The 56,578-nt window shown below is 39.5% G+C and overlaps 2 protein-coding genes across 7 annotated transcripts; both read left to right on the top strand.

Moving 5' to 3' along the window:
* Window positions 1–700: 700 nt before the first annotated feature.
* On the top strand, window positions 701–28,163 carry cnstb (consortin, connexin sorting protein b). Of its 6 annotated transcripts, none has more exons than XM_036581394.1 (11): window positions 701–816; window positions 2,832–2,866; window positions 8,377–8,648; window positions 9,172–9,275; window positions 13,265–13,295; window positions 15,651–15,740; window positions 19,395–19,512; window positions 21,758–21,779; window positions 21,893–22,195; window positions 27,404–27,545; window positions 27,692–28,163. In XM_036581394.1, exons 3-11 carry the CDS (start codon window positions 8,438–8,440, stop codon window positions 27,901–27,903), a joined length of 1,233 nt encoding a protein of 410 aa, XP_036437287.1. In that variant the 5' UTR covers window positions 701–816; window positions 2,832–2,866; window positions 8,377–8,437; the 3' UTR covers window positions 27,904–28,163. The 6 variants fall into 6 exon arrangements, with proteins under 6 accessions (XP_036437287.1, XP_036437291.1, XP_036437285.1 ...); XM_036581398.1 differs by having other exon boundaries at window positions 8,423–8,648; XM_036581392.1 differs by lacking the exon at window positions 701–816 and adding an exon at window positions 829–958 and having other exon boundaries at window positions 8,423–8,648.
* A 3,901-nt stretch (window positions 28,164–32,064) lies between these two features.
* On the top strand, window positions 32,065–47,670 carry sccpdhb (saccharopine dehydrogenase b). Its single transcript, XM_036581399.1, has 12 exons — window positions 32,065–32,365; window positions 34,655–34,764; window positions 34,943–35,023; window positions 35,818–35,947; window positions 37,037–37,086; window positions 38,399–38,529; window positions 40,491–40,608; window positions 43,546–43,665; window positions 45,368–45,424; window positions 45,559–45,670; window positions 46,732–46,813; window positions 46,917–47,670. The coding sequence occupies exons 1-12, from the start codon at window positions 32,161–32,163 to the stop codon at window positions 47,020–47,022; spliced, it is 1,302 nt and encodes a 433-aa protein (XP_036437292.1). The 5' UTR covers window positions 32,065–32,160; the 3' UTR covers window positions 47,023–47,670.
* The last annotated feature ends 8,908 nt before the right edge of the window (window positions 47,671–56,578 follow it).

The raw sequence follows: 56,578 nt of genomic DNA on the forward strand, positions 1-56,578 counted from the left end.
TGTAGCTTTTTCAACAAAACCATTTCAGATTCCTGTAGAAACTCAACAAAGCCTATAAGTAGCGACGATTCAGAATGGCAGAGATTTTCTATTTGTGGCTTATTAAAAGATTTAAGCTGTATTCTGGTTTTGAATAAAGCCTGAAGCACTGTAGTCGGGGCCTATATAGCTCCATTTCCTGTGTATGATGATAAAGATATGTAGTCTTCGTACTGTATTGTACTGTATCGGGGTGTCGTGCTGCAGGCAGTTCAGTCTCAGTCTTTATAAATATAGTTTACATCAGCCACGAAATTGATTGAAATATGATAAAGACATCACTGGTGACTATGCTTCAAAAATAAACTCAAGAAGGCAGAAATGAATCATTTATTTTTTACCTCTTTATTGCTTGTTCTATGTAGATGGACAATACAGCTGTTAAAGTACATAGTTAATTGTTACTGTGTATTATTATTATATTACCTTAGAACATAGAACCTCAAAACAAAACTAATGCAAAAATAACAGACAAAACATCACAGGTGTTGAGAAAGGGCCCTTCAGCCCTCTGTGGAGTTCTTCATTTGCCCCACACTAACAGGGTTTGACTGTCAGTGCGCCAAAGAACCAGAGGGTGGCACTAAAACCCCACAAAGACCAGCAGCATAATGTTAAGGGACCGCCCACTGACTGCCTGGAAAACATCTGCACAGCTGTGAAGGCTGATTCCAGGTCAGTGTGCTGCTTTACAGCGGTGAAGACAGAGAACAAGTGGATTACAGCGATCAGACACCGAGCCGAGCGCCTTTCCTGACACCGGCTGCTGGTTTACATGTGAGTAGCTGACCGCTGTACTGGACGGCGCGTCTGAGGGAGACCTGGCTGTTTATGTCTATAATGAAGAGGCCGAGGCTGGTGTAGGTGACAGGACGGTGGGGTGGATTCTGTCAGGGTGAAAGGATGGTGACTAGGCTGAGTGAGTAGCCTGCTTTGAACGGACTGATACAGAGAAAATGGCTGTAAATTGCTCTGGGAGTCAACAGAGAACACGTGAGCAGCTGTTTCTGCTTCACTGTAATGACTCTCAGCACAGCGCTCCTCCTCCCCCTGAGAGCTCTGACAGCCCTGCTCTCCGTCATTACAGCCGTTTATTTAGAGGAACCTGCGCCAGATTCATGGTATTCTATGCTGTGTAGCTGAATTAAGAAGCAACCTGGTGAAACTGTGCAAGCGTTTCTGCTCCAGCCTCTAAATTCTAATGCAGGAGGCTGTGATGTTCAGGGCTGCACTGATATCACTGATGTGGCAGGTCTGCTCTGATGTCGATATCCGATATCTTTCATGTGGGACTGGATTAGGCTCAGCTTAACACTTTTTGATTTGTGCTAAATAATTTAAAAAATATTCGGGCAAGACTAACATATGATTAAAATCGTATGCATAAGTTTGTGTACCCCTGGTCAAATTACACGTTCTGTTGATTTTTTAAGTGAAAATAGGTTAAGACTTCCTCTGCAGACATGTGCACCCCTCTGCACATTTTAATGCACAGTTATTGTTTCTGCACAGTTATTGTTATTTCAGAATATATCATTAAAAACAATGAAAAAAATGTGAGCTGTGCAAAAGTTATGGCACATTTTATAGTTTCTGTTTTTGTTCCCAATCGATATCTGTGAATATCACGGTATACCTGATACTAGTATTGGTATTGACGCATCCCTAGGCTTTAATCTGGCTAGCTCTTGTGAGTTTGTTTTTTTAGCCACCAAGACAAGATTAATCTAATATAGCAGGGCTATTTAAATTCAATAAGGTCCAGTTCGAGAAAATTTCCTCAAGCAAAAGTCCGGAACATCATAATGTCTAACTTGCATCATGATTCAGTGCCGTATACTGTTTACTGAGGTAGCCTAGTAGGTATATCAGTCTTATGTAGTCGACAACTGAATGTCAAATCAAATAAGTACAATTCAGTCATATTTCAACAATATTTATTGTCAGTTTTCTCTTTTTAGAGAACGCCATGTGAAATAACCTCTCTCTGACTCACTTTCTTCTCTGACTGCCGTTTCTCGCCTCGTCCCTCCCCTGTGTGTGCGTCACTCACTCGAGTCTCAGAGCTCATTGTAATGCACAGTTCTGATTGGATGAGTAGCGTTACTGTGATATTTACAATGGCCTGTGAGTTTCCCGGGCTGCTAAATCAGTACCGCAAAGGCTAGAAAAGTTACGCCGATTAAAATAGGACCACCACGTCGAAATTAAACAGTTCTCCACAGTTTATCGGTTATGGGTCCAGGTCCGCTTCGGACAGTGTCTGGGTCCGGACTCGGCCCGCGGTCCACTTATTAGTGACCTCTGTAATATAGGATTGAATTCTGTGACAATACAGTAATTGAAAAGCACTTAAGATGAAAAAGGTTCCTTCATGCTTCATCTGATTATTGTGGACATTCAGCAGATGATGATGCTATAGGAATATGAGAATATAACCAAAAACACATTTTATGTTCTGTTACATTTAATACATCATAAAATATCAGAGTGTAATATCAGTCAAATCCAAACATTTGTCCGATGCCTACATGATAGTGATATCATCATGCATAATCTGCAAACATAAGCTCTAGTGAGTGGTTAAAATAAATATATACATTTACATAATTGCATAATACACTTTGTAAAAGTGGAATATTTTAGCTAGCCCAACAATAAAAACAAACATTTCTATGAAGTATAAAGCCTTTTTTATAAGAAGTTCTTTGGTTCCTGTAATGCTGTGACATTTGTTGCTAAGCTGTGGGTTTTCACTAACACTGTGGTTCTCTCACACTTTTATGTTGCAGTTCAGCAGCTGGTCAAAAGCCTCTCTGGAGCTCAGGTATGTCTCAAAACAATCCAAACATGGTCCAAGCTGCAAGATCCCCCAAAGCTTTATGTGCAGAATTAGACTACCTGAACACGCCTGGCGTTTGCAGCTGCCAGTGAAGTACTGGCATTAAGTTTAAAGGAAGTTAACAATCATCCTTATCAGACTAATTATGCGGTTGTAGATTAAAAGATCACAGCTCCTAGCAGGCTTCCGTGTTAAATCCTCCTTGAGACTGGGTGTGCGGCAATGACACGTCTTGCGTGCAAAGCCCTTGGATTAAATTAAATACCAATGTGTAGGTGCTTGAACTGGTGATTTAAGCCCTTTGAATGCATTGCTCTTTTAGATTACATGCTTAAAGAGGTACTCCAAAACGAAAAAACTAACCTTTGCTTCATCTGTTGTAAACATGCCTATTCATGCCTAGTAGACTCTGGTCTCTCGAGATTTTCCGGTTTAAAGGAGCAAGATATAGTGGCATGTAGTGGGGAGGGTGCAGATTGTAATCAGCTGAATATCCCTCCCTCACCTCTCCCTTTCTAAGCATGTAGTACAGGGGTCGGCGACACAGGGCACTGGAGCCACGTGCGGCTCTTTTACTGCCCTGTTGTGGCTCCACAGCAGAATTAGATTCGTAGGTAAAAATAAAATAATCCTTCTTTGCAGTAAAATAAAGCTCTGCTGATCATTTAAAACAGTTGAACAATGAATGGTCTTAAATGCTGTTGATGTTCACAGCGACGCAGACAACAATCTCACTTATCTAGTAGATAATTGAAAAGTCACATAGAAAGACTGAGGTGGACGATCGATAATTTGGAGACAAATGGACTTATTTGCATTCATAATCACTCCAACTGGTTTCCTGAAACATTTAATCTGCAATGAGAAACTGTCAAAAACTGAAGAGTCACAAAGCTGAAGTCAGTTTCTCATTTGCCAGCTTCTTGTTCGAATTTTCACGTTCCACCTTAAATGGTGCAACAGTTGGCTACATAGTTAGCTACATTCTACATTTAAGGTGGAACTGGAAAAATCAAACAAGAAGCTGACGAATGAGAAGCTGACTTCAGTCTCGTAAAAAGTCAAAAGTTAAGAGACATTTTACAAGGAACTATTTTACTTTTGAGGAAAAGTTTCCTGCTTCTTAGACGATAATGATTCACCCTTCTTTGCTTTTTCTTGTGCTAAATAATAAGTATGATCCTTCATTTGTCAAAAATTGGGTTCCCTAATTTCTCACAACACAGAATGCTTAGCCAACCCCAGCAGCAAACACTGATTCTTATCCTTTCTACGTCTTACTGGTGCTATAGCGCCATGGCGGCCTCTGTTAGAAGAGGATCCACTCCCTGTGAGATATGAAGGGCTGATTCTAAGCTGACAAAAACAACAATTCATAGTTACAGGTGTTTATACACCAATAAAAACATGGTTTTGTATATTATATTCCATTTCAGCTAATAAATCCTCTTCTGATAATGTATTTTAAAGGGGGGAGTATCTTTTGATGAACTGCAGCTGCTTTGGGGTGGATACCTTAAGGCAGACTGTTAGTGTTTTTTTTTCTGCTAGCTGCCTAATGCAGAAGGAAGGCAGAGCGCTAACCAAACACCAGAAGGAAAAATAGGGAGAATCTTGACCTAAGCATTTAGAAAATAACATAATTGGCAATTACCAGGCTAGCTGAACTGCAGAATGTAGAAATGATCAAAGCTGCAGACTCAGTTACATGCACCTGGAGAATATATATATATATATATATAGAGAGAGAGAGAGAGAGTGAGAGAAAGAAAAAACATACTTTACTTTTGATTTAAATCAATGGAACCAGACGTCTTTTCAAGTAATTCTGGGTAATTTATTTTGGTCCATTCATCATAGAAATTATGCACAATGTAAATATATGTATATATATATATATATATATATATATATATATATATATACATATATATATATCGCAGCTGTTGGAACAAAACCTTGTATTTCCGTTTTTGTCATTTTTCAGTTTTATATATATATATATATATATATATCGCTATATCAGCAAACGTCAAGAATGAAGGAACTGCTGTACACTGCTAGGTACAGTACTGACCCCTTGGAGAGAAGAATAAAATAACAAACTTCTAAACTCGAAAATAGAAACATGGCTGTAAAAATAGCTCGACAAAATGTCTGTGAGGCTGTGGGAAAACAGTGATGTTACTGGCTTAATATTGATGGTAGTTATTAAATGTAGTAGATCATACAGCCTCCTCTACTTTCACAATACACTGTAATATTAATCTGCCCAAGTGGTCACAGAAAGGGTCAGCCATTATTCCATACACAATAAAGGACACGTCCACCAAAATACCCTAAAATGAAACGTGGTCTCATGCATACTGTTGTTGTAACAAAACCATAGGTCTCACTTTATTTGGATAGTCCTCTATAGTTCCCTACAGATTATCTACAGATGTTCAAATTGTTAACAAACTATTTGTTGAAACTAGGGTTAGGGTTATGATTTGGATCAAGGAGAGGGTTGGGTTTAGTTTTGGGTTGAGGTTAAGGTTAGGGTTAGGATTAGAGCAGGTTTAGAGTTGAAGAAAATTATGGTCAGTTTAGAAGATATTTAGTTGAATGTAACTTGAAAGTAAATTAGCATCTAAGTAAAAAAAGCATCTACAAAGCCTCTAAAGTGGACCATCCGAATAAAGTGTTACCAAACCATGTGTCTCCAAAACTGTAGGCTTTGTAGGAGAAGAGGGGTCAGAGAGGTGGTATTCTAGTAGAAGCAGATGTCCACACTCATCTCAGTATTCTTTTAATCACTTAGGTATTCAAATAAAGTGTGTACAGTTATATGCAAAAGTAAAAATTGGCTGTTTCTTTTTTTCCTATTAATCTCTGTTCATGTAATTCTTATTTTAAAATGGGCAGAAATGTGTTCTCTGTATAGGATGCCTTAACTTATTCACATTTCTACAAAACGTGTCATTTAACCAGGGAGCCCAAAGTTTTGCATGCATAAAAGTGTACATGCATAAAAGTCTACATACATAAAAGTCTGCATTGCCACCTAATATAACCCACATTCAGTCCAAAATTTCTCATGGCTGTTACGAGATCACGTCTGGGCCTGTGAGACTGTGATGAATCCTGCTTAATATGACCAGGGACATCAATTTTGATTTCAGGTTGACTTTAATGTAACAGACTTTTGTAATGAAATGTTCATAGTTTAAAAGGCAGCTGGTATTTTCAAGTGGTGTTAAAAAAGAGAGGATTTGACATGATAGAGATGATTTGCTCCTTTCCCCAAGTACAGTTGGTCAGCCTACACATTTGGTATTCAAAGTTTCCTTCTTTAGTTTTGCGCTGGAGCTACAAGGCTAATGTAGCTAACAAGGACTGGAAGCTCATAGCCCAAGTGTGAGCTTGGCTTTCTCCTGTTGATACTGAACAGATCTCTGCACGTGGCCGAAGAAAAACCCTCCTGGCCTTTTCTTCTGCTTCTGCTCATTCTGCTTCCACTCCTCATGTTCGCTCGGCCTACATTCTTGGCAGTGGTACATTATTTTATACCGAGCACTCTCGAGCACACTAACCTTGCCACCCTGCCATATCTGTTCCTTTCAGCACTGGGACAAGAGCTCTTCCATCAATAATGCAGAGAGCACTCATTACTGCTCCTTGTTTACGAACCCGCATGTCAGTGCTTTCCGCCAGGGTAGCTGGGTTTGACAGCGCTGCTTTGCCCTAAGGCACTGTTTCCCAGTCAGTCCACATTTTTGCTCTATACCAGCTTCCAGCACAACTGTGCCAGAGATTCAGTGGTTTTGATCGCTTGCTTCAGATGTGTTGTGATAGAGCAAAGTGTGGGAAAAATGAGGGTCTTTGAGGACAAGGAAGGCTCTAGGTGAGGCAGAAAATAGATTTATTTGGAAAAAAACTGTACATAGATCATTTTCGTAATTTCAGGTGCAGCAAGGTGAATGATATGTTTACTCTGTGGGAGACAGTTATACTGTAGAGCGCAGTGGAGCTGTGCAAATTGTGTGTTATTATAAGCCCAGCACTGGAGCGCCAGTTTCACAGTGCTGGCATGTATATTACATGCAAACTATTTAGAGATTCGAAATAGAGATGGGCAATATCACAATATTTTACTGTAATTCGTGATAAATTTTATTATCTTGATAACATCTCTGAGCATATTGTAATTATCGTCAGTACTTAAAGAACAATGACACTGCATGTGTCATTAAAGAGACTAATTAGTCCTGTTTAACTGCATTTAGAGCAGTTCAGTATGTGAAATATTGATAAAAATCATTGTATTTACAGTTTTTGATTGTGGCACAAATGTGACCCAACTATCTTGCTGTGTCCTTTGTCAAAATATTGTAATATGTATCATATCGTGAAATTGTTTTAAAGTATCATGATGTGGTATTTTTGCCATATCATCAATTTTTTTAGTGCTGAAAGATGTAGGTCAGAGGCCATCCATTCAGACCCGGATGGCTGGAGTCCAACACATTTAGGTGAATTCCCCGCAAAAACATTACTCAAAGAGAAACAAAGTCATTCAGAGAGGTTTGATGTGAAAAGGTTCACTGTAGAGAAACTTACCAGTTCTGATTTCTTCACAGTGGTGGTTGTAGGAACCAGGGGTCACAATGAGTACAAGCTCGGCATTTTCCTCTCTGCCATGAAGGTACACCGATCAGGCATAACATTCTGACCACCTCCTTGTTTCTATGCTCATTGTCCATTTTATCAGCTCCACTTACTATATAGGTGCACTTTGTAGTTCTACAGTTACAGACTGTAGTCCATCTGTTTCTCTGCATACTTTGTTAGCCCCCTTTTACCCTGTTCCTCAGTGGTCAGGACCCCCATGGACCCTCACAGAGCAGGTACTATTTGGGTGGTGGATCATTCTCAAGCACTGCACTAATACTGATGTGGTGGTGGTGTGTTAGTGTGTGTTGCGCTGGTATGAGTGGATCAGACAGCAGTGCTGCTGGAGTTTTTAAACACTGTGTCCACTCACTGTCCACTCTATTAGACACTCCTACCTTGTTAATCCACCTTGTAGATGTAAAGTCAGAGACAATAGCTCAACTGCTGCTGCACAGTTTGTGTTGGTCATCCTCTAGTTCTTCATCAGTGGTCACAGGACGCTGCCCACAGGACGCTGCTGGCTGGATATTTTTGATTGGTGGACTATTCTCAGTCCAGCAGTGACACTGAGGTGTTTAAAAACTCCAGCAGCACTGCTGTGTCTGATCCACTCAGACCAGTGCAACACACACTAACACACCACCACCACCTCAGTCCCACTCTGATTTCAAACTGGACTTAACTGTGTCTAGGAGGAGTACCTGAGTTGAAGAGGAGATCTTGTGGCAGCCTTCGCTCGAGCACAAACGTAAAGAAGCAAACTTTAGGTCAAACCATTGCTTTGAAGAAAGCTTTCATCCTTCAAAACCAATATTTTGTAAAATGTTTATGTCTGGCAGATTTGGACTTTACATCAAGCTTGAGGCTCTTCATGGTCACGTGCAGGACTGCTTTGATGTTATGGGAGACCCCAAAACAGAGGAGGCCGCCAGGGTCTGGTCTGAAAGCACAGACGCCATCGTCAACCCTGACCTGTCTGTTTCTGATGAGAACCAGAACAGGCTGAAGGAGACAGAACCTGCAGACTGGGGAGCAGCGAAACAGGACATGATGAGTAACAACCCAGAAGAAAAACCCGAGAATGAAATCACAAAGCTCTCCTTAGATGGAAGTACGTTGGGTAAACGTGTCTGTGTCCTAATACTTTCCAAACCGAGCTGAAGGCGCATGCTTTTTGTAAATTTCCATTGAACTAACCTTCTGAAAGGTTGCTATAAGGTCAGCTTTTTCACCTAGAGGCTAATATCTCATACACGCAAATACATACCACACATGCACACCTGCAGAAGCTTCCTAACGTGTTTTAACTAAGCCACCACTTTTTTATATGTATGATAAGCACCAGCTATAGCACTATTTGACAACAATGAAACAAAAATCAGTACTTTCAAGATCACTTTGCTATTATTTGGATTTCTGACTTAAGAAAGTCAATAAAAAAGTTTATGTAGACAAAATAAGAATGAAATTCACTGCCTTTTTAACTTCTGAGCAGCTTATTTTTTGTGTTCTGTTTTGTTAAACTGTAATAAAACTGAACTAAAACATCAAAACAGTGCTTAAAACAAACTTGTGACTGTAAAGGGCTTCAGTGAATTGAATCATTAACTTGATGTGTTTTTTTTTTTTGAAAGGTCATTTCTGTAGGGCTCCTGGCCCCAGCCCCTCTTTGCTGGCTGCCCTGCGCTCATTGGGTGAACACAGTGATCACATGCTTCTGCCCCACTCCTTACACCAGGTGAGTTTGGCTCACGTTAAATTGATAGACTCCTTAGTGCTTCATTAGGTATAAATGCTAAATTAGTATCGTGTAGTAAAATGCATAGAGATGTCTAATGCACAGATAATGGTGTTTCATTTATGGTATGTTAGAATTAGTGTTGGGTGATCAATGTATATTGTCTGTGATGATATTGTATAATTATGATAAACTATTTTAATTTTTAACAATATTTTCATCAAATATATTTGATATCGAGCATTATATTTGTGACATGATGACCATAAAGGAGCAACGCTCCAGTTACCAAGCAGTTCTTTTGTTTTTAAGTTCTATTTAGTGTGCTTTACTCATGTTATTGCACATGTTTATACATGTTATTGCAGTGTTGTGATTTACTGGCCGCTTCAGATTGTTTTAGAAGAACAGTTCAAAGTCCAAAACAACTCAATAAATGTAAACATTTCCATTCTGTAAATGTGGCTTGTGAATGGTTAACGTTTACAGTACTGTTTAAGGCTTTTACGGTCCCGAGCTGAAGTGCACAGGATGCATGGGCTCATTAACTTTATTAACGCAAACTGAAACATCATCTGTTACCGTGAGACTGTGATGTATTTGGAGAATGCTGCAATACAGAATTTTAACATTCCCGCCTAGCACTTGTTAGAATTTAGTCCATTTAAAGTTTTTTTTTTTTTTTCTGAATTAGCATGTAACATTAAAATGTCTTTGGAATGGCTACAGTTGAGCTTCAGCAAAAGAAATTCAGGATATGTGTGTTTGGATAATTCTACCACTGACTTGAACTTCAGACTAAAATCCTTTCGCTTTGAGAGACCTTATGCCTTAGTTATGTTTATCTTATGCAAATAAATAGTCAAACACACAATTCTGTCACCATCAAAACAGTCCTGACGCTACCCAGATGTTTCAGTAGTGACTGTTACCGTAGTGACAATTTTATCTAAGTTTGAGCAGAACTCAATAATGCTAGCCAATATCTGACAAAGCAAACAGAGCTTTGAGCAGTTGTACACACAAAAAATCATATATATCAAATATATTTCCTTTAAAAATACATAAGAAGTTTACTTAGTTGCAGAACATATGTGTGTTGGTAGTGACTATACTTAGTGTTACGCACTGACGTTCAGACTCTGGGAGACGTTTACTTCAAAACAGTGGGATCTAACTGCTCACCATGTGGCCATGAGGAACAGGGATGCAGCCTCACTTCCTGCTCTAAAATGCAAGCTTGTGGCTAAAATAAGGCTCCGCCTATGGACTTAAACTCCTCATTAGAGTTTCAGTAGTGACATGAAAATGACATGAAGTTTGTTTTTATTTAAAAACTAAACTCATCAAAATCTCAACTTTACTTTCTAGAAAAAAATAGCTCTAAAAAAACAATAAAAAATAAATGTAATCTATACAAATAAGTATTTTCACAAGTTGAAATTTTGGGGTTAGGGTTTGGGGCAGCCAGATTTTGTATATATTTACCTTATTACAATCTCAATTAATGGCTTGAGTTTGAATAGACCACAACATAATCACTGTAAATATTGTGGCGTTTCACTATTGACTGCGCTGCGGAGCTCACAGGCATGGAGGATTATGGGAGATATGTGCTCCCTGTAACTGTTGTTGTTGTTGTTGTGGTTTGGTAGTTTGAGATGTGTTATGTGTGTGTGTTTATGTGCCGGATGGTGGGGTTAGTTAAATAAAGTGCTGACTGTAGAATGGAACTGCATGGCTTTAGGTGACCTTTCCAGCTATTCCAGATGGTTGGCATGTGGCATTTTTGTCTTGTCCTTCATTAAAGGACATTTTTGAGCAGAATTTATGGCCTTACCTGACTTTTCCCCTGCAAATCCCACAATATCCAAGGTCTGAATACTTAACTGTCATTTTAATAGTTTTTACTGTGGGACCGGTATATTTGTATGCTGGGAATTTTGCTCTTTGTAACTTTATCATCTGCACTATTGAACCTGCTGGCTGCTTTTTGTTGAGGCGTACTGCATGTTTCGAATGCCAACTAATACTGTGAGCTTTGGGAGTTCCTATGAAAGTAAAAGTAAATGCTTGTCCTCTTATGTTTTACTGGTTGAAGTGCAGCTGTAGTGTAACTACTGTGTGAAAGGCATCTGGAGTAAGAGTGACATGACTGTGTTGCACTTTGTGGAGTGGAAAGTGACTTTAGGCCCTTTCAATGACTCATGTGCCTTTGTTGTGCAGCAAGTTGGATTAACTTCTCAAAGTGAGAGTGCCAATCAAACCAGAGCAAAATCAGTGCATTAATAATTAACCTGTCTTAGCTTATGTCTTGTCAGCAGTACGTTAGAGACCTGCCGAGTAGTTTGGCTTTTAGCAGCATGACAAATGCTGTTAACCCCTTACATTCCCAGGCCTATTACACTCCAGTGCTTATTATACAGTAGCTACATGTAAAACAGTGCTGACTTATTCTTAAGCTATAGCAGTGAGGAATGGAAGCCCAGATTGGATGGTGGCCTCTGAGCATTTAAGGGGTTAAATAGATGCTTAAAGCTGACATCCACCCAGACAGGCACTGTGTATGTTTACAATACGCTGTGATGGTGAAGTCAGAGTAGTCCTGCGGCAAATGTATACGTCCAGGGCTTAGCAAGGATTTATGTGAATGTGCCAGTCCTGCAATTATGCTACCCACATTTACTGTCTTTCATATGAGAGAATTATGATATGCTGAAGGAGAGCCAATGTGGGTAAAAGCATGCATATGTACTAGAGAACGGAAATAAGCTCACATCCCATAAGCTTGAGGTTAATGTCAGACTTGTACTGCAATGCTGGCACATGTGAGGCTTTTAAGATCTTGCTTAAAGGGGAATTCCACCCATTTTTCAAAATTTCTTCATAATTCAGTCATTCAGATTTGAACTAAGTCATTCAGAGTGGTTTGATGTTAAATGGTTCTTTGTGGAGAAATTTACTGACTCGGATTTCTTTACAGTGGTGTCGATAGGAACCAGGGGTCACAATAACATTTTGCCATCTGAGTCTACACCTGTCTAAATAGTAAAATAATGATAAATCTGCAAAAATAGGTTTTCTCTGGGGACTGTTTTGCCTTACAATGCCATACGTGTGTCTATCCACCATGAATGGACAAAAAAGGATAACAAAATACGGTTTAGGCCTAAACTCTACTTTAAAACCATCATAAAACAATGTCCCAGACATCAAGCAGTGTACTTGTAACCATTTCATGTAGTAGATTTCCATGAGAGAGCTTTTAAAGACATTTAGTGCTACAGACATCTGGTTCCTATCACCATCTTCTCATCTTAACCATTTTATTGTGCCAAAATTTTGAAGGAATTGTGGAATGTTGACTCCTTTAATTACTACGATCACAACTGCAACTCAATTAAACTTAATTACTCAATTAAAAACCATCAATTACCTTTTACAGTTTACCTTCACAGCAATGAATCTACAATAGGTAACTGGCTGGAGCATGACGATAATGCATATTTTAAATATTTGTACAGGACTTACAGGTTTTTTACAGTAAAAAAACAGAGCCTGATAGACACATCCATTTATATCTGTCCATTTTTAATTTAGTCTTTTTTAAAGGTTTCTCTGTTTATCTTTGTCTAATAAACTATGCATTTTCATTGGCCATTTTTGTCATTCCACCAATTTTAAATAACTCTGATTGCTCAACTAATCATCAAAACAATGGCTCAGTTTCTAATATAATCAATAGTGATGGCTCTAATCACAACCAGAGTTTCTGTTACGAGAGCTAAAATCTAATTAGGGCTCCACCACATGACCTAAATTTGTATCCCCAACAAAACTGACATGCCTACAAGGAGACGTGGCCTTGATTTCAGCTCAGTTGGGACTGTAAGGACACTGTTGCCAAACATTTCCTCTAAAGGAAATTGGGTTAAAGTAGGTGCAGAGATTGTAGTGTTTTCTCCTCTAATGGCGCCCTTTCGTTGCAGATCGCAGAAGCGTACTTCCTCGAAGAGGACTGTATCCTTTTGCCTGGATTTTTCACTCTTTTTTATAGCACAGTGGAAAACATGGATGGTAAGAAATGAGCACTGCCTGTCAAAAAGGTGAAACAGCCGGAAATGTTTGTGAATTTTTGCGATAACATTAAATAGAAAGCTGTTCAGGGTTTTCACCATTTTTCTTTGTGAAAACTGCAAAACTGAAGGAACAATTGACAGAAGTGCTACCTGTAAAGCCATAACTTGTGCATTTTGTACTCTTGCTGTGATGTCATCACTCCACAGCACTCAAACCTTTCAGCTGTCCAGTCCACTTTCAGGGCAAAAGATTTTCAGTATATTCTTCTAACAGTGGTTTGGAACAGAAAGCTGTCAAATCACTATTTTAAAGCTATTTTGGCAAAACCTCCTCATACCAAGGAAGACACTTAAGCCGAGTGCTGCAAAATACACACTGGCAAAAAGTAGCATACATCAGGAGTATACTTTAAGTATAGAGAGAATACCTAAAACATACTTAAATACTTCTACATTTATCCTGAAATATAGAAAAATATATATAATACACTACTGTAAGGAAATACTCTTGAATAAATATACATCTTAACATACTGAAGCGCACTTAAACAAAAGCAGATTTAACTGTCATTGACTTAACTGTACTATTCAGAAAATATATTTTAAAGCAATGACTTTTAAAGTCTGCTTTAGAGCACTGCAGTTACATTTATTTGCAATCTAATTCAAACTAACTACCGGTAAAATATCCCAGTACATCTGGGAGTATACCTTTAAAATCTATTTCAAATGTAGTAGAATCAACAATTGCTCAACCCTCCATTGCACAGGGCAATTTCCAATGTACAGTTTTGCACAGTAATATAAGTTATGAAATAAAAAGCTATGATGCCCTCAGGGCAACAAACCCATTTTCCTCACTTTATGATAACATCATACATATAATTGTACATATAACATTGTGCGACAGTGGAATGGATTTGGCCAGTCACAAGCCAGGTCTCACCACTTCAGTGAACACAGCTCTATATCATTTCTTCCCGGGCAACATACCCCAAAAGGACCCCTGCACACACATCCATCAGGTCCATTTTATGCAAGAAAAGGGAATTGAAAATTAATTAATTAATTATTTTAATTAATTAATCATAATGTGTGCAGTAGAGGGGTAAGTTGACTTAACTGCAACATGCTTTCTATTCTATTTTATTTCTAATTCTATTTTAATTTAGAGCAGAAAAGCACTTACTTAAATATAATCCAAATATATATATATATATATGTTTAGCTGTTTCAATATATATATATATATATGTGTGTGTGTGTGTGTGTGTGTGTGTGTGTGTGTGTGTGTACTCAATTATGCTTTATAAAAGTTTTATTCGTTGAATGCAGTTATGTTTATTTAGTGATATTAAAAATAATTTAAAGTGCATTTTAGTTGCATATCCCGCATTTATGATATATTCCAAATGCAATAACCATTATGTCTACAAATTACATACTTAAATCTACTGGAGTGCAATTTAAATAGTTAGAAAAAGCACTCAAACACACAACTAAATTCATTTAATTTATATATAATCATATTCTAAATACACATAAGTTGCCATAAACTGTCCCAAGATGATACATTTATTATATATAGCTGTATATTTAAAGTGCAAACATTAAACATGTGTACCTTTCATATTAAATACACTTTTGAAAAAAGTTTAATGCATTTTTCTTAGACAAGTATTAGGATGGAACTGCACAGTGTTGTCAAAGCCTTTTCAGGCCTGTTTTCTTACGCAATTCACTTAAAAGTGAAAATCAAACATTGCACAAGAAGGCAAGGTGTCACCAAACACGCAGTGTCTGAATGGTAACAATGGATCATGTGAACTTCACTCAGTTGTTAGTTACAGATATCAGTGACTGTTTAGGATCAGATCTGTTTACTGAGATCAGAATCTGATCTGTTTACAGTCACATGTAGGGAACTCATCTGTGCCATTTCCCCTTTCTGCTCTCTTTCCTGTCACTGCCTATGAGAATTCTCCACCCTGTTTGTGCTGTTGTCATAGCGACCCGGGGCAGTGTGGCCAGAGGAAAGCTCACGAGGGTGTGTCTTTCCATGTTGATTTTTAGGGTGTTTCTAAGGAAGAAAAGGCGTAAAATCCAGTTTTAATGAATGTTATATAATAAAGATGATTTATGTGTTTGTGCTTGTAACAAAACCATGTTTTATCCCGAGATTCCATTTAATCTGTGTAAAGGCATATGACATGCAATGTGGTGAGTGTGGTGAAGACTGTGGTTTTGAAGGGCCCCAGATGCCCTCAGGACTGTTCTCCTTAATCACTGACTGCGGCAGACACATGGGCCGTTCAGTTTCTGCGTTTGGAGCGGCTGTACCACGAGAGACTGCTCTCCAACTTGGCCTCCCTGCAGCAAGAGTGGGGTAAGTGAGTGGAGACATGCACGATGTATTGCTGGCAGATACTCTATTCAACAATGAATAGTAAAATATAAATAAGATTATCAGGCCTGTCATTTCAGTTACAGCTGATAATCACAGCCGATAATGTAACGTTTTAGTTGGTGCACGTACGGATGTGCGTGTTGTCTCTAGTGGTGGGCATTTCCATTCTTTTAAACCCACTCAAATGGAGATTGTGGTTAACAGAGGTGGGAGCAAGTCACTAAGTTGCAAGTAACAAGTAAGTCTCAAGTCTTCACACTCAAGTCCTGAGCCAAGTCCCAAGTCAAGATAGCCGAGTCTGGTTTCAAGTCCCGAGTCAGTACAGGCGAGTCTCAAGCTGGGTCCCAAGTCAATAGTCCTAATCTTCAAGTTCTAAGCAAGTCAGTCTGCGTTCTTCAGCTAATTTAAGGCCGTAACACTGAATAATGGTAACAGTACTATAGCTTTTTAATGAAAGCATGTTAGATGTGTATGCCTGCATTTTAATTTTTTTATTTTATTTTTTTTTGCCCTTTCAGCTAAGTCCAGAGTCAGTACAGGCAAGTCTCAAGTCGAGTCCCAAGTAAATAATCCTAATCTTTGAGTTCTAAACAAGTCAATCTGCATTCCTCAGCTAATTTAAGGCTATAAAACTTAATAATAGTAACAGTACTATAGCTTTTTAATGATAGCATGTTAGCTGTGTATGCCTGCATTTTAATTTCTTAGTAATATTATTATTATTTTTTACCCTTCCAACTACAAAATCCGTGGTACACAGATAACCGTGGAGGCATACTGTCTACACAAAGAGTAGTGCAGCTACATGGGAAAGGATTTTAAAAGTACTACTGAACTTAATTTGAAAAATAAAAAACTTCATATTTGAAGATAATTTTTGATGATTTTTGGGAACATTGGGTGAACAGGATTAAACTAAAAACTAGGTCAGCCAACTAAAAACAACCGCTAGATTGAACTGAATTTAAATGACAACAGCAATGACTGGGGGCAGTCGTGGGCTGGAGGTTAGGGAACCAGCCCTGAGTATATACACATTAGACTCCCCATCCTGTGCGTCTGATGCTGTTGCTTCTTCTGCCTTGATCGGGTGCCCACTGCTCGCCAGCCTTCTGGACTGGCTTGACCACCATTGAGCTTCATGCTGTACATCGCTGTGCAAACCTCACCCTCATGAACTGACCCTCCTGCTGCTGCTGGTGCTTCATAAACTCAAACAATCTAATTGACCATTGCTCCGCCTGTTTTCCCCGTTTTGTCTTCTAATATTGTATACTAATGCTGTTTGCTATCCGGTGTCGACCAGAGGAGGATGGGTTCCCCTTTTGAGTCTTGGTTCCTCTTAAGGTTCCTTCTTCTTGCTCTTAGGGAATTTTTCCTTGCCACTGTTGCCATTGGCGACGCTCATGGGGGCTCAAACATGGATTTTTCTGTAAAGCTGCTTTGTGACAACACCTGTTGTAAAAAGTGCTTTATAAATAAACTTTGACTATAAATATATACAAATATACACAATATACACATTAATATACACCACTGTTGCACTATTTCCAATGTACAGTTTTGCACAGTAATATAAGTTATGAAATAAAAAGCTATGATATGTACAGTTTTACACATTTCCATGTATGCAACTGTGAGTCTGAGGTAGATAAATGAGATGCAGGGTACACAGGGGATAGGATACTGATATGTATATATTCCAGATTATGCAAGATATGAATAGAAGATGAGCAAGATGACCATCTATATGTGCAAGCATAGATTTGCTAGACTGAAGTCAGTGAGATCACAGTGAGTCTGTTCACACTTCTTAACCCTCGTTCTGTTACAGCAGTGCTGTAGTGATTTCAGTGAGATTTCCTCTTTTCCTCTACAATATTGAAATGCTTTGTCTGTGTGCCCCTCCTGTGATTACCTGTCAGCACGAATCAACTCAGCGCTGCTGAGTGCCGCAGTTTTCTTGTCTCATGTTTCAGCACAGCGTTGATGCTGTAGGGAGACTCAAGTTCACTGGGTGAAAGGGGAGTCTGAGAGTAAATTTAAAAGCAGTTACACAGTGTGTGTTCTTGCAACATTAACCTCAAAGTTGCTAGGAATTTGTTGTTGTGATCTCAAAAAGACAATATACACCAATCAGGCATAACATTATGACCATCTCCTTGTTTCTATGCTCATTGTCCATTTTATCAGCTCCACTTACTATATAGGAGCACTTTGTAGTTCTACAGTTACAGACTGTAGTCCATCTGTTTCTCTGCATACTTTGTTAGCCCCCTTTTACTCTGTTCTTCAGTGGTCAGGACCACCATGGACCCTCACAGAGCAGGTACTATTTGGGTGGTGGATCATTCTCAGCACTGCAGTAACACTGACGTGGTGGTGGTGTGTTAGTGTGTGTTGCGCTGGTCTTAGTGGATCAGACACAGCAGTGCTGCTGGAGTTTTTAAACACTGTGTCCACTCACTGTCCACTCTATTAGACACTCCTACCTTGTCAGTCCACCTTGTAGATGTAAAGTCAGAGACGATAGCTCATCTGCTGCTGCACAGTTTGTGTTGGTCATCCTCTAGTCCTTCATCAGTGGTCACAGGACGCTGCCCACAGGACGCTGTTGGCTGGATATTTTAGGTTGGTGGACTATTCTCAGTCCAGCAGTGACACTGAGGTGTTTAAAAACTCCAGCAGCACTGCTGTGTCTGATCCACTCAGACCAGCACAACACACACTAACACAACACCACCACATCAGTGTTACTGCAGTGCTGAGAATGATTCACCACCCAAATAGTACCTGCTCTGTGAGGGTCCATGGGGGTCCTGACCACTGAAGAACAGGGTAAAAGGGGGCTAACAAAGTATGCAAGTACTTTGTAGTACTAAACAGGGCTCAGTGCTACAAAGTGCTACAAAACATAATAAAATTCAGTATAGGAATAAAATAGAGATTAAAATTCAGTTAACGTGTCGGGTGCATAAAAAAATCTGCAGACAACTTATTCGGAATGTGCACAGAATACAGTTCCTGGAGCTTCTTCTCAGTGGAAGATTGCTGATCTTAAGTCAGCTCACAGCTTTTGTACACTACTGAATAGGATTAAATGAACAGATGAGACCTGGTCGTAGATGCTTGATAAACATGGAGGACCCCGATGAGTCATTGCCATTAGCACCTGTTCATTTCAATGGGATTTGTTCAGTGACCCATGTACCCCTAAAATAGTCTTTGAATGACCACAGTACAAAGGGAGAACTGATGTGTTAAGAACGCTGATTGGCTGATGGCACCATCTTCATCTGGGTGGTCATGACAACCACCAAGACATACAAAGAATATAACTAACATTTAAAGTGCTCCCAAGAACCAGAATACCAGAAAAAGAAGCAGTATAATAAAACTAATAAATGTAGTCTGAATCATTGAATGGGCAACAATGAAATGAATGAATTAAAGGCCATGGAGAAACATGCTTGTTTGGCACCAGGCAGGATTTATATAGTCTAGCCAGGCACACTTGACCTGCCTACCTTTGACAAATATGAGCCTTGACCTGCAGTGACCATATAAAAGTTGGTGGAGGTGGGGACAGAAGGGCAAGTGTCTCATTCAAACTCTTGTCATGGTTGCTTTCAGAATCCCAGTGGAAGGCTGACGCTCAGGCCAATAACGACACCCCTGTGAAAACAGATGGCACTGATGCGGAGTCAAAGTCCATGGACTCTCTGAGCCACATCTGCAGGACACACCAGAGGTAAGACAACATGGTCTCCTCCAGACAGCCCTTTGACCTCCAGTAGGAGTGGAGAGCCTGATGAAAGACGTGAGACACAACAACCCAGACGCACCAACCCAGCAGCCACTGACCAGGGCAGACTGACTCAAGAGTTTATATAAGGACATAAAAATAATTTTAAGGGTCATTACAGTCTAAAACTAATATCAGTGTGATTTGTCATGTTCTTCTGTAGCATCTGAATATTAGAGCCAAGTGTGCTGGATCTGAACTCTTCATGGTGGTAGATCTCCAGGGACAGGATTGCACAACCCTGCTATAATATATTCTCTCCACTATGATAATGATTTAAAAACAATTTCTATAGTTACAGTACACTGTATACAACTGCAATATACAGGTATTTGGTTTCCTAGCAGTATGTCTACCTTCTGAATTCAGCAAGTAATTTGAAACAGCCCCCCAAAATATCCAGAAGTATCCAGAAAGTATCTTTGCTAGTTACAAATAGGTTAGAGAGAAAGCTCATCCTGAGCTCAGATACTGCTAGAAACAAAAGCCGATGTTGATACCCAGAGAAAAAGAAACAGCGTTAAACACAACGCAGTACAGTACATTACAAAAAGTACTAAAAGTGCTCTATTAAGTGCTGTATAAAGAGATGTGTCTTCAGTCTGCTGTTCGGACAGCCAGTGGGAGTTCATTCCACCACCCGGGTGTCAGGACAGAGAAAAGTGTTGATGCTTGTCTTCCACGCGTCTTGAAGGATGGCGGGTCAAGCTGAGCTGTACTTGAAGCTCAAAGGGCTCGAGGTACAGTTTGAGTTTTGACCATTGCCATCAGGTAGGGGGGGCCTGGACCATCTTTGGCTTTGTAGGCAAACATCAGGGTTTTAAATCTGATGCGTGCAGCTACAGGAAGCCAGTGAAGGCGGCGCAGCAGTGGAGTGACGTGACTGGACTTATGAAGATTGAAGACGAGCCGTGCTGCTGCATTCTAGATGAGTTGCAGAGGTTTGATGACCTGCATAGGAAGACCAGCCAAGAGTGAGTTGCAGTGGTCAAGCCTTGAGATGACAAGAGACTGAACGAGCACCTTGGTGGCCTCTCGAGTGAGGAAGGGTCGGATCCTCCGGATGTTGTATAGGAGAAACCTGCATGACTGAGTCAGGTTTGCAATATGAGCTAAAACAATAACTGGCCATCCAGAATCACACAGAGACTTCTTGCATCTTCAGACGGAACAATCAGAGAGTTCTGGAATGAGATGGCGAGATCATGATGAGGACCTGTGGTTGCAGGGATGAATACCAGCTCAGTCTTGCTAGGATTGAGCTTCAGGTGCTGAGCTGCCATCCATGAAGAGATGTCAGTCAGACATGCCGAGATGCGACTGGAAACCTGTGTGTCAGAAGGTGGGAAGGAAAGCATTAGTTGAGTGTCATCAGCATAGCAGTGGTAAGAGAAGCCATGAGAGGATATTACATCACCAAGAGAACGAGTGTAAAGTGAAAAGAGATGAGGACCCAGGACCGAGCCTTGTGGGACACCAGTGGAGAGCCTTGTGGACCCTCTCCATGTTACCTGATAAGAGTGACCCTCCAGATAGGACTTGAACCACTACCACGCAGAGTGTCAAAAGCTGCGGAGAGGTCAAGAAGAATCAGAACAGATGACAGCTTGGCTGATCTTGCTGCCTGGAGCTTTTCGCTCACTGCTATAAGGGCAGTTTCTGTTTGAAGCCAGACACCACTGCAGCACTTCTGTAGGAGGAGAGTAAACATGTTAACAGCATGGTTACATATTTCTTTTTGGCAGGAGTGTCTCTTTATAACACCAAGTCAGATCTGTGTTTGTACCCAGACTTAATGTACCTTCATTAAAAAACTGACCTGTGCCAAACAATATTCAAAAGGCACATAGAACACAGCTAATCACCAGCCCTGACTCAAATGTAACGTGAAATTTAGCCTGAACGTAGCTTTAGACCTTCCCCCCACAAAATGTTCACGTCTAGACAAGAAGCCACACCTAATTAATAACACATTCCTGAATTTATTATTTTAGGCTTTCCTACAGTCCAGAAGACTGTCTTTTAATGGTGTGTCTCTTTACTGTAGGGCTACCACACCTACAGTGTGCCGTGCAGCGATGTCCTGCAGACAAAAGACACAAATCATTTGCTGCAGTGAGCACTGCATGTTGATGTACTGATTAAAAAGTCCTGCAAATAAAATGACTTAACTTGTTTCTCTCCCTTTCAGACCTAATCGCACTATGGAAAAGGTGAGGAAACAAAGAAGTTCTGTCTTCTCCACAATAAATCAATTCAGAATGGCTTTCGTATGAGTGGAAAATAGGTTTTGGCATCTGCGGTAAGCATGGTGGTGTTTTTGTAGGATGTGGTTGACCTGATGCTGAAAAACAGCCCAAAGCAAGTTCTAGTGAACAGCACGAAAGTTCAGGAGATGACTAGCAGAACCTTCGCCAAGACAGACGACGCCCTGCGGCCACATACTGAACCACAGGAGGGGGAGGATGAAGGAGAGAATGAGGAGGAGGAGGAGGAGGATGAAGAAGAGGATGTAGAAGAGGTTCTGATGGATAAGGGTTTGGTGGAAGAGGTCCAGGGGGAGGAGGAGGAGGCCAGAGGAGAACCACTGCGGGGGGAAGAGCTGGCTAAACTCATCGAAGTTGAAGAGGTGAGATGTCTGCTGTTGTAGTGCAGATGATTGTTCTTTATAATTATCCTTTATCCAGTATCACCCACAGCCACATCAACACAATCATGCAAGGAATCACCTTTTAAGCTCTCAGAGGTTGAACTTATAATGGCGGACCAGATCTGCCAAAATGACGAATAAATAAAATAAAAAAATAAATGACTCAGTAAATGAATTAATCAATAAATAAAAATAACTAAATATAGTATGTATTGCTTATTTTGATTGTAATTATACACATATTTCCTTTTTCTGCATTTATTTATTTCTGTATTATTTATTTTTTTGTATTAACGCCTATGTTAATTTGTACATTTTTTCTGTATGTATATTTTGAAAAAATGCTAGCTTTATTTATTGACTCATTAATTCATTTATTTATTTAAATATTTCCCTATTTAAATAGGGAAATAAATAAATATAGAAATGAATACTTGTGGAAATAAATGAATAAAGAAAGAAAAAAGGTTAATAAAAACATAAATAACAAAATAAAGAAACAAAATTAGGAGGAAAAATTACTAAAAAAGACATACAAGTAAATGCAGACATATTAATTTATGTAAGGTTTTATTTATTAATATATTCATTTCTATGTATATTTATTTATTTTTTTATTCATCATCATTATTCTTTGCTATTCTAATTCATATATTAATTTAGTCATACTTGAGTCATATATTTTTTATTTTATTTATTTTTCATTTGGCAGATCTGGTCCGTCATACATATTGGGAAAAACATAGACCATAACTTTTGCACACATTTTATGTTACAATTAGCGAATAAACAGTCATTGTGTATTAAAATGTGCAGAAGTGTGCTCTCTATAAAAAACCTATTTTCACAAATCAACAAAACATGTCATTTGACCAGGGGGCTGAAACTTTTGCATATGACTGTACTTTGCCTCTGTAGCTAACGGCACTATGGAAATTGACTAAGCTGCCTTATTACCAAGCCACAAGTTAGCCTATACAATGCACATACCTAGCCAGCGAGCTACCTAGCCATAACATTTACATATTAATCTGATAATCAAATCTTAAAGTCATACGGGCTGAATTACAGGTAAGATCACCGGATGTGTCATTAAAAGTTTGTTAAGATCAGGGGTGGGGAAAGTATGAAGGCCAGAGTCCAGCATGGTTTAGTGTTTTCCCTGCTCTAACACTAAACCTGCCAATTAAAAGGGCAATCCCACCTAAAACTAAAGTTTAAGATGTTATTCATTGTGTTATGTATTATTCTGTAGCACAGCACTGTATCCCTCATCCTGATCAGTTCAACAGAACTCACAGTATTTCATTTTCATGTTTTCATTAATCAGTATTCTCCTACTCACTACAGTACCCAGCATGCATTACACAATAGCTACCTCGCTAACATTAGCTGTGTTGTCATCTGATGAGTCATTTCTGTCATTTGAGTAATCCATTCTCCCATTTGAAGACCGTTATTACAGTTACTCAGCTGCCATAAGATGTTTAGCATCCTAGCAGTAGTGCTATCTGGCTTCCGTCTGCATCCACCAGGGGAAAATACAGGTTTAATTTTACAAAGGTTGCTTCCACCTACAAGATATGTCATCAGAAGGGGGCTGTTCTAATCTTTAACCTTTGTGTGGTGTTGATGTGTTTGTTACTTAGTGGTCTGGTGGACCCACCGCATTATTGCTTTTAAATCAATACAGCCAAAACAATTTATGTAAAAATACCGGATGTTTAAAATATCTCAAGTGTCCAGCGTAGGGTTCTCCTTTAGCAGCTGTAGCCAGTCAGCAGCCTGTCCATGTTGTCCACCCTCACACACACACACACACACACACACACATACACACATACAAACACATACCCACATAGATACACACACTAACAGCAGGCCATGTAGGAGGAGAACAGAGTGAAGGGACACAGCATCTCCACACTTTTACTCCCTGCGGGTTCACCCAACACCACATGTGTAATATAAATGTGTGGGGGGTGAACAGTGTGAAGACACTGAAAATGGGTTATTTTATGTGTTCTTCACAGAAAATGAGCAAAGGCCAAGAATCTGAGACTGAAATGATAATAAATCACATAATTTTTTCTATTGGAAAACAATAAAATGAGTCCCACAGACCTGAACACCACAAGGATTAAACCAGAAAATCTCCCTCTGGAGACTACTGTGGTACCACTGGAGGATGAAAATAGGCATGTTTATAGCAGACGCAGCGATGGTTGAATTCTTCCTTTTTTGGCCACAGTGTCCCTTTAACTGATGAGCTGAATCAGAGCTGTTTAAGCAGGAAGATCACCAGATTGTGCAGGAATCTGGCCCTCCAGGACTTACTTCCACACCCCTGGTTTAGATGGACTTAGCCCTGAACTCAGTAGTATGGTTACAATCAACTTGATTTCAAGTGATTACATTCATGAACTGAAGCTCACACAACTTGTTCAAACCTTTGTGCATGTTGCCCACTACAGGCAGTGAATGGAGCACCCCTTATCAAAGCAGGCACATAATTGGCCCCTATTATTTTTATATAAAACTTGATTGATTAATGGTTTAGTTCAGTCACCTTGTAACTAAAGCTAGAAAACTCCTGGTGACCAAGAGTGTGCCAGAACGTCATTCTGGCTCAGTGTAACTCCTACTCTCAGTTCCAGTATGTTCTGAGTCAACAATAGATCCACATATGCATTGGAATTTGGACCTCATATTGTTTGAATGTCTCTCAATGGTTAAGTCTAAGGGAGTGATCAACTACAGCTCAGTAATCAGCAGCCTGGCTTTGAGGCATCTGCTTTCATTCATGTGGCCAGTTGGTCAGCTGGAGGAATGCGTCCCATTACGTCTTTGAAGACAAAACATGATGTCACCAGCAGGAGCAACAGCCAGCTGTAGGATTTTACAGGAAAACTTGTTGAGTGAGTGTGTGCCTGCCTGATCTGATGGGCGTGGGCCTCTTGCATAACAGTGCAACTGCACAAGCTCTCAGCAGAAGAGAAGCAAACAAACACTCCGATTTTTGTTGAATAACCAGTGCATCCAATATACACTGATCAGGCATAGCATTACGTCCACCTCCTTGTTTCTACGCTCATTGTCTCATTTTATCAGCTCCACTTACTGTATAGGTGCACTTTGTAGTTCTACAGTTACAGACTGTAGTCCATCTGTTTCTCTGTATACTTTGTTAGCCCCCACAGAACAGGTAGTGGATCATTCTCAGCACTGCAGTAACACTGACGTGGTGGTGGTGTGTTAGTGTGTGTTGCGCTGGTCTGAGTGGATCAGACACAGCAGTGCTGCTGGAGTTTTTAAACACCTCAGTGTCACTGCAGGACTGAGAATAGTCCACCAACCAAAAATATCCAGCAAACAGCGTCCTGTGGGCAGCGTCCTGTGACCACTGATGAAGGACTAGAGGACGACCAACACAAACTGTGCAGCAGCAGATGAGCTATCGTCTCTGACTTTACATCTACAAGGTGGACTGACAAGGTAGGAGTGTCTAATAGAGTGGACAGTGAGTGTTTAAAAACTCCAGCAGCACTGCTGTATCTGATCCACTCGTACCAGTGCAACACATACTAACACACCACCACCACGTCAGTGTTACTCCAGTGCTGAGAATGATCCACCACCCAAATAGTACCTGCTCTGTGAGGGTCCATGGGGGTCCTGACCACTGAAGAACAGGGTAAAAGGGGGCTAACAAAGTATGCAGAGAAACAGATGGACTACAGTCTGTAACTGTAGAACTACAAAGTGCACCTATACAGTAAGTGGAGCTGATAAAATGGACAATGAGTGTAGAAACAAGGAGGTGGTCATAATGTTATGCCTGATTGGTGTATCTGAAATAGTTCTAATCTCATTTATTCACTCTCTTCAGTTCTTAGACACATTCAGACAAACATCTCAGCAGTCTATTTTAGCTTTTTTTACATGTGACTATTCTATATTCATCTATATTTGACATTCACTGTGTCATAAACACAAATTAGCATATTACTCAACATGAGTAGCACATGTGCATAGCTGGTGACTGTAAAATGCTGTCAGTTGAATTGCTGTAGGTAATGACCTCACGTGGCGACTCTTTCATAACAACATGAACTCTAGAACCGGTGAGTTTACACTGTGAAATATTCAATAAAGCCAAATATTGATGAGCAGCTGTTCTAACATGGAATGTATGTTATCACATCCGTTTCATCAATACTGATACTAATACATTTATACTGGCCTTCTGCAAACACCTTCTGCAAAATACAGAAAACATGGAAAGGCCTTGTTCTGTTGTGCTTCTAAACTGTGGAGCTCAATTCCATCTTTTATTAGACAGTCAAGCTCAGTGCTCACTTTTAAGAAGCATCTAAAATCTGTCATTTTCTTACATGATTCTAACTGAATACTTATAATTTCATGTGTTACTGTTTAACTTTATCTCCTGTCTGTAAAGCACTTTGAGCTGCCACTGCCATGAAAAGTGCTATATAAATAAAAAATATTATTATTATTATATTATTATTAATGGTTCATTAATAGTTAAAATGCACTGATCAGGAATATTTACAGCCAAATTGGCCAATGGCTGATTCACATTGTGTGAACACTATTTGCTGTTTAATGGACCAAATTTGCATATTAATTTTGTAAATGTAAAATCAGTTGCTTGTTTACATAATATGAATCATATAAGATGCAACATTGAAATTAAGAGGCAACTGGCTATTTAGCACAGTGAGTAATGCATAGTTATGCTACCACATTTTAGTATAGGTGTACCATTAAGCACTGTTCAAAAACAGCGCAGCCTAATACGAAGTGGCCATTTGCTGTAATCTGCTGATTCCAATTTTGGCAGTTTCCAATCACGCATCCCAGATATCCCAGGTTTCAGCAATATTTCAGTGTTATTTACTTAATCCCTTAAAATCTCTGGCTCATTTCATACTAAGACATATATTCAGTATCTACAGGGACTTCAATGCAAACTGGCTGAGCTATTAATAGATTATAGAAGTATGTAATACGATTCTGACCATTTAAAGAGTAAAATCATACTCTGTTGAGTGGTTGTTGAGCAAGCTTTAGTTTGGCAAAGAGTCTGTATAAGTCTTTAAGTCTTTAGGAATCCATTTCATAGGATTCTGTATATACTATAATGGCTTATTCCTGCTATCATAGATGTTTCCTTCCAATGGCCTGGTTTCCATCTTGAAAAAAAGAGCATGTCAAGAGGAAGATGATCCTGCTAACCGCTCTCCATCAAGAAGCTCCTTCAAACGCAAAGTCCGGTTCAGTGAAATGGCAGATGGACTTGATAATGGTATGATACCACTTATAAGCATCATATACTACAGTTATAACAGGAGCACTAGAGTTAAACAGTGTCTCCCCACATCTACATTTCTGTGTCATTTATTGTTATTTTGATTGAATCTTAAGCAAATGTTTGCATGTTGCAATTCGCAGATGAAGTGGGCGGAGCCTCTTGTTTGGTCTTCCTCCTCCTGTGCCTGGTAACTGTGGCGATCAGCATGGGCGGGACTGCACTCTACTGCCTACTGGGCGGGGCTTATTCAAATGTTTGTGCGGACTTCTCACAAAATATGGACTTCTATTTTGGACCTATATGGCGCAGTGTGGACACTATCATACACTGGTTTTCTCTCAGCTCATCGTAGCCCCATACGTATGAGCATAACTAACATACCAATACCATGTTGGTGTTACTAATGTGCTGAGGACACACAGATAATCTGGGCAGTGGTCCTATGGTGGTCCCAATGCATTGATGGACATAGTTGAGGGTGTGCAGCAACAGATGGGCTGCAGTTAAAAGTGCACCTTACTGTAGGTGAATCCAATAAATGGACAATGAATGCAGGTACAAGATACATGTAGCTAATAAACCGGCAACTCAGTGTGTTGCACTGCCGTTGAAGACAGGCTCCTATTTTCCCTTTGACCTCTCTTTGTCTCTTTAGACTGTCAGTAGGCAGAAAAAAGGATACCTCTTTTCCTGATGAGTGTAAGAAAACTGCATTTATGCATAAACCAAAGTGACCTTAATGTCAGTTACTGTAACCACTGTATGCACAGTGTATCAACAGACACACATATACATATACAACCCCATTTCCAAAAAACTGATGCTGTGCAAAATGTAAACAAAAACAAAATGCAATGCTCTGCAGATCATTTAAACCCTATATTTAATTGAAAATAGTACAAAGCCAACATATCATTGTTGAAACTGAGAAATTTTATTGTTTTTTGAAAAATATATGCCCATTTTGAATTTGATGGCAACAACACGTTCCTAAAAAGTTGGGACGGGGGCAACAAAAGGCTGGTAAAGTTGTGTAATGCTATAAAAAAACACCTGATGGTTGATTGGCAACAGGTCAGTAACATGACTGTGTATAAAAAAACATCCCAGAGAGGCTGAGTCTTTCAGAAGTAAAGATGAGGAGGGGTTCACCACTCTGTGAAAGACTGCACGATCAAATAGTGCTTTTTTAACGACAAAGCTTGTTGTCAGTGCACAGTTCAAAAGACAGCATTCATGATGGTATAGGGGTGCATTAGTGCACATGGCATGGTTGGCGTGCACATCTATGAAGGCACCATTAATGCTGAATGATATATACATGTTTTAGCAACATATGCTGCCATCAAGATGACGTCTTTTTCAGGGAAGGCCTTGCTTGTTTCAGCAAGACAATGATAAACCACATTCTGCATGTATTACAACAGCATGGCTCCATATTAAAAGAGTCCGGGTGCTAAACTGACCTGCCTGCAGTCCAGATCTGTCACCACTGAAAACATTTGGCGCATTATGAAATGAAAAATATGACAAAGGAGATCCTGAACTGTTGAGCAGCTGAAATCCTATATCAAGCAAGAATAGGAAAACATTTCACTTTCAAAACTACAGCAGTGTCTCCTCAGTTCCCAAACACTTGTTGTTAAAAGAAGAGGTGGTGAAACACAGTGGTAAACTTGCCCCAGTCCCAACTTTTTTGGAATGTGTTACTGGCATCAAATTCAAAATGGGCATATATTTTTCAAAAAACAATAAAATTTCTCAGTTTTAACATTTGATATGTTGTCTTTGTGGTATTTTAATTTCCTTTGGTTTACATGATTTGCTCATCATTGCATTCTATTTTTATTTACATTCTGCACAGCGTCCCAACTTTTTTGGAAATGGGGTTGTATATACAAACACAGGTTCGGAATGAGCTTCCGCAGTACAGCAGTACATTAACACTTAAATTAACCACTACCAACTGATCGAGCAATGATTCTATGCACTGATGGCAGTTCTTTTTTAATATACAGCATACATTATGTAGAAAGAAGAGACATTCCAAGCATATATGTGTATTTAAAGTATGTTTTTGATACTAACATTTTAACTCAACATACTTTTAGTGGTGTTATTACCACAGAACGTGCTCATGGATCTTTGCTTTGCATTATAGACTGCATGTGCAAAAGTAGACACCTGCCCATCCAGTGTTTCTTTGGAAATCAAGGGTATCAACAGGGAGTTCATCCCCCTTTGCTGCAGTAACAGTCTCTACTCTTCTTGGATGCTTTATGCTAGATGTTGGAACAGCTGTGAGGATTTGGTTGCATTCAGCCACAAGAGCATTAGTGAGGTCAGATGCTGATGTTGGATGATTAGTCCTGGATCACAAACTCCACTCCAACTCATCCTAAAGGTATTGGATGGAGCTCCATCACTCCAGAGAACAGTTATAACACATTTATACTGCTCCACACCACAGTTCTGGGGTTTTTACACCCCTCTAGCTAATGCTTGGCATTGGACATGGTGACCTGGTGACTGCTTCAGAGCGTCCCATTCTATTGGCAGTGCTTTTCAATAGAGATTAAACAACTGAACAGCTGTGTCAGCGATGGATGCCCCTTAAAGTGGCTGAATTCACTGAGAAGAAGGGGTGTCTGGATACTTTTGGACATGTAGTGTATATTTCATTAGGTATGCAATTAAATGTAAGCACAGTGTGCTTGGCGTTTAGATTTTACTGTGCAGTGTTACTGTTGGTATGTCAAAAACTTTATGTACTTAATCTTATGCATTTATTCATTTTTGATGCAAATGAATTGCTTCCCATACAGTCAGTTATGTGTTGTATAAAATGACTGGACATAACAAATAACCGTAGCATATCTGAGTAATTTTGGCGCATTCATCAGGAAATTTAACCACAATGGAAAAGATAAGGGGGTGTTTTTAAATTATGCAAAGAAAAAAAGTAAAAAACAACAAAAATGGAGATATAAGGTTATTGCACAACAGTGATTATCTCACATTTTAGTGTAAATTGCATCTTTTTATAATAGTGCTATATTTGTGTATATCAATGTTATAGGCTCCTTATTATTGAGATCGAAGAGGGGAATTGTTTCCTTGTATTTTTATGTTCAAAAAGTTTATGTTGGTTGTCTATTCTCTGTTTTTAAGAATAAAATCTGTTGTTCTGAGAACAGTCTTGGCAATATTTCATGTTTTGGTTTTGCATCAAAAAGCAGAATAATGTCAAAACGCTCTAATAGGCTGTTGATGGCCGAGGGCATAATCTCTTAATCTCTTAATTCCCTAGACTGACAAACCATGATTAAACCTTTAAACCTTTAAAATGTGTTTATGCTCCATTTGAAGACAAAGGCTTCAATGATAGTGGTCACTTTTGCTAATTTTAGCACTCACCCGCCCCCAAAAAAGTGGTAAATTAAAGGGGAATTTCACCAATTTTTAGATTTTTTTGCATAATTTATACAGTGAGATATAAACAAAGTCATTTAGAGTGGTTTGATGTGAAGTGGTTCACTGTAGAGAAGCTTAGAGACTCAGATTTCTATACAGTGGTGGTGATGGGAACCAGGGGTCATGATGTTTACAATACAAATATGGCCATTTCATTTACCTTCCAAAACCACTGGTGAACCTACACGTGTCTGAGTTTTTATTTTTAATGATGATGATTGTAAAATAGCGGTAAGTGTGAAAAAAAACTTTTTTGGGAACTATTTAAGTTAATTTGTCTGAAAATACACTGCATGTTCCCCATGAACAGATTAAAAATAACAGTTTTTCTCTTGAGATAATGAGTTTTTTATCTTGTTATCTCGAGATAACAAAATATGACTATAATAATGAGTTAATTATCTTGTGGTTTTGAGATAACAAAAAATATCTTGAGATAAAGAGTTATTTACCTTGTTATTTCAAGATAACAAAACTTGTTATCTGGAAATAGCAAGTGTCTTATATTGTTATCTCAAGGTAATATAAGCAACTCATTAAGAGATATCTCGAGATAACAAAAGTTATCTTAAGATAACCAGTTAGTTATCTTGTGATCTCAAGGTAACATAATTGTTATCTTGAAATAATAATTACTTATATTGTTATCTCAAGATAGCAAAGTTGTTATCTTAAAATAACAAGTTTCTTGTATTGTTATCTCAAGTTAACAAAGTTGTTATCTTGAAATAGCAAGTTACTTATTTTGTTATCTCAAGATAACAAAGTTGTTATCTTGAAATAGCAAGTTACTCATCTTGTTATCTCAGGATAACTATCCAGAAAATTACAGCACCAGCTCATGGCTTCTCCAGACTTTGGTATAAATGTAAACACTCCTGCTCCTTTCAGGACGGACGCTGTAATACCACACTCACACCACAGGGTGTCGCTCTTTGTCCAGATGACGCTCAGTCTCCAGACTGTTCCAGCATGTGGGTTTGTTGTGTGCGCAGGTCGTGTAATCCGATTAGACGCCCTGCTCGTCCTGCACAGCGTGAGACCGACTCGTTTTCACAGGGCGCTCCGCACCGAACCGCAGCGCTCCTCTCTCCTCTTCCTGCGCTCGGCTGGAGGACGCGGAGCTCCGACCCAAATGGCGGCGCGTTCACCGGCTGGAGGCGAGATTAGGCCGTACCACATTATCGTGTTCGGGGCTTCTGGCTTCACGGGCCGGTTTGTGGTGGAGGAAGTGGCCAGAGCGTGTTCGGCAGGGCCAGGCGGGACGCTAAGATGGGCCATAGCCGGGAGAAACCGCGACAGGCTGGAGAAAGTTCTGCTTCAGGCTGCTCAGGCGCTCAGTACGTGTTGGAGAGCCTCAGTGCTGTAGATGGAGGACCCCCCGCTTTAAACAGCCCCTCATGCACTTCTGCCCACAGAGGCTGTTTTTTAAATTGACCTTGACTGCATGTGCAGTTACAGTCAAACGTAAACATAGCCTTGATTTCTCTAACGCTAAGAAACCTTTAAACTGTAGCCTATCTAAGGTGATAATATCTCCTTTTGGTAGTTAATCTGTTTGTAAATACAGGCCTGTCATTGTTTTGTGGGCCTACACTGTTTCTGAGTCTAGACATGCAGTCATAGAAAGCTGGGATTAGATGCTTGAGCAGATTTTTTTATATTGAGATTATAGGATAGGATTATATGGGGCTGGGAATAGGCTGATGTTGAGCATTTAGGCAATCCTCTCATAATCTCAAATTGCCTGGATTGACAATCCATGTTTAGACCCACAAAATGTATTTATGCTCCACCCAAGGCAAAAGGCTTCAGCTGAAGGGCTGTAATGCTAGTGGTCACTGCAGGGTCAGTTAGCCAGGCTTGATACATTGGAATTGGTGTTAGAGGTGACTTTCTTTTTTGATACTGACGCAAATATTGAAACCTTGAGTATTGGCTCATGTTGATCTGATATTTTTCATTTTAAAAACAACTATGCTTCAAAACGAGTTTTAATGGAAGCACTGAAAATGAGCATCAAAAATACACACATAGCAAAAAGAGTTTTACATGTTATCAAAAATGTTTATTGGCAATTATGATAGCAAAGCACTTTTTGGTGCTGTATCGAACGATTTAATGAAAGGTGATTTAACGGGGCCATTATCCTACATTATACTTTTTACTATTTTATTTATGTATTATGTCCACTTGTTTGTGTGGTTTTATGTGAAAACAGGCAAAACAGTTTTTCAAGACTTTTAAGAGTGTGTATACATGTGTGTATACACCTCTCTCTCTCTCTCTCTCTCTATATATATATATATATATATGTGTGTGTGTGTGTGTGTGCTATATATATATATATATATATATATATATATAGCACTGTTGTTGGAAGATTGCCTCTCCATTTTGGACATTTTTACTGGTTACCCTTTACCATGTATGATGAATGGACTGAAAGAAACGGCGGGTAAAAAGTCTGGTTCCATTGACTTACATTAAAAGTAAAGTAAGTTTGTTTCCTCCTCCTGTAAAGGTACCATTTTGGAGACACAAGGATTTCTTCTGACAACAGCGAGACATATATATATATATATATATATATATATATATATATATATATATATATATATATATATATATATAGAGAGAGAGAGAGAGAGAGAGAGAGAGAGAGAGAGAGAGAGAGAGAGAGAGAGAGAGAGAGAGAGAGATGGGTTTGACCTCTGTTCTGATTAGCTACTCTGTATTGTGTCACATTTAAAAAAAAAAGCAGTCTGCTTATTACTTCATTGTAATGGGCAGAGCTAAACTGCTATAGTCTGAATGGATGTAAGTAAATATTTTGGTTTTCGTGTCATCACAAAAAACAGTGAATTAAATTCAGGCTCTTTTTTTGCAGCTTATAGTTTCCATAAGCACATATCTGGTGAGTCAGTGGTACATTTTGATATGTTAACAATGTTATCACGCTACGTCAGACTCTTTTATTTCAGAAAACTTTCTGTTTTCCATGATTTGGGCACTTATGAGAAACATATACATCAGGTTTTCCATCACAGAGCCATTTAACCCTTTATGTATTCATAAAGATCTTTGAGTTCTTTATATAATTACTGCCTTTACTAAAGGAGAGTCCCAAGGGCACTGCTAGCCTTCTAGTAAGTGAAGCTGACTTATATGGTGGACCACTACAAATTATACTTTTCTTACACCGTTAAAGCTGCACTATGTAAGATTTCTTAGTTAAAATTGAAAGACGTAACATCACTGAGTCAGGAGCAAAAAACAGGCATATAGTGTGTGCTGTGAGTCACCCTGAAATAATAATAAAATAATAATAATGAAATGCTTTGGATGTATCGTAATAATAATAATAATAATAATAATAAATAAAAATAAAGTAATAAAGTGTGAAATAATCATTTAAAAGTCAGTGGTATTGGGTCAGATTTTGCATGAGTATTTCCGACAGCGTCGAACATAGAGGCTCAAAAAAAGGTCTGGCTTAATGCTTAGGTCTCAAATGCAGAGTCAACATTATATTGATGACAACAGTAAATACGTCCTTCACCAAGTTTTGAGGTCTCTTTGAATTCTCTTTCAACACACGTGTATCATAACACCATACTGTTGTCCAGGTAAACCAGAGCTGAGGAGTGTGGAGGTCATTGTGGCAGACGTGGCTCAGCCAGAATCCTTGGCTATTATGTGCAAGCAAGGCATTGTTGTCCTCAATTGCGTGGGGCCGGTAAGTTGTAATGTGTGTTAAAGCTGTAGAAAGGAGGCAGTTTCCACATCTGTAGAGTGTGTTCTGTCCCAAGGGTCCTGTGTGCCCAACACAAATAGAGCTGTTTACTGTGAACCCTGCTGTCTGTTGTGTATGGAATATAATCCTAGGTGTTAACTAGTGTTCTCCCTCCTCCCAGTACAGGTTCTATGGAGAGCCGGTGGTTAAGGCCTGCATAGAGAATGGAGCTCACTACATTGACATCTGTGGAGAGCCACAGGTAGATCATTTTATCCAGTGCCAAGTCAGCATGTTTGCTCATTTCAGTGTGCTATTTATGTCAGAGCCTTTGAGTGTGCATGTTCTCCAATTTACATATGAACCTCTTCAACTCCTTGAGACCACCGGTGCTTCCAAAACGCACTTCGTTATATTCTTCATAACTTTCATATTTCATAAGCTACATTCAATAGATGGGTGTCGTATGAGAGCTGTAACTGTCTTCTTTCCAGTCAAATAGATGGGTGATGTAATTTTAAACCCTTATAATAAAAGAAGCTGAGCTCACAATTTTTTTCCTACTGAAAGTCGACCCAGTTTTCCACAAATCTGGGCTGTAAACTATAAACAGATGGCGTCTCTTCAGTGATCTGCTCTGTAAAAATTATTATTATAAAAAAAATACAAAGAGCGTCTAAGATTTTCGGCTTTCAGCAGTAAATTGTAAGCATATTGCAATATGTGTAGATCATAAAACACATGTTCTGTTAATTTGGGAGGAGCTTAAAAAATAAATAAATAAATAAAATAAAACATTTACAGTTATTTCATGCAGTTACTGAATAATTTGCCTTAAGATGTGGTCATGTAAATTCAGATGGACAAACCAAAATATACCCTGGTCAATATACCAGTACGGTAATAATGATTCAGTTGTTCGCTGCATTCCATTTTTTATAGGAATGTAACATCAGAAATCTCTCTTAATGATCCAGTTTGCCCACAGATGCAATGCTTGCACAATTTAGAAAGCTTGTTGAAGATTGTATTTAATAAAGGCAAATTGTTTTCCAGTTTTTGGAAGGAATGCAGCTCAACTACCACAGCAAAGCCCAAGAGAAGGGAGTATATGTCATTGGGAGCTGTGGCTTTGACTCCGTCCCAGCAGATATGGGCATTCTTTATATGAGAGACCAGTTCAAAGGTACATTTTTATACTTTTTTGGACAAAAAATGTCTTGTGTCTTTTTAGGAAACCTAGAGAACAGCAGGGAAAGTCAACAGCAAAATATGAAGCTACATGTTTTATTTTGGTTTTACATCTTTTTTTTTTTACGAAGATTAGGGTTAGGTGTAAGTGTGGTTTATATAATTCTCATTACATATAGTTAGTTACGTACAGCACTGTGCAGAAGTCAAAGACCACCCTTCATTTTTTTTATTACCAGCTTAAATAGCTATTATAGTAATTATTTTTCAAGAGGTGTTTCTGGAAATTACAAACTTAATTCAGAATCAGTTGTGACAGCATTTGATTTGCCTCTAAACACACACACACACACACACACACACACACACACATTTTCTAAGCCACTTATTCTTCTGGGTTGTGGGGGAAGCCGGAGCCTATCGCAGCTTTTGCTTAATTCCTGACAATAAAAAATGTATAACTTTTGACTGTTTTGACTGGAAATTAAATAAATGAAGATGGTTTCTGACCTTTGCTCAGTACTGTATTTAAATGTATTAAATGCGTATGTATGTGTGTTGCATGAAGAGGTTTATTTTTCTAAATCAGTATATAACACAGTTTGCACTTTGGCTGCCCTTTTACCTTTATTCCATGTAAAGTGTTGTTCAAGTTATGTTTTTGTTAAACCAAGTGTCTAAATAGGTCATAACAGCTGCATGTCTCAAATTGTCCTGCTCTTATATGAGGGTGGGCAGTGTAATGATATTTATTATTGTGATGAATTATCTTAAATTACATCACTATAGGCTTTTCTGGGCTTTTTGTTGATTTCATTAGTACTTAAAGAACCCCGAACAACTGTAGTTTACATTACAAAGAGATTATAATTAGTCTTTTTTTAAATTGGATTTTGTGTGTTGCAATGTGTGAAGCATTGAGTAAAATTAATTATACGCAGTTTTTTAAAATGTGGCTTTTTCAGTTCTAATTTGATACCTCAGTAAAACTATGTATCATGTTGCATACCGTATCAAGTATCACGATGTAATGTAGTTTTCTAGATCGCCCACCTTCACTCTAACCTACATTTCTGTCTCGTAGGGACTCTTACCGCTGTGGAGAGCTTTTTAACTGTCAGCACAGGACCAGAGGTGAGCTGAGAGCTTTTCTAAAGCCGGTTCAAAAACCCTGCCTGGTTGCCAGGTGTGGATTAAAGAAATTCGCGTTTGTAAGGTGAACCTTTTTCTGCACGACTCTGTGTGGAGATGTGTCGAGCTGTTTGATCTATTATTAAACTAGCCACAGAGGAGGATCAGAGAAGTCCAAGTTGCATCTGCTAGTGAATAATGTAAGAGGCTTTTAAAGTCACCAGGGTCCTGCACTGGATTGTGGGATTTGTAGTTTGAGAAGCTGCACATTATTTTAATGAACAATAAAGTGACAGTGCTTTGTTATTTACTTAAAATTAAATGTGTTAAAGGGAACCAATGTTTTAAGTTCTGCATATTGTCACCGTCCAATGAAAAACAAGCATCTCCAAAATAGTAACTTTACAGGAGAGGGCAAGAACACTCTTACCTTTCAATGTAAGTCAAGGCAAAGAGATGTTGTTCCAAGTGATTTTAGAGCATTTCTATTGGTCCATGCATCATGAAATTTTTCCACAATGTAAAGGACAGCTGGTGTGTTGAAATGATGTAGAAAACTGAAAATCAACAAAAATGGAGATACATGGTTTTCTTGGACAGCGATGATAATTAAATGATTAATTGAATGAATAATTAAGATGTAAACAAAGTCATTCAGAGTGGTTTGGTGTGAAATGTTCATTTCTAGAGTAAAATATCATCAACATTGTTCACAGTGTTCACAGTGGTGGTAATAGGAACCAGACGTCTGAAGCATTTAATGACTCTAAAAGCTCGCACAAAATTATTGCATGAAATGGTTGTGATTAAGCTGCCTGATGTCTGAGACAATAGTTTTGAGATAAGCTTTTGTCTTAAAACATACTTTTAAATACTCATGACAGAGAGGCACAGGGCATTCTAGGGCAAAATAGTGCCTAATATATGTTTTTTTTTAATTTGCCACTGTTTTATCATCATCAGCATTGCATGTAAAAACTCACTGGTGGACATGTTTAGGTTCACTGGTCATTTTGGATAGTAATTGAAGTAGTAGACCCTGGTTCCTGTCACCACCACTGAGTCAGTAAATTTCTCTGCAAGAAACGATCTTATGTCAAACCACTCCGAATGACTCTGTTTACATGTCAGTGATTGAGTTTTGAAAAATCGATAGAATCATTTTCAGTTGTTTGTGACAACACATACTTACTATAAACAACTATAAAGAAATCATTGGCGCTGGTTGTTTGAAATAGGCCCATGCTTTGTCCTGCCTTGAGGCATGCAGAGCTCAGAGTTTGGCTGATCCTCAGCTTTCTGTCTTCTTCATCAGGGTGGATGCGGCCATGAAGCAACATGGCAGTCAGCCATCTTTGGCTTTGCGGACAGCGCCAGTCTCAGAAGCCTAAGGAAGAAGTTTGGTCATAAACCTCTGCCTGTGGTGGGAGCTACCATTAAAAAGAGGTATTACGTTTACCACGTCTATAAAAGAGTCCATCAAGCATTCAAGTGCTTTACTTGTTTTCCCTGAGTGCATTTGTTTTATCTCTTAAACGGGTCATTCTACAAAAACGTCTATTTGTGTCCCTAGTGTTTACAGATATATTACACTTAAAAAACATGTTAGGGTTACAGTTTATTTATATTTTAAAATAAAAGAATACGTTATATTAACAATTACACCTTCTTGAGCCTCAATTTAGCAATATTGGTTTTTAAATCAATGATCTAGAATTCCAAGCACCACAGAAGAGCTTGTCCTCACAGTCATGTGTAAAGGGTGGGGCCATATTTTGAAGAATATGCAATTTTAACTATAATAATATATACATGACTATGGAATATATAAATTAAATGACGTAAAGAAAACAAATAATAAACAAAAATAAATATTATAAAATATATAATGAAAGTTGTTGTCCCCAGGAGTCGTGTCACTATGTAACAAAAAACTCTTATTTTGAAGTAAAAGTCACACTGATGACATCACTTGACTTCCTTTTACCTGTTTTCTGAGGATCTATGAAGAAAAGCACATGGTGAGTCCACTGTGTCTTTCAGTTATCAGAGATTTCACTGGTGTGACCGACTTTATTTTTAGGTAGTTGTGAAAAAGTAGAATACAAATGGATTAAATTACATATTTTAGTGGATATTGATGATTGACAGCATGTGGTTTGATGCTCTGTAGGAGGCATTTTGTAAAATGCATTTGTCATTAAAAATGTCTCTGGTGTTTTCTTTCTTATGTGTAACTCCAATGAGGATCAGTAACACCAGTGACCCCTAAGGAGAGATAGAAAAGTGGACGTTTCTATAGAATGACCCGAACTCTCTAAATTAACTCTGAAGAGCTCTAGAGTTTCGCTGTAGGCCTCTGCAATGCCTGCCAAGTTTGGAGAGACTTTCCAAAATGTTTTCAATCATTAAACATGTTTTCTTGGTCCGTTTGCAAAAACTATGTTAAATTAAATAGAAACCTTCTTTTGTTTTGAGAAAAGTAATATCTTGTGTGAATATTTGTGACAAGAACTGTATATTCATCTAAAAAAAAAAAAAAAAAAACCCTTCCTTAGCCTATGGGATGTCCCGGTCCAGTCCAAAGGATCAGTATCGGGCCGATACAGGGATATTTGAATGGATCAGGTATTGGCTGTATTAAGAACAGGCACTATCCACAACCTGCATAAGTGAACCACTTGTTCAGAAGTTAACAAAGAGATCATAACGTCTGCAGTGTGGAGCTGTTTTACAGCAGAGCAAGCTGTTATTCTGCATCCAAGTACAAAACTCCCTCCTGCAGGGTTTCTCACTTGCTTTCCAGTTTTAAACCAGCGTTAACAGAAACAGTAGGTTCAAATCTGAGAGAAAGCAGCAGGTGAATGTGCACACATTCAAGCAGTATGAAATCATTCGGTATTCATGAGACTATAAAATGATTTCACATCAATAGTCCACAAAAAACTAAAGATATCACCTCAGATTGTTTACCATTACATCAATATCAAAAATTATGTGCTTTCACTGCAGAGAATTAAGGAACCTGGTAGCAAACATCAGATTTGATCACAAGCTGATGTTAAACACTCTACAAAAAGCAAAACAATCTATTATGCAAATACTAAAAATAAAGAGATTTTACTGTAGTATTAATTAACAGACTAGCATATCTTACCTAAATTACATGGCTCTATTATTAATGAAAACACCAAGATCGGAGCAGATTGATATCAGCTGATACCTGATATTATTTTCCTCATAGTGAACCTGGTCTCGTAATTATGTTAACCTATTGCAGACTGACAAAGAAAGCATGCTTGTACTCAACATTGAAAAGCTAGGTATCCCCAAATTTGCCGGCCACTGTTTATGAACAGAGCACCATGATGTGTTTTGTTTTGGTTTTGTTTTGTGTTGTTTTTCAGGGGTGCTCTTTTCTACAGTAAAGAGATACAGCAGTATTCAATTCCTTTCATGGGTTCTGACCCCTCAGTGGTGAGGAGGACCCAGCGCTACCTGCACCAGGAGCAGCAGCAAGCCCCTGTAAGTACACTACCGACTGACCACTACACACTCAAACGCATACAACTATACATACTGCATACTACGCACTTTCAAATGCATGTAGCTTCAGGTAAATTGCTTCCTGACTGTTATACTTATGTCATAGCAGAAACAGGCCAACCTAGTTTTACTCTTTAAAGACCCACTGCACTCAAAAACTTGCTCTGACTTTTGCACAGTATTGTATTTTATATTTTACATCGTTCCTTCGGAAACAGAATTAAATTAAACAAAGTTTTATTACAACCCCAATTCCAAAAAAGTTGGGACGCTGTGTAAAAATATAAATAAATGTAAATAAAAACAGAATGCGGTAATTTGCAAATATCAGAGACCCATATTTTATTCACAGTAGAACATAGAACACATATCAGATGTTGAAAGTGAGACATTTTACCATTTCATGATAAACATTCTCATTTAGAACTTGATGGCAGCAGCGCATCTCAAAAAAGTTGCGACAGGGACAACAAAAGACTGTAAAAGTAAGTAGTACTAATAAAAAAACAGCTGGTGGAGCTATTTGCAACTAACAACTAACTGCTGGGTATAAAAAGAGCATTTTAGAGAGGCAGAGTCTCTCAGAGAGGTTCACCAATCTGTGAAAAGCTGCGTCTAAAGTAATGCAGCACTGCATTGAAAACAGGCCTGATTCTGTATTGGAAATCACTGCATGGGCTCAGGGACACTTCCAGGAATCATTGTCTGTGAACACAGTTCGCCATGCAATTCATAAATGCAAGTTAAAGCTGTATCATGCAAAGAAGAAGCCATACGTCAACACGATCCAGAAACACCGCCATCTTCTCTGGGCCAAAGGCGGCGTCTCTTTCAGGGAAGGCCTTGTATATTTCAGCAAGACGATGATAAACCACATACTGCATCCATCACAACAGTATGGCTTCACAGAAGAAGAGTCTGGGTGCTGAACTGGCCTGCAGTCCAGACCTTTCACCAATAGAAAACATTTGACGCATCATGAAACAAAAAATCGTACAAAGAACACCCAGGACTGTTGAGCAGCTAAAATCCTACATTAGACAAGAATGGGACAACATTCCTCTCCCAAAAACTCCAGCAGTTGATCTCCTCACTTCCCAGACGTTTACAAACTGTTGTTAAAAGAAGAGGGGGAGCTACAAAGTGGTAGACACAGCCTGTGGGTCTAGATATGGGTCTGTGAGATTTGCAAATCATTACATTCTGTTTTTACTTACATTTATTTGCATTTTACACAGCGTCCCAACTTTTTTGGAATTGGGGTCGTAAATAAATAAATACGTAGTTTATTTTTGTGTGTTATGGATGAAGCTTGAATTTATCACAGTCCAATATTGTAAAATATGCTACTGAGAGGATTAAGATGTGGTGTGAGGAAACTTGTAGCTATAGAACGTGCCTTCGCTAAAGAAACCACCTTGATGTTCTGAGGGCAGTTATCAGTTTGCTAAAATAGATAATAGATTATGTCCCACATCTAACACATTGTCAAATATGGTGTGTAGACCTGTTAGCCTGCAGGCAAAGCTAGCACTGTATTGCATAGCTAGCAGTCTGCACTTTACACTCTATACCTTAGATATACGTACCTAGATGCCGCGTTGCCTGTTGTTCTCTATCTGAGGCGATACGTCTGCACGTCCGCCATGTTGGAGAGGTCAAGACCCGCTTGCGAATGAATTCACTTGTATTGAGAGACGATGAGTCTCAGGATTAAATCAGCCACAACTTCCTTACTACTCAACCAATTTTCACCAAATCTGTTTTGTTATAATCCTCAGACACAGACTGACTTTTATTTCTTTAATAACTGATCGTGATAATTAGCCATCCGGACCTGATGTTAAAAACCCAGTTTAGCGCAAGTAGAAACACCACAATCTCACACACATCAGCAAATCCATCAATGTGTGAATCAGTTCTAATCTTGATACACATAAAAATCAAATAACCCCCCCAAAACACAGTAAGAAGGACGAAGCTGAAGTTGGCTTCCTATTCACCAGCTTCTTGTTCGAGTTTTCCCGTTCCACCTTAAATGGTGCAGCAGTCACTTTCTGGTGCCTGAAGCTGCACCATTTAAGGTGGAAAGGGAAAATTCAAACAAGAAGCTGGCAAATAAGAAGCTAACTTCAGGTTAACGCCGTTGACGTGCCTGGCTGGACCCAGCGTGGCATCTAGGTATGTATATCTATACTCTAAACCTTAGCTTGCAGGCGAACAGCGCCTTAGGCGTAACAGTAATACATACATACAGTAAAACATATTTAACAGTTTATTAATCAACATCGATTTTTCATGGTTTAAATCATGACTTTAGGGGCACTTAAACTTTTTGCAATGGCAGACATCTGTCACCTTCTGTACTGTTCGAAGCCTCATATGAATGTTTATGCTCTGATATTAATCAAACACTTTTCCTTCTCCCAGTTTTAGTAAAGGAGTGATAAGTGCATGAAAAGGGTTTATGTAGAGAACAGATGATGGGTATGATTCATGCTCCATGTGATTCAGCACTCTCTTCTCCTCTCGCCATAGAGATGACTGAGAGTGGTGTCACTGAGCTCGTGCAGGTGCTGACAGAGTGCTGGAACTGTATATTGATGTATTTAATCTCTTAAGTTCTGATGACTCATTGGCTTTTCCAGACTTCATTCTTCACTCTCAAAACTACGTACCTTACATCAGTGTTTCCACCTCTGCAGCACACACTCAGCCAAAAACCTTCAGTTTATTAAATTACAAGATTTAAGAAGTTCCAAGCTACAAATGCCTAATTTGAATACACATGGAAATCAACTATTGCATGAGTTTGAATGTCTGTATCTTCAGCACCAGCTTGGAGTCTTGTATACTTACCTGTTTGCTGTGGTCTGTGGTCGTTGGAGTGATGGTGATTTCTCTGTACTCCCTCAGGTTCAGTATGCTGCGTACGTTGGTATTGGTGGGGTGTTCTCTGTGGCGAAGACCCTCTTTGCAGGCCTGATGTTTTGGTTCATGACCAAATTCAGTATTGGTAGGAGTCTCCTAATTCAGGTACATTTTTTCCAGTGCTCCATCAGATACACCATACACTGCTATCCATCTTTACATTTTAGAGTTTAACTGTCAGTGAGCTTTTAAAGGCCTAATCTCTTTATCAAGAGCTCTGAAACGTTTGAAATTAGGGTTTGTTGTATAAACAACAAATGTAAATAAAGCTTTACCTAAATATAACAACAGTGCTAGTAATGAATGAATGAAAGCTAATAGGGGTCAGTAAAAGCTGGAACTGCAGTCACGCAGATTAGACCCAATTAGATTTCTGTAATTGGGAGACATATTTACAGCTACAGGAGAGCACTGGGTCACTGGGCCTCCAAAACTAGCTTCTGAGGGGCATGCAGAGACACAACAGCGACCAGAAAAAAATGTGTGTGCATAAATTTAATAAAATTAAAAATAAATGACTCAGTAAATTAGATTAAGATTAAGTGACCCTTATTAGTCCCACAACAGGGAAATTTCACCTTCGCAATTAACCCATCCGTGCAGTGAAACACCACACACACACTAGTGAATACAGACACACTAGGGGGCAGTGAGCACACTTGCCCGGAGCAGTGGGCAGAACCTATCCGCAGTGCCCGGGGGCAGTTGGGGGTTAGGTGCCTTGCTCAAGGGCACTTCAGTCACGTACTGTCGGCTCAGGTGATCACACTGGCGACCTTCTGGTCACAGGTTCCCTAACCCCAGCCCACGACTGCCCCACTGTTATTAATATTATTTATATTAATTATATGAATATAACATATCACATTATTCATGTTAATACATGAATTAGAATTGCAAAGAATGATGATGATGATAAATCTAAGAAGAAATACATATACATAGAAATTAATATATTGATAAATAAAACCTAACATTAAATCAATATGTCTGCATTTACTTATATGTCTATTTAGTAATTTCCTGTCCTCACTAATTTTTGTATTTATTTATTTTGTTATTTATGTTTCTTTATTGATAGTTTTTCTTTTTTTTCAATTCATTTATTTACAAAACTATTCATTTCTGTATTTATTTATCAGTGTTACTGCAGTGCTGAGAATGATCCACCACCCAAATACGGAGACAGCCGCTTCCTTGTTACAGCTATTTTACTTGCAATTAATAGAACGTCCCATAAATATTTGTCCGATCTTGTTACATCAAAATTTAGCACCCCTAGGATAAGTGTGTCAAATTGACAGGGAAATTCTAAACTAAATATATTTTTCAGTACTTTATTCAGCTCTGTCCAAAAATATATAATATTGAGCGTTCCCAAAATACATGCCAGTGACCGGCTTCCCGCTCCCCACACATCCTCCAACATTTCCACCAAAATTCACATATCTTAAGCCATATTTCACTTGAAATGGTCTTGCCTCTTTTTACCATTTTTGTTTCATATATTCTGTCGAACCTCCTTTCTTTACCATTAAGCCTTTGTATATTTTAGATATGATTCCTTTGTGGGGCTGAGACTGAGCTCTAATGAACAAATTCAATGTTTCATCATTAATATTGCTGAGTGCATCATCTTTAATTGTTTTATCAAAATAATGTCGTAATTGAAAAATAAAACATCTTTCATTGAATTAGGATAGATTTTTGCCCTCCTGCCATATTTAACCCTAATTGGTGAAAGTTGTGTGATGGAGATGTTAGATTACAGTCTGAATGTAACTGTGTTGTTGGTTATTATTTCCAGTTTCCAGAGGTTTTTTCCTTTGGCTTGTTCTCCAAGGCTGGACCATCAAAGAAGCAGGCATGTGTTTTTAATCATGTCTCCATTTCTCATGGTGTTGTCTTCCACAATAAGAGCTGCTGACAGTTACCGTAGACTAATGTTGGCCAGGGATTCTGTTTTATGTGAGTGTATAATATATTATCTCATTTTAGATGGAAGGAGCCTCTTTTTGCCTTTCTTTCTTTGGAGAAGGTTATTCAGACGGCCGGGATCCCTCACAGGGCAAGCCTGATGCTACCATCACCACACAGATAAAAGGCCCAGGTGTTTTTTTAGCTCCACTATTGCTTCATTAAAAATCGAATGGATTTTTATTATGTCAGTTGTTCTTATTGCTGTTGTCGGATCAAAACTGTGATCTCCAAAATAAGAATTTTACAGAAGAAGGAAAAAACATACTGTAAGTAAATGGAACCAGACTTTTTTCTAAGTAATTTTGGGTCATTTCTGTCAGTCCATTCATCATGAAATTTACACACAATACACTGATCAGGCATAACATTACGACCACTTCCTTTTTTCTACACTCATTGTCCATTTTATCAGCTCCACTTTCTGTATAGGTGCACTTTGTAGTTCTACAGTTACAGACTATAGTCCATCTGTTTCTCTGCATACTTTGTTAGCCCCCTGTTCTTCAGTGCTCAGGACCCCCGTGGAGTTTTTAAACACCTCAGTGTCACTGCTGGACTGAGAATAGTCCACCAACCTAAAATATCCAGCCAACAGCATCCTGTGACCACTGATGAAGGACTAGAGGATGACCAACACAAACTGTGCAGCAGCAGATGAGCTATCGTCTCTGACTTTACATCTACAAGGTGGACTTACAAGGTAGGAGTGTCTAATAGAGTGGACAGTGAGTGGACACAGTGTTTAAAAACTCCAGCAGCACTGCTGTGTCTGATCCACTCGTACCAGCACAACACACACTAACACACCACCACCATGTCAGTGTTACTGCAGTGCTGAGAATGATCCACCACCCAAATAGTACCTGCTCTGTGAGGGTCCATGGGGGTCCTGACCACTGAAGAACAGAGTAAAAGGGGGCTAACAAAGTATGCAGAGAAACAGATGGACTACAGTCTGTAACTGTAGAACTACAAAGTGCACCTATATAGTAAGTGGAGCTGATAAAATGGACAGTGAGCTTAGAAACAAGGAGGTGGTCATAATGTTACGCCTGATCGGTGTTTATGGGACCACGGGTATTTTCGAATTATGTCAAAAACTGAAAACCAACAAAAATGGAGATACGAGGTTTTGTTCTGACAGCAGCGCTATGCATGGTTGACCTTGGTTACTGTTGCCATGCTTTTCAGAGCCGGGTTATGTTGCCACGCCGATCACCATGGTGCAGGCGGCCATCACTCTGCTCAACGAGCCGCAGTGCCTCCCAGAAACGTATGTGCAGCCGGACTCTTCATCACTCAATGCAAAATATGGATCTTGTAGTGATCGGTGAATTGATGGTTCTATTGATGCAAGCTTGTCTTTACATTAACAGGGGTGGTGTTCACACTCCAGGGTCTGCATTCGCAAGAACAACCTTGATTGAGCGTCTCAACAAGCACGGGGTCCAGTTTTGTGTGATGAATGCTCAAAGGTCATAAATAGATACTAAGTAGATACATAAACAGATGACCCCCTTCCTAGCTGTGATGGATGAGCAGAACAATTTAAAAGACCTTTATGTTGTCGAACAAGGGTCATTTCTGAACTTTTGGGGGAAATAAGTGACATTCTCCCTGGGGGGCTCTTGTCATTTATAATACAGGCAGAATCACTCGAAAGAGGCCCTGAATATTCTGTAATAACTCTCTCTAGGACGAAGCAATCTGAGCAAAACAACGTGCAGTGTATGGAGCTTCAAACAAGCCGGGATGCCCCTGGGTCAGAGCGATGAGGTAGGCGCCAGACAGCCGTTGCGACGTTTAGCCTCCGTTTGCAACTGCTGGGTGCATACCCCCATACCCCTTCATGTGTCTGGCAGAAAACGGAGATCACTTCCAGCATCGCATGTAATGCAATCAATTATACATACGTCAAGTTATGTAGTGTATTTTTGTGGTTCAGATTGAGTTACAACAGAATATCCGGGGCCTCTTTCAAGTGAATCTCCCTGTAATATGTGTGCATGAATGATCAAGAATGAAAGACTTTTTTCATTTTTATATGAGGAGAAAGTTGGGTAAAAGGCACAAACTGAATATTTGAACATGTATAAATTAAATTATATAAAATAAACTAAATAAATTCTAGATGATTGTGGGGCCGCTTATTGGCTTGAAGGCTTATCGCTGTTGTCGAAAGAAAACCTCAAAAATAATAACTTCACAGGAGAAGGAAAAAACCTCCTTTGCTTTCAATGTAAGTCAATGGAACCAGAATTTTTTCCAAGTAATTTTGGGTCATTTCTTTTAGTCCATTCATCATGAAGTTTACACACAATGTAAAGGGCAACAGGTATTTTCAAATTATGTCAAAAACTGAAAAATGGCAAAAATGAGGTTTTGTCTTGACAGCAGCGATACACTACTTACAGCTAGAAACGTCCCTGTGTAGAACACTGACACATACAAACATACATCATCTAAACCGCTCATGGCAGGATACACCCTGGACAGGTTGCCAGTCCATCGCCGGGCACTGACACAGTTCTGCTGTTATCTTGCCTCTGTTTTTCTTGGGTTTAAGGAACTATAATGCAGTGCCATCAAACCCACAGAGATACAGTCTCTCTTAGTTCACTTCAGTGATGCGCATTAATAAAAGAATAAACTGGAATAAATTAAAAAGCAAAGTTTGCGTTGTTTGGCTGTGAAATGAATCTCCAGTGTTTGGCCCAGTTTTTCTGATTATCCTCGTCACCTTTCCTTTCCGTTCTTTCCTTTCTTGCTCACCTGTTCACAGCTGAGCAAGAAAGGAAAGAGCATCGCCTAAGCATGTCTTTCCTCACAGGTTCTTCATTCTTCACACTGTTTTGCTGATGATTACAAATGCTATGCAAATCCGTCTCAGCGCCTCGGCCAGCTGAGTTTGGCTTTTTCCTAATGAAAATAGATGCAGCTGCTCCGTTTAAAGGGCCCTGCATCCTTCTTGTAGTCCACCTAAAACCTTTTTTGGTCCTTTGTGCCGAATCACTCGTAAGTCTTTCCTCATGACTGTTATCCAACTTTTCTTTATCCCTCAGAATTAAACAGGCAGTTTTTGTTGCTCAGCGCTTAAGACGTGTATGTAGATGAGCACTGTTCTTATTGGCTGGCCTGTATTGTGTGTATTATTGAGCTGAACCACTCCATATTGCGTTAGTGTCAATGGGCGGGGCTTATTTGCTGTAGGCTAAATAGGTGAATATACAGTCACATGCAAAAGTTTGGGCAGCCCTGGTCAAATTCCGTTCTGTTGGTTTTCTAAGTGTGAATAAGTTAACACGTCCTCTACAGAGAACACACTTCTGCACACGTTAATGCACAGTTATTATTTATTTGCTGAATTCACCATATTGGAACAAATGGAACATAAAATGTGGCCTGGATGAACGTTACGGCACATTTAACATTTTATGTTTTATTTTTTTCAAAAATGTGAATCTCATTAACTAAATAGACGTTGTGCACTGCAGTGTGCAGTGTGATTTTTAAATTATCTAGGATGTGTTAACTTATTCTCACTTAGAAAATCAGAGAAATGTAATTTGCAATGGTGGGCAGTAACGAAGTAAATGTAATTCATTACTGTACTTAAGTAGTTTTTGTGTATCTGTACTTTACTGAAGTCTTTCCATTTTGGGCGACTTTTTACTTTCACTCCACTGCATTTCAAAGCCAAATATCTCACTTTTTGCTCCACTACATTATGAGAAATCTGTCGTTCCTTTTGGCAAGCACACAGTTCAACATCAGTGCAGCAGCGTAAAATTTTGGGAGTGTCTATTCCAACATAAATGATGAACTAACCTACCTGTGTATAAATAGACCGCAGTATGGAAATATGTACACATATGCAGTTGTGACTTTTTTCTGAATTTGTACAAACACTATTTCCTTTTATAGTAAATTTGTTTTGGCTAGTTTATGTTTATGAACAGAGACCTACAGATGCAGTTTAGTAAAGGAAAACTCATTTGTGAATCTTTTCTCTGAATTTCTCTGAAGTTAAACTTGTAACTAAGTTGCAAATGAATCTTAAACTGAAACTTTGCTTGTTTACAAAAGGTCATTTCAGAGCCACTCAGTTCTACCTGATGGAAACTGTTTGCCTTCAGTGTTTTATGCTTATGATAATTTTAATAGACATCAGACTAATTAATGACATTCTATTAAAAGATTGGTTTACCAAGAGAGACACTGGACCTAAAATCAATTAATGATGCAAGAGTCTTGTTACAAAAATGATAATAGGACATCAGAGTCATAATTATTCTTTTAGTACTTTTACTTTCGATACTTCAGTACATTTGAGGGCAAATACTTTTGTACTTTTACTCAAGTGGAGGTCTAAAGGAAGGATTAATACTTTTACTGGAGTAATATTTTACCTTGGGTATCTCTACTTTAACTCAAGTACATGATTCGTGTACTTCGTCCACCACTTCTAAATGGACTAGGGGTGTGGTTTGGTTTTTGTAAGGCAAGGCAAGGCAAGTTTATGTATATAGCACCTTTCAAACACTGCTGCTGTCATTCAAAGTGCTTTACAAATGAGAAAATTCAGAGTCGGGGTTGTTTTAAAAAAAAAGTAAAGTAAGCACAAACAGAAAAACAATAAAAAACAACATTAAAACCATAATGAAAACATTTAAAAGAGAGAATCATTAAATTAAAAATGAAATTAGAAATTTAATCAGGATAGTTAAATAATCAAATTAAAAACTAAAATTTAGATTAGGATTTTAGGATCCATATAGACACCATGAGGACTGAACGTTACGCTTTGAAGCTTTAACAGTGTTTATAATGTATACTTAACTTTCCCTTTTATGAGACCTTTAATACTACTGTACTGCACCGCGGATGGGATGCAGTACCAAAGTCCGCCGCGAGGTGGAGACATTTCCCCGCTTGCTCCTTCGCTCCGCGGGCCATTATTTTACGAGAGCCGAGATGACAGCAGAGGTTATTGGGCGCGTGCGAGGGGCGCAGACGTGGTTTGGGGTGTTTCTGAGGCAGAGGATGCGGGAAGGTAGAGTCCGGTTTGTCTGAGGTAAAGTTTGGTCCCGCGGTGTTAGTGAGCCCGGCGGGTGGGGGATGCGAACCAGGGCAAGGCTGGAGTCAGTCTAAGCCAGCATTCGAACGACCCCCACTCCCCCCACCCAGGCGGAATAGCCTCTTCAGGCTGTGGTAGCCTGTTGGCCGCCTCCCACCTCGCGCGTATGTGAGTGAGGGGGCGGAGAAAGGGAGGGACGAGAGGAGAGATCAATGAGAGAGCGAGAGAGAGAATGCGGTGGAAACAGAGCCCCACCCTACTCCCCCCCCCATCACTGTGTTTATATTCACATATTCACAGCACACCCTTTAAACTCTGTCTGCCCACACCAGCAGCTCCTCACGCGCTCTTTCTCTTTCTCCTTCTCACATCCTCTTCTCCTCTCACCCTCCTCCCTTTGGTTTTGCCCTGAGACCTCTCTTGAGATCACACCCAGGATGTGGGCACTGCGGAGAGAGCCCAACTTCATCAGCCCACCCTGTCCGCACTGCTTGTGCTTCGCTCCCTCCGTCTCTCTCTTTCTCTCTCTCTCATTCTCTCCATCTTTCAGGAGGAATGATGGCTCAGTCTGTGAGAATGCCTGGCGTTCACTGTGCACTGCGAAAGCCTTACATAAGCCTCCCCTCCCTTAGCTCTCTCTCTCTCTTTCTCTCTCTCTCTCTCTCTCTCTCTCTCTCTCTCTCTCTCTCTCTTTTCCACTGCCCCCTCTTTGCCTCTCCTTCTGTTCCTCTTCTGTGCAAGACCTTTCCCAGCTTGCTATGATAGCCAGGCTGATGCATTTGGAAGGAGTGAATTCTTAAGGCCCATGTTTAATGCGCTGTTGTAAATACTGGTCAGCACTGCAGGACTTTGAGTGCGATTCACAGGCCACCTTGCTGACTCTGTCATACCAAGCGTGCTGTGTGTCAGCAGGGATGGAGAAAGAGTTGTATATGAAAGCAAAACGCCACGAGAGGCCGTGCGTTACTGCAGGAAGGGGTGTTGTTAGGCACAATGTGAAGTGGATAAGATGAAATATGATAAAATACACATTTTGTCAGAAAATAATTGAAGTTATTATTAATAATAATCAACATAAACGTTTTACGTCAAGAAATGCGGGTCCTTTACACTGTTAGAAATAAAGGTTCTGTTCAGGTACATTTCTGGTTCATCAAGGTACCAACAATGGAAATGTTCCCTCAAACCGTTCGTATTTGTACCTTTTCATAACCCAATGTTTCTAAACAGAACAATAAAGTAAAAAGCCTGGAGGTGAGACGGGGTGTGTGAGTCAATACAACTTAAAAAATATAATTTCAATGGATTATGGTACAGTTGTATATATATATATATTCTGACTGAAACACAAACATTTGAAACGTGTAAGACATTCAAGTCACATTTTCAGACTTTTATACTGCTGTTCTACAGTTAATCATACTGGAAGTACTTTAACTCAAGCCTGTGATATTTAAAGATGGAGTTGTTCAGGCTGTTGGCCTTTTGGTCTGTTAGCTGATCATCCTAGTTCTAGTTAAGAATAGAAGCTGTAAGCCCCTCAGTTTAAACAAAAAACGGGGTCTTACTTCATCAGTACACTAGGTGGTCCATGTGAGCAGCATTAGAGTCAAATATATTATTCCATTAACAGCACAAGAATTTTTCAGTTCAGTTATTGTGAGGCGGTCATAGGTGTGCGTATATCCTGTATCGTGAATTTTACAATGGCTAAGAAGGTGTGTAAGAAGTTAAAAGCTAAAGTTCATCTATTATGATTATTTACACAGATTAAGGATGCCATAACTTACCCAGCTACAAAGCATTAAACATCACTGTAAATAAATAACTACTACATCAGGTGAATAGACTGTTAAATGAGAAAAGCTTAATATAAAACCAGAGGAAAAACAATCACATCATCAGGTTCTCTGTGCCTCACCAACCACACGGCCATCTACACATAAACATCACACAGACATGAGTGTGGAGCGCCTCCTCTCCCACTTTCTGAGTCAATATTCTTGAAATAGTGTAATTTTGGACAGTATCTTTCTTAAACTGCTGCTTTGTAATGGTACTGAATGCAGTCCAGCAGCGATGTTGACCTCCCCAAAATGGCAGCGCCATTGACGTGCCTGGCTGGACCCAGCGCGGCTTCTAAGTATGTTTATCTGTGGCTGGTTAAAGTAAACAAAGTAACGGCTAAATTAAATTGTTTTGGCGTGTTTTCTACTAGTTTCTGGAGTAAATGCAGCGCATACACCGAGTAGCCACTCCCATCTCTGTCATCCAGATTTCTTATTTTATGCAAAGACCCCCTGACGTAAGCTGGCATTACCCCACCTCCCCACGGAAAACTAATCCTGGCCGAACAGTACTTTAGCCTCTTAACTCTGACTAAATTAACTACCCCTGCCGTTCATGCTCCAGAGTTGTTCTGAGGAGTTTTGCCTGAATGTTTTCTTTAGCTTGACAGAGGAAGTAGTGCTTACACACAGTTGTGATTGGCTGAGAGGTGTGCCAGTCCATATTTTGAAAAAGGCACCACAAAACAAAGGAGCAGACATTCTGCTATCACAGAGGCAGAATAAGAAGTGATGCAGCACTCCAAAAGTGTTAAAATGATAGTGCACTCTGAAATGCTAATGCTACTACTACTGACTGAAAGGGGGGCAAGAACTAGCAAACAGTTTCCATCACGTTATTTCTTCCCCATTAGCTGCCATTCATTGTTAGCTATGTTAGCATTTCTGGAGGAAGTATCCTTTTAAGATGTTTGTGGGCAGGTGGTGTTAGGTTAAACTGAAAATGTCCCCCCATCTGCCGGAGGCTGCTTCTCCCTCATAAATCACCATCATCCTTAATCACCTCCGCAGCAGCGCAAACGCAGCCAGCCGCGGCTCCTTCGCCAGCCTCCTGTGTGTGTGGGAAAGAGGAAACCCTATTCACCCCTGTGCAGGAGGGCCAGGGCTCCCCACAGTCTCAGTTGTATTAGCTAAAATGGGGAGACAACAGAGAGATGTGCCACTGGCTGCCTGTTACATCTGTCTGGTCCAGCAACAAAACACAAAACAGAGGCATGTGCTGCATCTTACCCTGCCAACGCGAACAGGCATATCTGTTCACAGTACACAAAGTAGGGTAATGCAACAGATGTCAGTCTGTTTACAAACAGAGACAGCATCTGGCGTGAAGGCGCCAGTTAGATCGCACTATGCATGTATAACTGGACGTTGTATGAGTCCTTCTGTCATCTGTCTGTTTGTGCATCAGGTGAGGTTTAGAGCGTAGCCACGAGGGATGTTGGTGTAGTCCCAGAAGGCCTTATCCCTCCCTGTCTACTGCATTTTGTGTCCTTGAGGAAGGCTCATGGCCTCAAGTTGCTCCAAGGGTGCTGCGATATGGCACCACCACATACAGCAACCCTGGACAACAGCAAGTAAGATTGCAGTCACAGCTGTCAGTGTATATTCCATCATGTTTAACAAATATCAGCTTCTTTTGACACTTATTCTGGCCCAGTTCTGTTTCACCCCTCGCACCTACCACTTAGCCTTTAGCCCTTCGGTAGGGTGTCCAGAATTTGTTGAGATAGAGGGGAAGGGCGAAGTGTTAGGGCTACATGGCCCTCCAAACTGAGGTTTTCACACTTCACACAGCGTGCTATTAAGAAAAAAAGAAAAGCTGGCAAGACGGCTGCCAAGAAACCAACGAAACCCACAAATGTGAATATTTTCTCAGTTACAAAATTACAATAAACAGTGTATTATCTTAGTTTAATGTTGTTTAGATGTATTATGGTCCTTTTCTTCATAACAAGCATAAAATAGTATTGTAATGCGTCGGTAGCTGGCTAGCTAACTTTCCTGTTCCACCTTAAATCGTCCAGTAGCACTGACACCTGAAGCACCAGAATGTAAACACTGCTCCATTTAAGGTGGAACGGGAAAATTTAAACAAGAAGCTGGCGAGTAGCTGACTTCAGCTTCATAACACTGAAGAATTAGGGGTGGGCGATAATAAATAATTATTATTAATAATTATTAATGTGCAGAATAATCGCTTCCCCTCTCTTTAAAGGCATATGATTCCCTAAATTAAACTGAAGCCCAGCAGTGAGGAGCTGAACTTCACCCTCCTCTGCTATCACTGTAGACTGGCAGGGTCGTCTATAGAGCATCGCTAGTAGCTGTTAATGTGTAGTTAATGTGTAGAAGTAATGTTCTCCTTTATTTGAGGGTCCCATTTTGTAGAAAAAGACTTCAAACACAGCCCCTTATAACTCAGTTCCAAGGGGCAAGGAGACACTTGAAATCAAGGTGTAGGGGTAAAGATAAGAAATGGGATTGGGCCTTAATATAAGAATTGGTTCTCTTGTTCTACTTAAAAAAAAAATAGAGAATAAGCACCAGATTGCAGTCCTCTGGCCCTCTTCAGCTCCAGTGTGGATGTTTTTGTTGTTTTAATGAATAATGTATGTTACAGTGAGAATTGCTTCCTATTGCAACACCTGTCCTCAAGATCTCTCATCACCAGTCTGTGGAAGTCTTATTCCACTGCAGTACTGTTCTTTAGTCTGTCGGATTCAAAGTAGTAGCTAAACACTTCAACCAAGCTCAACTTAGACCTGCCACACATTTAAGAGACTTAGAGGAACGTCTCTTGAAATGCCTTCATATTAAATAGTAAACGTTATGAACACGTTTCTGTTTTGTTCAGCTTTCAGAGTGTCTCCACTTAGACCACTGTGGGTCTAAAACATTTTATGTACTGGCCAAATGTATCTGTGGTGTTTCTGTGCATTGATTCTGTATCGTACTGTCGTCAGCTGTGTTTTTGTTTGGGGGTAACAGTGAGAAAAGCCATAACCAAGCACAATTTTGAGTGCATCCTCTGTGATTCACTAGTAGATAACCACTCTTCCGTGCTGAAGTTGTTGTTTTGTCTGTTGTGGTAAGCAGTAGTGCTCTGGGATGTGTTGTGTTGTTGCAGTGTCTAATGAAAGTAAATGAGTATGATGTATCTTCATTATTTTACAGTGGCAGCAAATTGATGTTCATTAATCAACAGCTCCTGTGGTCAACCCACTTACATTACAGGATGTCCCACAACTACAAGGCTCTTCAAACAATGTAGTCATAATCTCACTGGCTTTTCTCAGGTACGCTTTTAAGTCATTGGTGGAAGACAGTGAAGGATATGTGCTATGTAGTAAAAATACTTTGGTTTTCCTGTGTATAATAGTGTATGAACAGTGTACGTCTACACTGATCAGGCATAACATTATGACCACCTCCTTGTTTCTACGCTCATTGTCCATTTTATCAGCTCCACTTACTATATAGGTGCACTTTGTAGTTCTACAGTTACAGACTGTAGTCCATCTGTTTCTCTGCATACTTTGTTAGCCCCCTTTTACCCTATTCTTCAGTGGTCAGGACCCCCATAGACCCTCACAGAGCAGGTACTGTTTGGGTGATGGATCATTCTCAGCACTGCAGTAACACTGACGTGGTGGTGGTGTGTTAGTGTGTGTTGTGCTGGTACAAGTGGATCAGACACAGCAGTGCAGCTGGAGTTTTTAAACACCTCAGTGTTACTGCTGGACTCAGAATAGTCCTGTGACCACTGATGAAGGACTAGAGGATGACCAACACAAACTGTGCAGCAGCAGATGAGCTATCGTCTCTGACTTTACATCTTCAAGGTGGACTGACAAGGTAGGAGTGTCTAATAGAGTGGACAGTGAGTGGACACTGAGGTGTTTAAAAACTCCAGCAGCACTGCTGTGTCTGATCCACTCGTACCAGCACAACACACCACCACGTCAGTGTTACCGCAGTGCTGAGAATGATCCACCACCCAAATAGTACCTGCTCTGTGAGGGTCCATGGGGGTCCTGAGCACTGAAGAACAGGGTAAAAGGGGGCTAACAAAGTATGCAGAGAAACAGATGGACTACAGTCTGTAACTGTAGAA

Source organism: Colossoma macropomum, unplaced genomic scaffold (assembly GCF_904425465.1).
Source record: "Colossoma macropomum unplaced genomic scaffold, Colossoma_macropomum, whole genome shotgun sequence".
Classification (NCBI taxonomy): Eukaryota; Metazoa; Chordata; class Actinopteri; order Characiformes; family Serrasalmidae; genus Colossoma; species Colossoma macropomum.

What these genes read in the sequence shown, in the direction of transcription:
- cnstb (XM_036581392.1), top strand. An exon ending in ATCTGCAGGACACACCAGAG is followed by an intron (nt 19,513 to 21,757) that starts GTAAGACAACAT and finishes TCTCCCTTTCAG; the next exon opens with ACCTAATCGCACTATGGAAA. An exon ending in CTAATCGCACTATGGAAAAG is followed by an intron (nt 21,780 to 21,892) that starts GTGAGGAAACAA and finishes GTGTTTTTGTAG; the next exon opens with GATGTGGTTGACCTGATGCT.
- sccpdhb (XM_036581399.1), top strand. Translation starts at nt 32,161, where the DNA reads ATGGCGGCGCGTTCACCGGCTGGAGGCGAGATTAGGCCGTACCACATT. An exon ending in CTGTCAGCACAGGACCAGAG is followed by an intron (nt 37,087 to 38,398) that starts GTGAGCTGAGAG and finishes CTTCTTCATCAG; the next exon opens with GGTGGATGCGGCCATGAAGC. An exon ending in AGGAGCAGCAGCAAGCCCCT is followed by an intron (nt 40,609 to 43,545) that starts GTAAGTACACTA and finishes GTACTCCCTCAG; the next exon opens with GTTCAGTATGCTGCGTACGT.